The sequence below is a fragment of the Physcomitrium patens genome, chromosome 7, assembly GCF_059467195.1.
Source record: "Physcomitrium patens ecotype Gransden chromosome 7, ASM5946719v1, whole genome shotgun sequence".
In the NCBI taxonomy this organism is placed as follows: Eukaryota; Viridiplantae; Streptophyta; class Bryopsida; order Funariales; family Funariaceae; genus Physcomitrium; species Physcomitrium patens.
In genome coordinates, this window is record NC_143416.1 from 15144890 (window position 1) to 15215623 (window position 70734).

The 70734-nt window shown below is 35.7% G+C and overlaps 9 protein-coding genes and 4 long non-coding RNA genes across 16 annotated transcripts; 8 read left to right on the forward strand and 5 right to left on the reverse strand.

Moving 5' to 3' along the window:
- Positions 1-1876: 1876 nt before the first annotated feature.
- Positions 1877-2808, reverse strand: LOC149988582 (uncharacterized). The gene is made up of 2 exons (XR_016504244.1): positions 2520-2808; positions 1877-2392 (listed from the first exon to the last, which is right to left on the reverse strand). It is a non-coding gene; the product is annotated as an uncharacterized LOC149988582 (long non-coding RNA).
- A 993-nt stretch (positions 2809-3801) lies between these two features.
- Positions 3802-8803, reverse strand: LOC112284878 (vacuolar-sorting receptor 3). The gene is made up of 11 exons (XM_024525216.3): positions 7795-8803; positions 6874-7298; positions 6458-6731; positions 6135-6293; positions 5583-5737; positions 5360-5441; positions 5169-5251; positions 4945-5023; positions 4618-4746; positions 4356-4468; positions 3802-4236 (listed from the first exon to the last, which is right to left on the reverse strand). Exons 1-11 carry the CDS (start codon positions 8132-8134, stop codon positions 4138-4140), a joined length of 1938 nt encoding a protein of 645 aa, XP_024380984.1. The 5' UTR covers positions 8135-8803; the 3' UTR covers positions 3802-4137.
- Positions 8804-14615: 5812 nt separating this feature from the next.
- On the forward strand, positions 14616-17415 carry LOC112284201 (proteasome subunit beta type-5). The gene is given in 8 exon segments (XM_073535436.2): positions 14616-14753; positions 15235-15364; positions 15623-15729; positions 16008-16142; positions 16546-16649; positions 16861-16961; positions 17086-17091; positions 17094-17415. Coding segments are annotated over 8 exon segments (837 nt in total). The 3' UTR covers positions 17210-17415.
- Positions 17416-18611: 1196 nt separating this feature from the next.
- On the forward strand, positions 18612-20375 carry LOC112285097 (small ribosomal subunit protein eS17). Of its 2 annotated transcripts, none has more exons than XM_024525631.3 (2): positions 18612-18754; positions 19632-20375. In XM_024525631.3, exons 1-2 carry the CDS (start codon positions 18752-18754, stop codon positions 20061-20063), a joined length of 435 nt encoding a protein of 144 aa, XP_024381399.1. In that variant the 5' UTR covers positions 18612-18751; the 3' UTR covers positions 20064-20375. The 2 variants fall into 2 exon arrangements, with proteins under 2 accessions (XP_024381399.1, XP_073391553.1); XM_073535452.2 differs by lacking the exon at positions 18612-18754 and adding an exon at positions 18765-18905.
- Positions 20376-21256: 881 nt separating this feature from the next.
- On the forward strand, positions 21257-23068 carry LOC112285099 (uncharacterized). Its single transcript, XR_012217936.2, has 3 exons — positions 21257-21398; positions 21756-22048; positions 22470-23068. It is a non-coding gene; the product is annotated as an uncharacterized LOC112285099 (long non-coding RNA).
- Positions 23069-24670: 1602 nt separating this feature from the next.
- Positions 24671-26754, forward strand: LOC112284993 (disease resistance protein Roq1-like). The gene is made up of 3 exons (XM_090252252.1): positions 24671-24949; positions 25974-26318; positions 26349-26754. Exons 1-3 carry the CDS (start codon positions 24671-24673, stop codon positions 26619-26621), a joined length of 897 nt encoding a protein of 298 aa, XP_090108378.1. The 3' UTR covers positions 26622-26754.
- A 2003-nt stretch (positions 26755-28757) lies between these two features.
- Positions 28758-30649, forward strand: LOC141045642 (uncharacterized). Its single transcript, XM_073535451.2, has one exon. The coding sequence runs from the start codon at positions 28873-28875 to the stop codon at positions 30529-30531; it is 1659 nt and encodes a 552-aa protein (XP_073391552.1). The 5' UTR covers positions 28758-28872; the 3' UTR covers positions 30532-30649.
- A 1859-nt stretch (positions 30650-32508) lies between these two features.
- Positions 32509-33911, reverse strand: LOC112285098 (small ribosomal subunit protein eS17). Its single transcript, XM_024525632.3, has 2 exons — positions 33835-33911; positions 32509-33036 (listed from the first exon to the last, which is right to left on the reverse strand). The coding sequence occupies exons 1-2, from the start codon at positions 33835-33837 to the stop codon at positions 32605-32607; spliced, it is 435 nt and encodes a 144-aa protein (XP_024381400.1). The 5' UTR covers positions 33838-33911; the 3' UTR covers positions 32509-32604.
- Positions 33912-34021: 110 nt separating this feature from the next.
- On the forward strand, positions 34022-36931 carry LOC112284322 (large ribosomal subunit protein eL43z). The gene is made up of 6 exons (XM_024524029.3): positions 34022-34066; positions 35274-35351; positions 35832-35871; positions 36063-36151; positions 36441-36523; positions 36745-36931. The coding sequence occupies exons 1-6, from the start codon at positions 34022-34024 to the stop codon at positions 36806-36808; spliced, it is 399 nt and encodes a 132-aa protein (XP_024379797.2). The 3' UTR covers positions 36809-36931.
- A 2034-nt stretch (positions 36932-38965) lies between these two features.
- LOC112284417 (cytochrome b-c1 complex subunit 8-2, mitochondrial) lies at positions 38966-40093 on the forward strand. Of its 2 annotated transcripts, none has more exons than XM_024524185.3 (3): positions 38966-39157; positions 39392-39563; positions 39834-40093. In XM_024524185.3, exons 2-3 carry the CDS (start codon positions 39394-39396, stop codon positions 39880-39882), a joined length of 219 nt encoding a protein of 72 aa, XP_024379953.1. In that variant the 5' UTR covers positions 38966-39157; positions 39392-39393; the 3' UTR covers positions 39883-40093. The 2 variants fall into 2 exon arrangements, with proteins under 2 accessions (XP_024379953.1, XP_024379952.1); XM_024524184.3 differs by having other exon boundaries at positions 38966-39026.
- Positions 40094-54411: 14318 nt separating this feature from the next.
- Positions 54412-58704, forward strand: LOC149988583 (uncharacterized). The gene is made up of 2 exons (XR_016504245.1): positions 54412-56309; positions 57297-58704. It is a non-coding gene; the product is annotated as an uncharacterized LOC149988583 (long non-coding RNA).
- Positions 58321-63341, reverse strand: LOC112284706 (uncharacterized). Of its 2 annotated transcripts, XM_024524808.3 has the most exons (4): positions 61951-63341; positions 61092-61703; positions 59991-60563; positions 58321-59858 (listed from the first exon to the last, which is right to left on the reverse strand). In XM_024524808.3, the coding sequence occupies exons 2-4, from the start codon at positions 61684-61686 to the stop codon at positions 59203-59205; spliced, it is 1824 nt and encodes a 607-aa protein (XP_024380576.1). In that variant the 5' UTR covers positions 61687-61703; positions 61951-63341; the 3' UTR covers positions 58321-59202. The 2 variants fall into 2 exon arrangements, with proteins under 2 accessions (XP_024380576.1, XP_024380575.1); XM_024524807.3 differs by having other exon boundaries at positions 61092-63341.
- Positions 63342-67798: 4457 nt separating this feature from the next.
- Positions 67799-69480, reverse strand: LOC141045646 (uncharacterized). Its single transcript, XR_012217943.1, has 2 exons — positions 69225-69480; positions 67799-68879 (listed from the first exon to the last, which is right to left on the reverse strand). It is a non-coding gene; the product is annotated as an uncharacterized LOC141045646 (long non-coding RNA).
- Positions 69481-70734: the final 1254 nt, after the last annotated feature.

Genomic DNA, 70734 nt, shown 5'->3' on the forward strand with positions numbered 1-70734 from the left:
CAATAATGATCAAATAACTGGGTGGTCTTCCCGCCCTGGTATGGGATACTACCGATGGTTGAGAGGCCCTATCAATCATCTTCGAAGAGAACAAAGATCAGAGTATGTGGCAAATACAATTCGTCACATCATAGATTTCCTCAACATATGATTATCGCTCCTTGTGGAACTCGTCCCTAGAAGAGGGGTAATATCTCAGACATACACATGTAAGCCAATAATTACATGTATAAATAGGTAGAAGTAAGTAAAAGTATGTAAAAATAAATTAATTCTATAGTATTTGATATGGAAGCTTCCTAGAAGCTTTATAGACATTACTTTGACTTTATAGGTGTCTTTAATTGACTTTTTGGATTAGAAACGTGGTCAACAAGTTGGCCATGTGCCACACATGTTGTAAGCTTGAAGACCAAGCTAACTATGTGGTCCACACATAGAAAAACTTGCCTTATAAGTCAAGGCATGTGTCCTACAAAGTCAATACATATTGGAGGTCCTATAGAACGTCGCCACGTAGTCCCTAATTAGATAGTATATATAGAGACAAGAGTGAAGCCTTCTTCACTCTTGTCAACTTTTTTCTTGCTTCCAGTCTAGTTTCAAAGGTCTCTAATTTTCTTGTCTTTTGATAATAGCCATTCCAATTTCTTTTTTAATTTATATATCAAGTCATTTTTATTTTGTCATCTTTCTTTGAAAGAAGTCTTACTTGTTTATTTATCTTTATTATGTTCTTGTCCTTGATAGATACTTCCTTCATCCTATCTTTCTTGTATACAAGCTTTTATCAACATATATATCCTCAATGTTGTATATTGAAATTTACAAAATAAAACTTATACTCACTTCTTTCAATACTACAAGCTCTCAAATCTTCAAATATTTTAATAACATGGCGAAGTGGTTTGCAAATATTTACACATTAATTTCTATTCAAAAAGGCTTTAATCTTCAATAATACCTCCATTTCTTGATTATAATTGTAGCATTGAATAAGTATATGTCTTATATCAACTTCTCTTATTTGGAATACAATTACAATACCCTCTTCAAACTTGTCACAATATTCTATAATAAGTACAAATTCCAATGTACAAAAAATAAATAAAAACCTCCATATTATTAAAATATACTTCATAAAAATCTTTACAAGATAGATTATGGTAAATATTTAAAAAAATATGTATAATTCGCCTTCAATTACATGAATAAAACCTTATTACATATTTTGCAACATTTAGATAAATTTTCACCACCAAAAAAAGTCTTCAACATAATAAAAATGTTACTAATAAACATCATGTGGACTAAATAAATCTCCAATTATATTTCTACTTCTTTTTAATAACTTTTTAATATTTTTTTGTATAACTTTATATATAATATATATATATATATATTCAAATGACTCATCATCTATACAAAATCAATATGAATGATGTTCATACCTCAAAATAAAACTAGCATTTGATTATTAAATATATTCCTTTGCTAATTTATGTAACCTTAGATTCTTAAAATATTGTTTGATTGCCACAAAACCTTCACACAAAGACAATATATATGCATATATATATATATATATATATTAACAAAACTAATTTACATGTAAACTCTTAAGCATGCTTCATACAAACAAAATTGATTCATATCTTTGATAAGCATTAAAGTAGAATATTTTTTCATTGCACCATCCATCTTTCAATAATTATCTAATACCAACAACTATTGACATTTTATTACAAAATTTGATATGCCATAAAACTACTCTATTCAAAATGCCATCTCTTCTTTTTAAATTTATAAGTTTTTTTTTTTCAAATCATATGTATTTCCTAAATCATTCATTATACAAATGACACAATTAAAGTAATTAATTTGTAAAAAGTCCACTTTATGCAATAAATGGCTGCATTCTTACAATGAATTAAATTTTTGGTAAAAAAAAACAATGATGTACTTTATTAGTAAATTACATTTCTAATAAATTAAAAGAAACTATGATGCATGCTTGTTGTAAATTAAATTTCTAATATAAAAGAAATAAACAATAATGCTTCTACTGTGCACATAATTATAGTAGTTCCATCAAGTAAATTTAATATGAATGGCTTATCATGTGCTAATCAACTCAAACCAAGTAAATGGCTCAAAGAATCCTAACACCAAGGTAAATAGATATATGAATAGCATGACAGGACTTCGATTTACCTTCCCGATATAATTCAACAACATTTTAATGAGAGCTAAATTTGCTTTCTACACGGTTGAAATATGTTGTCATATACTTCATCAACATAAACACCAACTCTTTCACGATTGATGATTAAGTATATGTGATCCGCGACTAAAGCATTACCCACAATAGAAGAGCTCCAAGTAAGATCTTCTGTTGAAAACATTGAGTCTTTTAAGATATATGACATTGAGAAGTTGCAACTGAGAGTCAAAGAAAGCTCAATCCTCAAAATGGTCTAAGAATCTTCGTAGACGAACAAGTTTGAAGATGTGCTCACCATATTCCAGCTTGAAGAACTCTTCCGTCCTTTAAATCATTCAGATCAGCTCCTATCTCGCAATTCGAATGCACACAAGGCAAGCGAGAATACAATTGTGATATGGTGTATCATGCGCCGTTATTTTCTTGCCAATCTTCATCCATGAAGCAGGAATTTCAAAAATAACAAACAAACACACAGATGTTTGCATACGGCATATAGATGTTACGACGTCATGTATGTAAGCGCAAATACGAGGAATTCGAAGCGAAGAGAGAGCACACGGCTGCGAGGGTTTTGCTGCAAGAGGGCGACGGGAAGTAAACAAAGGACGAAGGGGGACGAGGATGTGTTGTGTGCTTGAAACCCTAGACGGCTCAGATGAACAGAACACTGATGGGTTCTATCATCCATGAGACGATAATGAACCTACTAACAAACAATGGTGTACTTACTGTGTTGAGCACTACACACACGCACACACAGGGCTTACAGTATCTAGTCAACATTGGTATCAGAAGTAAGATTAAAAAAAATCAACAAAAGATTCGCCCGGCTTGGGTGACCAACTGCAAGTGATAGAAGATGATGAGAGAAGAAGCGGAAAAAAACACAAGAAGAAAGAAAACCAAAGAATAAACTAGTATCCCGGATCGCCTTTCCCCGTTCTCCTGTCTATCACATGCTTGCCCAGGACGACGTTACCTGATAAGTGTCGTTCCAAATGGATCCTTGTCGATGGTGAAAGACGTGGTCTTCCAGAAGGCATTACAAGTGGATGGAAGCTTGTTATGTTCCAGGTATTCCTCTTCAAAGGTAAAATGTAATGTCATTTGTTACTTTTCTCGGGTATTCGTGACACTTTGCTCTTACGAAAAAAGATTCCTGCAGTGGTTCTTGAGTCGTCCTTCTTAATATAATTGATCAGTGACACTGGATAAATTTCTTATCTCGAGGTAGCTGGTGGGTTGCCTCTGAATAACAAGCCCAGCGAAACTCGACGGGAGGTTGCCAAATCTGAGTACAATATTCTTTTGACAGTTCAATCAAAAGCATTGCAAGTGAAGTTAAACGAGGTTCGAGGGCCTGAACTCATGCAAGCCACGTAAGGTCCTTGATAAGTAGATTAGGTTTGCAGTATACTCAAAATTTATCTCAGACGATTCGAGTAAATTGATACATTATCGTTGATTTGATATAGGGTAATGTGAAAAAGAAATATAAAAACACGAACTCAAAAACAGTAAATATTTAAGACGCAATGCGATAAATATTGTCAGGTCGTCCGTGAGAAGAGAGATTCCAATCGCAAACTAACACTGATATTCATGTCTGGATTACAAAGACCCAAGTCAGCACAATCAGCAGGATTGCAACTGACTTGGCACAATGCCAAAAAAGCGTGCGGTCCCCTAATTGTCGACTTACACCCTCCCATCCAGCATTCAGAGATGAACATTCTGATAAATATCTACTTGCTTCCACCAGACTCTATGGGTTGATTTCAGTGACATCTGGCTCCATGCTTCATAAGGGTAAAAGTGTTTCCTTCTTTCGTTGTCGTTATTAAACCGTGGTATGACGCACAACTTCGACGACAAACCACGTTAAACCGCACTGCCTAACAGCTTCAATTTTATATTACATCATCGCGAGAGTGATTCTGAATTTCGCTTTGACTATCCAACGGCATGTACTGGGCCATAATCGCTCGAATCTCTGAATCCATGTACGTCTGCACCATTCCACCCATGCCCACAGATCAACATCATAGTTATTAATAGATGGACAAACTTGAACAGTCCTTTCATTAATCCAATAATTATCATACAAAAAGAAAGCTGTAACACATACCCGGAGGCGATATTTGTAGACAACGTAACTGCCAAGCCCAAGAACCGAAATACCGGCTAACACGATAAGGGAAACCACCCACCCCGCCGTCTCAGATTGTGCACCCTTTTGATCTGCACAATTTTTCAGGATTCGAAATCAACTCAAGGACTATCTTGATATACCAAACACGTCCACTACGTTTAGCTACTGTAATCAGCAATATGCCACGCAGTAACAGAAAAAATCATGTCCGACGGACAGCTAGAAGCAGAGCACTCACTTATACATGTATCATGCTGGTGAAAGTACAGTAGATCGCCTGAACATTCACATTTGTATGAACCCCAAGTATTGGTGCATTTACACTCAGGACACTGGCACTTCAACTTCCTGGAGCATTCGTCGACATCTGTACCAATCACAAATACTTAGACATCGTATACTGTAATACCAACATCATTTTCTTCTTTTCGCTGCTACACATTCTTTAATTGAAGTGGTTGCAATAAAACACTCAAGAATCACTTGAAAGATAAGTATAATGCTCGCATTGACATTGATGAACTCCAAATTTGATTCATAAAACTGAGTAGGAGGTAGAAAATACCTACGCAACCCCCTTCAACTCTCGACGCGTTTCCCTCAAAACCCCATGGACAATGACAGCCGTGATGATGATGATGACCCTGCATAATCCGCGCACTTACAATTTCAATGACTTCATGTGCGACAAGTATTTCCTTCTTTATGATATAATTACGACAGTAAAGTCCGAAACTGGTACAGTAAATACTAGAAATATAAATTCATATTTCGTGTAAATGCACTTACATGGCAAGCTGAATGATGGACTCCAAGTCGTGTCTCTTCCCAACACCCACCATTATCTACCTTGCAACGCTCAGGACCATGGGCTGATTCAACAAAGTTCACATTAGCGCCTAAATCACAACTATTTATTCGCAAAAAGTTAACCACTTATGCAGACAAGTGCAAGACCAGCCAAGCTGAGACTATTATACCTTCACAATGAGTGTAGCCGTCACCCTCAAATTGCACGCCATCGATAAGCGGACATTGACAAACACGACCTCTGAAGGTATCCTGCAGCCAAAGGATAGAAATCAAACCACTTAATACAACCAAAAAACTGAACAAGACAACAAGAGTAGAGTATCGGGAAAACGAATGCTACTGAGCACAGCTTAGAAGAGTGTGGAATTGCTTGTCTAACATGCAGCGCACCTTGCATGCGGTTACGGAACCTCTCTCCCAGCAACCACCGTTATTATCCACACACTCATTAGTCTCTACAGTATCGCTCAAGCATACAGGCGGATCCGCGGTTTCTTGGTAACCCGAGCAGATGGCCTTCAACACCGCCGTCTTGTCCAGTTTGCCTGCAGCAACCCAAAACGAGAACCACGGATATCTCAAGAACTTAAAACCGAGACCTAAACCCAGGTGACCTGGGATTCTTTGATGCAAGTAGTGCCTAAACACGAATCAGGGATGATAGCAACTCAATTTCCATGGAATGACATGTGTGCTGGGAACAAAAGCCTGTTCCAATGGGAGCAGGTTGTGGTCATATGCAGTAAGGAGGAGACAACGAGACAGGGAAAAGAACAAGAAGAAACTAGCCGTAGCCCTAATATCCATACCCACCTTATGCAGTGACGGCTGGGGTTTGGAGGTAGTTATATATAATGTCTGGCCCCTAAGCCCTGAACTGTTAAAATCATAATATGAAAGATAATTAAATTATAATACACTGCAATACAAGGACTGACGGACCTCGATATTGTCGTTGGTTGATGCCAAGCGTCGGCAATATGGTTACATCTCCCCGAACGCCGCTGCCAACCTGAGCTTCCTGCTCGTGCTTCAAAAGATCGTTGTCAGCATCAGCGTTTGGGTCGCCCATGCACTTGCGCACCTTGTCAACATCGATGTCTGTACGACCAGTCTAGAGTTTAGTACTAGACAAGTTCTGCTCAAAGAAAATCTCATTTCGAAAAATCTTCCAAAAATTTCGGAGGAAATTCCTACTCGATAAACTGGAACATCATTTCATTCCGACACTAAACAGCATGACGAAGCACAGTTAGGGGGATTACTGAGCGATTTGATGACTTCCTCAGCACACTCGGGACCGTATCTGTTATCTTTCATCCGGCAACGTATTTGAAAATCTGTGACATAATCCCACCATTTCCATGGCTGGCGGGGATTGCTTTCATTTGCAACCTTGAAAACGCAAAGTTGCCTGAGATTCTCGGTAACAACTTGCTTGCCATCATACCCTTTGTTAAAATCTTTCTCGGGATCCGGAGCACAGTAACGACCGTTATTTATGCATTGTGACTTGCACTGCTTGCTCTCAATGAACGCCTAAACAACAAACAAACACACACACACGGACACCGATTCTGAGTTATGATTTTAGCGAATTTGATATGACGCCCTTGCCAATCTAAAATTTCACCTGCCGAGGGTATGTTTGCAAAAAGTATAAGGTAAGAAATCAGTGCACCTGTGGACAGTACCACGTAATGTAGTGAGGAGTGAATTGAGTGTAACCCCCTCGCTCCAGAATTTGAGCGACGCCTTTGAAGTTCCGGACAAATTCAACTTGAGCGTCACATTTAGGGCCGCACTCGTCGTTACTATTGGTCCAAAACTCATACTCCACGCGGTCGTCGGGATGTGGAAGTGACTCTCGCCAGTCGAGTTTCATAGAGATGAATTCCTTGTCGCTAAGAGCCTTCTTCAAACTATCCCCAAATTTCTTTTCAATAAGCGCAGATGGAATGGAAATCTTTTGTAGGTACTGTGATGCCGAGGGATCTTCCTCCGGTGAGTCCATGGTTATCAGGTCCTCATGCTTGTCGTCTGCCACGAGCACCGCTGCTGCGCCAGCTTGTTGCGCATTCCAAACCTTTGTTGAAAAGTAACAATCTACAGAAATCCAAATTCATATCTTCATTATGTACTGTAATCAGAAATAACTCTGAAAACTGATGGCCAATTTCAGAACACCTAATTCTTCAATCAATCGAGAACGGGGAAACATGATGGTACTGTGTCCTTCTTGGACACCAGTCATTGACAAAGTATGTATATATATATATATATATATATATACATGTATTTATAGATATAGATAAATGCAATTCAATTCCACGTAAAAATCGACTTCCCACCATTTGCAGACCTAGAGCACTTCAAATTTTCTTCCTCTCAAACTCCTCACATGATCCCAGCACTGTTCGTCATATCCTTATATCAAAGATTCTAATTTTACGAGCCTTGACGAGGTAAATGACAATTTACAACTAACAGCAACGCTGTAATACTCTCACCAACTGGACTGTGATAAAGAAAATTTCCGCTAGCCGAAATCATCTTGGAAAATAAATACGTAGAAACAGGAAGAGGGAGTATGGAACGTTACCACCACGATCGATGAGGGCGAAGTTGGGCCAGGCACCAGGTTTCGATCGAAAATAGTCATCAGGGAATTTGTCACAGCCTTTCAAGTTCACCGTCGAATACACAATCACACCTGACAGCGTGCCACCATACTGAGGAACTCCAAAATTACCAATAGCGCTTTGATACGTCCCCTTCAAGCTCTTAGGAGTTATCACAGTTAAGCTGTTCTTTTCCACCATAAAGCTTCCAAGAGCCGGTTCCACTACAAGAATCACCGTCATCACAAGTATTGCGATTCTCAAACTCCTCACAGTCTCCATATACGCCATTGCTCTCAAACAAAAGCTACATACACTCATCAAAAAAACTCACAAACTAATTGAATTCCTAAAATAGATCCACTTGACCGCTACAAATCCTCCCTCACACTCTACGAATCCACCAACCAACGTTGCAATTCCACCGACAACGTCAGAATTAGAGAGGCAATACAGCCCCACTCCTCCATAAATAAGTCGAAAAAAAAAACTTCCTCCAACAGTCGCTTCCGCCCTCTACCACAAATTGCAACTCAAAAACTCCCCTTCGTCACCACAAATGATCAACTCCACCACACTACCACCGCAACTCGCTAAAACTCATTCATCTAGACATCATGCTTCAATTACACATCAAATTCCAGCCATGACGAAGTTAGGTACAGGCGATACATGTGTGGTGCAGCAGAAATGCCCTTCAGTCGTTGCGAAAACGAAAAGAAACAAAAATAAATGAATCTACGAAACAAATTCCTGCGCAACAAACAAGCATGCAAGACCGGGAGTAAACGACGAAAAAAAAAAACAAAAAAAAACAAATATTGAAGGTACACTTGACAATTTGAAGAGGCGAATGGTCATCACCATCACCAACGCCACTACTTGCCAGTCAACGCTGGGACCGGGTCGCATGGGGTGGGCCGGGTGTTAGGGTGCACGGGTTAGTCGGGATTCATGATAAAAACCCGGCCAATCGCTATTATCAAGGTTGTGGTCGTCTTTGCATTGCTCCAAGAAAAATGTAGTGGCCCTTCTCTAGCAAAATATCGTCGCCATATCCACTACCTGGCTTCCGAATGTTTCACCTGCTACTCCTATCACCAGCTATAGGATACCTCACCTATGACCGCTGGTACCGCTAATTCTAACCACCCGCGCTAAAGAGTTCACGATTCACTACTCCATGGAGATATTAGCCCCGTCACTAAACCCCTTCACATGACACGTGGAAGGTTCGTGGCTTGGGATTATTCTCATCCTCTTAATTTTCATCCACATTGAAATATCGTGTCGTGTTCTCGAGGGGTGTAGCTCTACTAAACATACTTTTGCTTTTTTCGTTTGATTTTTCTTTTTCTTCATCTTTTCCCATACATGCAGAATCCTGTTGATGTCGCAAGTCGAACCAGTTGCAACTCCACACTTCCTAGTGAGTACATTATAGCTCTCCTCTATACATTATTGAACATGTCTCTACTGGATTTATCCTCCACAATAATCATGCTTTTCAAAGAATTTGGCCCACCTTGATTCATGTTTCTTTGTATTTTGTTAATTCCTCAATGGTGATTTTTTTTTATTTCCTTAAATAAAAAGAAAAAAAGGGGCATTCTGTCTATGTTTGCGGGCCATTTGCTGATTTGTCAATTGTCAAAACTAGCAAGAGGGAAACACTCACACCACATTCAAAATAATACATTTAAAAATCATGATATGTAACTGCATGTAATAGTGTATGTGCATATATATATATATATATATATATGAATAAATCTTAAAAACTTTGTCAAAGATTTTAATATTGTACTAAACCAATGTTCTAAAAACTTGGCCTACAAATTCAATGTGAAGCATTTAGAACTTATACAATCAATTCGCCCTACATAAGTATGAAGAAGATCTCAAATTTCAAACAATCTCAATTGACTTGAAATAAGTACGATTTAAAATGTGAGATAATTTTTAACATTCTAGAGTCTACATAATTTATTCAAAGTCTACACAAAAAGAATTGAAGGAAAATAACCGTATTTCAATGTACATTTATTTTTAGTTTTTTTTAATAATATTTGCATGAGCAAGCTCTACCATTGTAGGACATTCTCTATAAATCAACAAAAAAAAAAAACTTGCTCTATATTAAGGCAATAAAAAAATATTTTTTAAACTCATATTTAAAAGATATCAATTTCAAAAAATTATAAAGTAGTTTTACGCTTTAAATACAAGGTTGCTACTCTTGTGTAACTCTATTCACATTCATTTGTATCCTATGTTGGATTTAATATAGAACAAGTAGGAAAATTTACTTAAAAGGAATTCATACATCAACCAAGGTTTTTACTAATTTTTCCAGGTTTTAATCACAACATTATATTGTGTGCCACATAATGTTAATACATAATCTTTTTTTAAATTGACATGTTATACAAATAATCATTATAATGTGTACATATTTCAATTGATGAATATGGTATACTAACTTAGTTTTAACACTTCAATTAGTTTTAAGACATATCAATAATAAATATGAACATGTTTTTGTTCTTCTTTAACACAAAAAAATTATTTGGTAAAATGATATAGTACACAATAAGATATTGCGACCAAAACTTGGTCGATTTCATAAATAACCCAATCAACAAATAAATTCCATTACTTAATACAAGACAAGTTTATCAATGTCTCATATTTTTAGAACCTATGTAGAACGAATGCATGAGTGATTATTTGTGGGACACTTTAAATTCAAGTCTTCAATTGTAATTTACATTACTTTTTGAAAAGTTTACAAAGACATGTAGATTTGAATAAGCTGGTAAACTGTAAACAAACACCCATAATTCTATTATTAAATTATTACATTATCAAATCATACATAAATTTTAAAAATATCAATTTTATTAGCTTATTTTTTTAGCATATTGATAGTACTATGAATTAGATTAATAAAATATTCAAAAAAATCATATGCAAAAAACTACATGTAATAACATCTAGCCTCTCTTTAGATTTAAATTTTGTATTTCAAATTATTCAAATTTTCATTGGTAATAACTGTGTAATCAGTTTAAAAGTGTAGTAATATAATTTATGCATTAAACATATGGTCGATTATGCATATATTGTGGCATATAGATCCATCATGTGTTGTACCAAAGATACGGCTAAATTAGATTTCTTTCTTCATATTTATTGAATATTTATAAAATCTTCATATCTTTTGAATTATAATTTACAAATACTTAGAATATAAACTACTTTAAAATTAAACTATAAACTATAAAGCTTAAAAATATTAGATTTAAAACTTTAAATCTTCTTTGCATAATTGAGCCATAAAGATTGGTAGATTGTATGATTGCTTAGATATTTATATAATTTTATTATAGAAATATAATATTGTATAAGAAATAGATCAATTCTTGAAAATCAATTTTTTAAGAAAAAGAACTCATCATTTTTATTTTATGAAATAATTCTAAAACGAAACATGTTTTAAAAAGACATAGTAGAAGAATTAATTGATTCATTCGCTAATATATAGGAACTCCTTTCACTAGTTTAACAAAAACAAAACATATAGACATCCTATCACAATTTTATCTTTGTTGCAAATTTACTTAGCCTAATTTATTCTTAACAAGTTATATGAAAAGTGTCATTTGTCTTATCAAGTAAAATAAAGAATTGAATTAATACCTAATAATTAATACATGATAAAAAAAAATATTGATTAGGTTTAGAGGAGCTTACAAAAAAACAAAATGTGAATACTTACAAGAGCTTTTTACAAAAACATACATAATATCTTTAAAATTAGCAATTGGATACTCATGTTATTTGTTTACAAACAATTATGGAACTACACAAATACGTACATAATGTCAATAAATAAATAAATAAATAAACTATCTTTAACCATAAATTGATGATATGTTAAACTAAACAAATCATGCTTAATCATTCAGTAAGATTGGTTTGTAATCTAATTATTAACAAATTAGAGTATAAGATGTTAAAATTTAAATAAAGATATTTTGTAACAAATTTGGATCTTAAAATTTTCTAGTTATGTTTTTGAGATGATGTGTGCCAACAATGTCTATATTTCAAATAGATAAAATATTTAGGCCAGATTTGGATAGATATTTAAAATCTATCTTGATGATATTTTTTATTTATGATTAGAATACAAAAAAAATATTTAGAATGTATTTTTTTTAAAAAAATCAAGTTCTTTTGAACAATCAATTGTATACAAAGTTAAATGAATATAAAAAAATAACATACAAATCACATTTTAAGCCAAATTCTAAGTCATCTACAAAAAGAATCTTATCTAAAATATATCCAAGTTGTTTGAAATTTGGTAAGTCCAAGAAACATTAATAAACATAGACTTTTTTTTGAATCTTGTAAGCTATTATCAAAAACTCATTCTTACTTTAATAATGCAATTATTATTTTATATCATATCTTATATTTAAAATCAGATTTATAATAGAATTTGAAAATTTTAAATATTTTTGAAAAATAGAAAAGTATCTTGATTCATGCTCCAATTTTTAAAATTACAAAATCTAAGTTATCTTTTTAGCTTTAATTAATGCTTTTATAGAAGTGATAGAAGACACTGTTGCAAGAAGAACAATCTATTGCATGTGAATTTTAAAAAACGAATAAATCACAAAAAAAAAAGTTGTTTATAATTTAGAACAACATTCCATTATTTTTGTACTAAAAACATGACATAATTATGTAGAAATATATGCCATTATCATTGTTGAAAGTAATATTAGTCTCAAACTTTGACATTCAATCTTACTTATCTACTTAAAATCTCAATAATAAGAATTTTTTGGTTTACTATGACTAATAATTAAAAAATAATAATAATAATAATAATAATCTTTTTATAATTGATACTCTTTACTATTGCATGCATGTATATATATAACATGCATGTATATATATAACATGCATGTATATATATAACATGCATGCATGAGTTTTTTCACAAGAAAAATATATCAATTTTTTAAAAATATATTATTATTATCATTATTATTTGATTCGATAAAAGAAGTTAATATAATTAGAAGCCTCTACTTATACATTATGAGATAGAATTATATCCTATAAAACTAGAGTGTGTATTTTGATCCAAGAAGATATTACTTTAGAAACACTATTCTTCATTTATACCTAAATATTTCATAGTAAAAAAATATAATATTATTTTTTGTGATAACCTATTTTTGACCAATTTATTTTTAAGATTAATAATTATTTATAAAAATTAAAATTACTTTGTAGAAAGAAATTCAAAATTTTAAAGATTCAAAAAACACAAGACAATTTCAACATATATATATATATATATATATATATATACATATACACATATTTATTTATTTATTTATTTATTTATTTACCAAATCTATGAAATTTATAGAATATGAGTTTTACTCTAACTTTTTTTAAAGGTTCAAAGTATGTTTCTAAAGTACGTATGTCATATTGTGGTTGATTTCTAACTTCATAAGCATGAAAATGATTTTACAATTCACCCCAAAGCAAGACTGTCTTTTTGTAACATAGTCTAATTTAATTCTACTTTACCAAAACACATTATCAGTATTACAATGTGTGATTAACAAGCCACATTTAGGAATTATTATTTCAAAATATAGATACAACATTTAATATAAAAAATGCTTTCCATTTCCAAAGTGATGAACAAACTAAAAGAGTAAATTGTGTATAGAGAGGAATTGTATAAACATATGTAGTTATTAATTAAGAATATTTGGTTGAATATCTTCAAGTAACAATTAGTTATAATTGATAACTAATTTATATAATTATCTATCAAAAAATGACATTTAAATCTATTTACATGAGTGATTACATTATTCCTTTAAACAGGGTGCTAAAAAATCTTGTTAGTTTTATATCTCTTAATTGTTGGAAATCTAATTTTTAATTGTTTATAAATTTATTAGTAAGGGCACAAGTTTTTAACATTAAGAATGTTAATCAACGTTGAAGACATGTGGAATGAAAAGCAGAACAACAAATTCTTTTATTGATGAAAAACCATGAAGTTTACATTTACTATCTCAACCAAATTTGTATCCAAATTTGCGTTTTCCTTTACCATTGTTAAGTAAATCAAATATGTTAATTATTAGCCTAAGTTTCTGTAAGAAAATGAAAATATAATAGATATTCAGCAGTAATTTTTTAAAACTATATAAACTACTAATTGATCTACTAACTATACCACGTCTTGGACAACTAGATTATATGGAAAAAAATGAAGCATTTGAAGTTGATTCCATTTTAATTGATTAGAATTGTTGTTATGTACAAGGACAATTTTAAGACTATACAGCCACTGAAGCAACATAAAAACCTATTACCGCTTTGGTCAATTGTGTATCCACAATCAATGACTCTCATAATCAAAATAAATACATCCAACAAGGAAATTGAATTTCCTTACATATGTGAAGAATGTCACCTAAATTAAGTATGTAACCTAAAAGTATAATTAGAAACCCAATCCATTAAAAGAGAATTGCATACTAGAAGTTTTCTGTGGTTCAATCCCTTGCTTTGACGCAAACTGATGACATATTTTGAATCCTACGTGGACGATGGATCCACAAGGGACAGCCAGCGTGGACAAGAGGGGACTCGGGGACGAAGATCATTTGTCGTAATGGCGTTCACTTCCATCCCTTCCCTCCACGCAGCAGCGCAACGGGCAAGGCACAGCGTCATCCCGTTGTAGATGAATGGCTTCATTCATTCATTCATTCAGGATGCAGGGTCCCTTGAAAGCAGTGCGAAGGAGGGGTGGGGGAGAGTGAGGGCGTGGGCACTCTCTCTCTCTTTATGGCTCCAGCTTTCGGATATTTTCGTGATTAGGGTATGTTTTCATAATTGCTCGCGCGTGTATGGATATGGACATGAACATGAACATGACCTTACATCGTTACACTCGATGATCGGATTGCAGTGCGTTGCCGCGTCCGATATTTACCATATGGAGAGCACATTGAATCAGAGCTTTTCGTATTGATGTGTAAATATGGACTAATCAGATCCCACCTCTACATCAGACATGCACACAGCACGGTTGTTGCGTGAATTTAGGTCAGGACGGAAAAATGTCACAGAGGAGTAATTGAGAAGCTGCTGGTTGCAGCTCATTGGGTGTGTTGAGTAATTCGATTCAGTTGATTGCTAGTTGAGGATTCCATCGGGAACATGCGTACGCAATCGTAGGGATGCTGCTCTAGATTGCACATTAGCTCCGAGTTTGCGCCTGCAGTCTCTCTTGGAACTTGGGTTGGTCTGAAAAACATTGGGGGCTTTCTGACACGGCATATGTGTATCCGGTGATGTAGCTTGATGGGTTTCAAAAGGCAGCAGTTCAGCTGGTGAAGCCAGCAAAGGGTACAACCACTTTGGCTTTCGTTTTCAAGCATGGCGTCATCGTGGCTGCTGACTCGAGTGCCAGCATGGGCAACTCCATCTGTATGATACCTCGCCAGACGCTCCAGCAGACGAATCAATGCTCCTTTTCTTTCTTCGCATCTTTCTGTATTGATGTTACTAATGAACATCAGTAGACTTTCCTGCGTAGTAAACTGGAAGTACGATACTATGAGCATAACTGGGTGCAGTTTTGCGTCAGTGAGGTTTCCCAAGGTTGCACTATTTAAATGTATGGAGCATGAAGAAAGGGTTTAGTTGGTACATCTTGCTGACAAGTGCATTGTTTTTCCATCACAGCCTCGCAATCGGTGAAGAAAATTTTGGAAATCAACCCTTACTTGTTGGGCACAATGGCTGGAGGTGCTGCAGATTGTCAGTTTTGGCAACGAAATCTAGGCACACGAGTATCTCAACGTACTTTTGTTGCTTCTAGTTCTCTGAATGTAGAACAGTAGGCTGTGAGTATGTGGATGTTCATGCAAGTCAACTACTGGGATCACAGTAAGACCTCGTGCCTCCGAGAATTTGTTTAATGTTACAAACGCTGTTTTTCCAATCACATAGTTAGCTGTGCGAAGCACGTGAAAACGAACAACGGGCCTGTTACAGCTTTCTCGCTTGGGCTCATGCCCAAGTTTGGAATATTAGCAGACTGATGTACTTTGTTTTCTAATTTCGACAGTGCCGGCTTCATGAGTTAGCGAACAAGAGGCATATTTCAGTGACTGGAGCTTCAAAGTTGCTTGCAAACACCCTCTACTCATACAGAGGAATGGGTCTGTTCATGGGCACTATGATTGCTGGCTGGGACGAAACGGTACAAGTTCTTAGGACTTCTAAGTGATGCTCCTGATGTGAGGTCTTATTTGTTGATAACATTGGAAACCATCAAGGATGACTTCACGACTTTGGACAGCCCCTGATTAGATAGTCATCACAATGATTTGGCTAGCTACTGATGTCGAGACCTGACCATTCGTTTCTTGATGAGCTTTGATGGAGCGCCGTTGACTTCAAGTTCTGGGAACCAATAGTTTTCGGACTGCAGCAGTTTGCTAATTTGATGCACGATTCTCGTGTTGAACAAGATGATGGGTCGCCGTATGTCGGTGCATTTTTATGTCATCTAGGATACTTTAGTTGCATCAATTTCCTAATCTACAAGAGTTTTGTCCGGAGACATGTATTTTGGTGAGGTGTGACATACATGTCGATGGCAGGGTCCAGGCCTATACTACGTGGACAGCGAGGGGGGCAGAGTGAAGGGCACACGCTTCTCTGTTGGATCTGGGTCTACCTACGCATATGGTGTACTCGATACAGTGTAAAGAACGGATAGGTTGCGTTAAAAATGATACGTTGTTGTGCTGCACAGATGATGTCTATCCATTATCTTGCCGTTTGTTATGTTTTATAATTCATGTGTATCGTTAATGAACATTCTTTGTACCAATCCGTTGTTTGGAATAGTATTCTTATGCTTTGAAATCGTTGTGTATCTATCTAGGTATTTCTTTATCTATTGTTGATTACAGCTTCAAGCAGGACATGTCCATCGACGAAGCAGTAGAGCTTGCGCGTCGTTCTATTTACCACGCCACTCTCCGTGATGGAGCTAGTGGTGGCGTCGTCAGCGGTAAGCAATCAATGCTGGTAGTAACTGTCAGGGATCACTGTGAAGCCCAGAATTTTGACTCACCGTTCGCTCATTTCAGTATCTATTATTTTGCATCCTCACTTGAGACTTTGTTGAAATGCAGTTTATTATGTGGTCCGAGTGGGTGGAAGAAAATGTCAGGTGACGATGGCGGTGAACTACACCATAGTTATTATCCAGTTCAGGAGACCCCTGCCGAGGCAGAGATGAGTGAAGCATCCGTATAAGCATTGTCAGAATACGGTCAATCATGCTGAGTGTTCTACATAATGCTGTTAACAATGGTCAGCAGTGTTCAAGAGCTGCACCGACCATTCTGGGGATTCCAGGGTTACGGGATTTTCTGTGTGTTATTGTCATCGATTCACGATACATTCATGTCAATTTTTTTTTATACATTGCAGTGCGACTTCGTCTTCGCACGGTTGATATCTGGGATGAGTAGTTTTACACCTTTCAAACGGGTTACGAAATGGGTGATCTAAGCTTCAATTTGAGCATTACGGTGTGCATTGTGTGTGTTAATCTTTTCATCGTAGTGCATGGTTTTTGTGGGTTCCTAGAGCATTCTAATGGCAAGTGTGAACCTTGTAGCAGATTTGCTGCCATGTATTGCGGGCAGAATTGGTCTATGAACCTGGTACCGCACAAAATACAATTCACAATTACGCATGGTACACAGGAGCCCTGTATCGTAAGCCATGATCACTGAGTGTTTGAAAGCACAATGATAGGATTTGACTGTCTGGAAAGGGCTTGTGTAAGTGAAATTGCTTCTGTTCAGGTGATTTTCAAAAGAAAAACATGGCCAACCTCAGATTCTGGAATCTAATGTTTGTGGCAAGAAAGTCTCAGGCACAACGATTTGATTTTTTTATATATATGCCATTCATGAATATAGTTTATTTTTTGCCACAAGTGCTGATGTTAAGAAACACATGCTATGATTTGACCTATTCTGCATGATGAAATTGTGATACCATTATTATTGTCTGTGATTCTAAACAATTTCAAATATATAGGCCTATGTGGCAAAAAATTGCACACTGCACAAACCAATTCGATTTGAAGTGTTTTAATATTCTTCTCTTCTTGAAATAAACATTTACTTCCGAAAATTTAACAATCTTGGATGCATAACCTGTGGAAAGAGTAGGAACAATGATTCCAATCGTAATAGTTTCATTAGAAATTGATGGGTGGATCAATTTAGTAAAAACCTGGGTCTATTTAGCAGTCTCCTATATATATATATATATATATATATACATACATGTATGTGTACATATTGGAGTGGAGTCAAAATTGCACCAGATAATCATTCACAAGCTATCAATAAATGCAATAAAATTCAAGAAATAACCTAGGAAATATGAAACTAAATAAACAAGAGCAAGCATAGTTAAATCAATAAGTAATTCTACCCACACACACACACACATATATATATATATATATATTTATCGTAAGACATGAACTAATACTCTCATTCATCCAAGCTAAATTTGCATAAACTCTCCCTTTAAAACGACTTCTTCATCAAGCACAGAAATATGCCATTTCCTTTCCAGGGAAGCTAAAGGCAAAGTAAAAGGAGCAAGAGAGGGACTATCGTCGTGGGTGTGCTGAAGCTGCTGCTGTTGCTGTAGGCCAGAGCTTTTGCAGTGGAGCTCAGAGCTCAGCCTTCCTCGGCCCCCGTTGCCACTCCCACAGCCGGAGCTCCACCCCGCTGCTGCTTCCTGCTCCCCTCGCAGCTCCGTTTCCACACCATGGTGCGTTCGTTTCCCATCCCATCCTGTCTTCCGCTATTGCAATTTCCCCCTCCGACTCCATCGCTTCATCTGGAGAACACTTATTCCCAGTTTTTTATTTTAGGGTTTCAGTGTGTTCGGGTCGGGTTCGTGAGGTGCATGCGTAGTCTGTGTGAGTTTTTCGGAATATGTTGTTGTATTTTTTTCCTTCTTTGTGTTTTCTGTCCAAATTCGTGTAATCATTTTGTGTGTCTGTATGGTGGTTGAATCAATGGATGTGGATTGGTTTGTCACCTTCTACGTCAGTCTGAGTTGGACTTAATGACTGGATTGGAGCATGGTTGCGCTTGGCATGTAATGCGCCGCCTCGGTCAGTTGTTGTGGTTGTGTCAATTGTAGAAGTTTTGAAATCTGGCAGAGTGAAGCTTGTTTCGTCTGCATAATGTAACGCATATTTCCGATGTGTGTGAGTCAACATGTTGAACTTATTTTAGGTCTCCTCCCCAGCACGGTTTAGAAGTTCAAGCTTTGGTGATTACACTATGTTGCTGTTCCTCGTTGTTGCTTCAGTATGTGGTTCTAGAAATTTGTTCAGAGAGGTGTAGTTTCTGTGTTGGCTGGCTTGGTAATCCTGTTGGAGCGGGGTCTTTGCCGGTGCCTTTCGGTGGGATAGTTTTGCGTTCATTTTATGAGGCGAGGATTATTGTTTGTGACTCTTATTGGACTTTGACTGCGATCACGCAACTAAACCCAGCTTTATCTTGCGTCCTTGCTGATGGTTTAGTCCTAGTCTTTGGTGCGTTGGACACCGAACAGAAGTGATGTTAGGCTTTTTGGTCAAATTTGTGACTCTTCTAATGTGAGAATTTGAGCTGACGTTTGTTTGAGTGTGGCGCAGGGTCGTGTGAGAACCAAAACCGTGAAGAAGGCCTCGAGGGTCATGATCGAGAGGTACTACTCTCGCATGACTCTGGACTTCCAGACCAACAAGAAGATTGCCGAGGAGGTAGCAATCATTCCGTCGAAGAGACTCCGCAACAAGATCGCCGGGTTCGCCACCCACTTGATGAAGCGCATCCAGAGAGGGCCAGTGAGAGGAATCTCTCTGAAGTTGCAGGAGGAGGAGCGCGAGAGGCGCATGGACTTCGTGCCGGAGGAGTCGGCCATCAAGACCGACGTGATTGAGGTGGACAGGGAAACGATCGAGCTGTTGGCACACTTGAACATGCCCCAGCTTCCAGGAGTGGTACAGCAAGCTGCTCCCACCACAGGAGGAGGGTTCTTCAAGCCTCAGGGGGGAGGTTATCAGGGCAACAGGAATAGGAATTAGATGGTACCAAGAGGGTTGTATCATGTAGCTCAGTCCTGTACCGGATCCAGCTCCTGACTCTCTCTTTGAAGATGAGTTTAATTTTTTCCTGCCTACAGTAGGATAATGAAGATGAGCTTCCTTCCTACATTATTCATGGACTAGGAAGGATGGTTGCTTGGTTAGCTGTTTTATCGGTATTGTGCAGAACGGTTATAAGTTCGAAAGCCACGCACTGGAACCGATTTGATTGAAAGCATGTAGCGTTATTTAGCACTTCTTAAACCTATTAAGCTAATATACACTTATCTCTCACTCTCTTCAATTTCTTTACTTTCTTTTCGCACAAATGCCTAACATGAAGCTAACACTGAGGATTCTTGTGTACAAGTTTTATATCATGGATTTTTCGGACGTTGTCAGTGGACGTCAAATCAAATAAAATTGGCATCGTCTGGTGGTATTTGTATTGGACTTGGAGCCACGGTGGACACCTGGTACCGTTACCTTAGCCTCCTGAAGTACTCCTTCCTTGATATTTTGCATGTACATCGATTCTGATTGCTACTTCCGCTTTGCTCCGTTCTCCTAACAATGGACTTGACATATTGATTGTCGGACCTTGAATGTAAGGTGTAACAAGTGAAGCGAAGAAACAACGGTTCACTTGAACTTACAAATCATAAATTGCTTCAGCATGGTTGTACAATAATGAATGTGTTTATCCAAGATGGATACGACTGCAACTGGTCGAGCGCTGGCCTCTTGTTCAGTGTACTTACAAGTTGGCAGCGATCGCCGGAACACTGGTGTGCTTTCACATTCTGGAAGCTACTGCAAGTTTCAACACCAAAGAGATGGCTGCTGCCTAATCAGAAATCCCACCATCTTGAACGGCTCTAAACACTTCATCCCCGCTTGAAAAATACCCGGGCATTCTTCAACCCCGCGTCAGAGGTGGAAAGAACAACTCAAAGGATTTGTACTCAATCAGGCTCATCCTCGATTCAGAACGAAGGCACAAAGGATTCCATCCAGAAAATCGGAGCACCCAAAACCAGTTCCTGAGCAATCGGACCCATGTTCTGCAGAGCCTAAGGAAAGCATTTGATCAATGCACAGAAAAGCACAATCCTTGCGGGCAAAAGTAGTCGAAAACTATTCTAGAAGGATCTAGTGAATCAATAACGTTCGTCACAATGAACATCGGACAACTGACAGACTGAACAGAAACCTAGTGTGACTAGTTGGGACTGCTTCAACTCCACTCAGACATGAGTCAGTGTGGAGATGTGAAACGAAGGGCATCGAACACTGCTGTCTGTGTAAACCAGACGAAGAGCATGCACCTCTGCAGTAATTATTTCTTTCCCCCTTATACACATGCATAATCGTTTAGTGTTAAAATAAATCAACCTTTGGATGATTATTGAAATGTCTCACTTAAAAATATCTAACTATGAAATACATATACAAAACCAGCAACTTCTTTTTGTTTTTTCATTTTTTGGAGGAAAAAGCTGAAGAAAATAGAAAAAAGAAAGATAACATATGCATGTTTGAATTCTTTTTTGTTGTATTAAGCATTATTCTACACTCATAGGCGTTAAGATTAGTCCTGGGTTAAGAAACCCACAATGTGGGGGAAAGGGACCAAGAAATCTTCATATAGTGTAGATTTTAGGATCATGCCTAAGATATTAGTTTCTGCAGAAGACAAAGGGACAGTTGAAGGAGGGATTCAGCGACCAGAAACCGCGACCGAGACTCGCGGGGGGGGGGGGGGGGGGGGTTTGCTAAGCCGCAGGCGGAATGGGTCATTGCTCGAGCTTTCTCCTTCATCGGTCTTTCGCTTCTCCCGTCTTGGTCGTTTGCTGCTTCCTTCGTCTTCGGTTCAGTGATATAGAGGCCGAACTCCCTCTTCACCGTCTCCCACTTCAAGCGTGCAGGGTTTCGCCGTGTACTCCTTCAGGAAAATCATTTCACGAGCAAGACTTTCGACTAAGGTGCGTCATCCTTCATTTTTCCGGCTTACAAGCCTGCCCTCGACACACTGTTTGTGCGGGTGCGGGTGTGGTGTTTCTATGCTGTGGCGGAGTTATTTCGAAACTGTCAGGAGAAGATAAGCGCCGGAAGAAGAAATAAAAAGAACTGAGCACGCTATGTACGGTATGCTTGTCGGTGCTGTGGGTGTTATGGTGCGCTGTCGGTTTGCCTGTTGGGTTCTCGTCTGAGAGGGTTTCCCTTTTGGTGACGGAGGTCGTGGTTTCAGATAGGTTGCGGAGGAAGGATCGTTGTTTGATTTGTAGGATTTGGAGATTTAAGCAGAGGTTAGGGTTCCTGATTTTGCACTTATTTCAAGTTGGAGGAAACTTCAGCTCGGGTGTATGCTCTTAGTTCACCGCAATAGTCTCGCTACGTGTTCAGGAGTTCGATCTGTGGCGGCACTCTGAGTTTCGATTAACTTGGTGCAAATGTTTGGCAATTCTACATCGAATTTCAGTTAGCGCATCCATGTAGTCTCTGTGTGCGACGGAGAGTTTGAGGATGTACCTCGCGTCCGTTCCTTATTTACAACGTTGATGTGAAGGTGTCATCTCTTGCCGTCATCAACTATCGCCGCCGTTACTTTGCTGGTGATGATTAGTGCATGTAATCTGTGTGCTATTGGCACTAATGTGTGATCCTTTTCAGATTTGTTTCGTTTCTTTCAGGAGGGACATGCTATTATTTTTTCCTTGTAACGTTGGCTCGTGTTGCTCTCAGTTTTTTTTCTAAGTTGAGTTAGCAATTCGTTATGAATTAGTGATATATTCTGCATTATTGCTCGGATGCTCGCATTATTGCATTATGTTTGTGGAAGTGTTCCAGTTATTCAGTATCTGCTCTTAAAGATTTCAGTAGAGATCATATTATAGGGGGTGGAGGGAAGGGGATCCTTCATGAAAGAGGAACCATCACTCTCCACAATTCTAACCCTAGCTAAGGACGAACTATTTCAATACATTGTGATTATGGGAGTAGCATATTAGCTTGTTGTCTAGGCATGCATTATGGTTTTTATTTGCGTAAATTGTGTACAAGTAGGTACCAAAAGTATTTTTATAATATTTTTGGAACAAATAGGGAGGTTACTTGGTTGTGTTACATGAAAGTGCAGCTTTTTCACATCGATGGTGGCTTTGCACTAATTTTGGTGTGATGAATAAGGAGGACTTAGATTGGATGGTGGCCAATGAAGTATCATGAAGTTGTTTGTTTTCTAGTGGTTTCATGGGAGTTGTTCCATTTAGGTCTAAAGAAATGGTCTAAAGAAATGGGCATAGGGAGTTTGGTCTTAAGGTGATATGAAGGGGATGGTTGGCATTGTTGATTAAGAGTTGAGGTCTTGTAAGAAGAGACGTATATGATGCATATTGATGACTATTTTGAATAGTGAGTGATTGAGTATTAGATATTTTTATGAGAAATATTGGCAACAAAGAATATATATAGGAGATTGGGAAGGTACTAAAATAAAATTTAATAAGTTAGAAAATGTATTTTATATTTTTTGCATGATTAGTGTTTTAGTGCAGAGTATAAATTAATTCTTTATCATGAAGTAAAGTTTGAGAAGATATTAAACTATGATTGCTATGGGATAGTAATACTTGATGAGTTCAAAAATTTGTACAGAATAGAAGATAAATTGGTGATAAGAAAATAAGGTATTATCCATAAGTGAATGAAAAAGAATATAAGAGGAGTGGATTGAAACATGTGTAGAATAGAACACTAAGTTTAAGTTGATGTAAAAAAGAGTTTATAATTTGGCATTTGATGTAGTGATTTGTTTGGTTTGTGAATTTGCAAGTATGTGCATGAGAGAAATTGTTTTTTGAGAGTATAGTAATGATGAAAAATAAATAAAATTTGTATGGTATTAAGTATAATTTGTAGGATTAAATATGATTCTCACAAACACTTCAAATATTTAAAGTTTTGAGTTTTGATATATTAAATAAGTGGATTTCAATTATTGATAAGGTAGAATACTTGACATATTTGAAGATGAAGATTTGGATCTAACCAAAATATGCATTAATGTAAGTTGGATAGAATTTGATTTTTTTGTTTGTCATGTTTAGGTATTATGATTGTGCAATTAAAAGATTAGAAGTGATTATACAAGTGATCTACCATGGCCAATTGTTCATTTGGTTGTTTGCATGGATATGCATCTTTATCAAGAAAAGAAGACAAGGTGCAAAGTATTTATTTGCAATTTATTGATTAAAAGAATGGAAGATTTATTGAAGATAAAATACATGTTGAATAGAAAACAATGTACTAGTTTGTATATGCAACTTATCCAAGTGATGAAAGTATTTGACAAGATATTGACTTATGATGACAACATTGGAAAGATATGGCTCATATTTTTTGAGTTGCATGTTGTGATAAGCAAAAGTTTCTTATTATTAGAAAATTGTGGAGATGAAAAATGGCGTGAAGCAACCATCTTTCAAATGAAGAAGAAAGAAAGTTTTAGAGAAATCCTTTTAGATTTGGTTATTTGTTGCAATGCAGCAATTGATACCATGACAATGCCTTATTCAAAAGAAGTTGAAGGCATCACACGAATTATGTGTAATGTTGATATATTTGATGAAGTTGAAGGAGATAATGCAAGTCTCTATGAGAGGTTAATTGATGGAAGCCTAGATACTTGCTTTGAAGAATGTAGATTAGCAAAATATCTTTTTCAGAGACGGAAAGATTTGGGTCGTGTTGAGGGTGGAGAGTTGGATGCTTTGGAACTTTCAAACAACATAAAGAGCTTGAAAATTGGTGAGCAAATAGGCAAAGGTGCTAATGGAGATGTTTACGAATCAAAGTGGTTTAGAATGTTGAGTGCCACAAAGGTAATAGTTGGTACTTTTGAAGACCATGTTCCCATTGAAGTGGGCATTTTAGCAAGTTTGAGCCATCCCAATCTTGTGAGGTATTTTTTTGATGAAAAGTAGACATCGATAAATTTGGTGAGAGTTACCCTATAGAAAGGAGAAATGAAACTTTGTATTTAGCTACAAAATTAATGGACATGAGTTTGATTGATATGTTGAAGAAAAAAAAATCAATGGAATTTAGTTTGCTTATTGATATTATGTATCAAATTACAAAAGGAATGTGTTATTTGTATGACATGCAAATTGCACATCAAGATCTCAAGCCAAGTAATATACTTATTAATTTAAAAAAAAAAATTAAGAATAATGGTGAAGAATGGATATTTGTTAAGATAAGTGATTTTGGGATCTCTAAGAACAATGTTGGAAGGACTCCAAAAATTAAAAGTAATGCTATTATTTATGGGACACTAGGATATGTGGCTCCAGAAATATTAGACAATGAAGACAAGGCAATTAAAACATGTGCTTTTGAAGCTGATGTATTTTCATTTGCAATGACATGTTCAGAGATTCTTTCAAGACAAAAACCATTTTCTAACATTTATGATTAAAAAAAGATATTAAAAAAGATAAGACAAAGAGAAAGACTAGAGTTACCTTCAAATTGTGATGAATTGACTAAGTTGATTGAAGAGTGTTGGAGCTTTAATCCTTCACAACGTCCAAATTTTGGAAATATTTGTGAGAGACTTGCAAGTTTGAAGACAAAGTTTTTGATTGGATTTTATGAAGATAATGGCCCTTCTTTTAGTGGTTCAAAGAAGAAATATCACCAAATTATGAAAAAGAAAGAAACATGTGGTGATGATGAAGTGGTAAAGATTGTGGTTATTTATGTTTTGTTTGTTTGATTGGTTGGTACAGATATGAAGTAGATTAAAGTGATTGAATGGTGTATATAAAGGGAACATGTATGTATATAAAAATATTATATAAAAACATGTGCAATATATATGTTTTGGCATAACAATTTCAGTTGTTGGTGCAAGCATGTTTGCGAGAAGATCAGCTACCAAATAGACAAGAATATTCAAATAAGTTGTTAGAGCTATGCAAAAAAGGTGTAAAAGTAATATGTCTTGTTGGCATGGGTGGAATAGGCAAGACAACAATAGAAAAGTTTACATATAATAATATGAAGTGTATGTATGATGCCTCATGCTTTATTGAAAACATGCAAAATAGTGGTAATAGCTACACCATTTGTTGCAATATTTTGGAAGAATTCAAGATTGAAGAAACACCTAAGACTTTGGAAGATGCACAAGTGCTATTGAAATCACACTTGAAGTCAAAAAAAACCATCTTGGTATTTGACGATGTGAAAAAATAAAATGAAATTTAAGACATTATACCTATAAATGAGTTTTGTGCAAGCAATGGAAGCACTTTGATTGTAACTACACAAAGTTGGAATTCCATGAAGCATTGTTCTATAAAAATTGATAGAATGAATATTGAAGAACTTGAAGAAGGTACAAGTTTAGAGTTGTTTTTGACTCATTTTCATGAAAAACAAGTTGAATTGCCCAAGGAACTTCATGATGTAGGTAAAAAGATTGTGAAAGCTTGCAATGGCTTACCTTTAAGCTTAAAAGTTATGGGAGCATTTTTAAGAGGATAAAAGAGAGTAAGATGTTGAGAGCAAGCTTTACAAAGGTTGAAAAGAGCAAGAAATGTGGATGGAGATGAAGAAAATAGCCACCATAAGATTTGGAAAATATTGAGAGTAAGCTTTGATTACTTAAAAGTTGAAGAAAAGAACATATTTTTGGACATTTGTTGTTTTTTTACTAGTGATGTGTATCCACATGGAATGTCAAAAGAAAGAGCTTTGCGAATATGGACAAACAATGAAGGATTGGATTTAAAGCAAGATGTGAAGGATACATTGGACACATTGATTAGTCATTCATTAGTAAAAATAGATGAAGATGGAATCATAAGAATGCATGATCATTTACGAGACATGGATCAAATGATTGTTGAAACAAACAATGCATATAAAGACACAAGAATATGGAAAATGAGCATGGTGCAAACAAACGGATTTTCAACAAAGGTACTTGACTTAACACATGTGTAAATGACATGTATAAAATCAAGAATGATGATAAATAGTTTACATGTAGTATTTGTAGATATGATGTTGTATCATTGTTTTGTGAGGTGATATGGTAGTATGTAGTTAATTGTAAGATATCTTGTATTCATATTGAGTTTATATTGTCATGAAATAAATAAAAAGTGAATATATTAAAAATTTTAATTTAGTTGTATTTGATTGCTTGATAGTTGGAAGGTTTATGTTACAACAAGAAAGAAAAAATTATGCAAAATAACATTGGAGATATAAGTTATTCTTTGTTAAGACTATTAAGCTACATAGTTGACAAAAATATATTGAAAGATCTTATAGAAGTGTAGAGTACATTAATAATATTAGTGAAGCAATCATGCAAATTAAAATCACTTATGTTGTGTATAGATTTGTCAAAAATCATATCTAATAATATCATAGATAATTTATGTTGTAAAATCTTTGACAGGGAAGCTTTAGAAAAGATGAAGAATCTAAATATTTTACAATTGAAAAATTGTGAGTTCATAGAAACAATTCCAAATTCATTATTTTTATCTAATATATTATTGGAACTTGATTTAGAAGGTTGCTCAAATTTAGAAACATTACCAAAAAGTATGCATAGATTAACATCCTTAAGGGTCTTGAATTTGAAAAGATGCAGAAGGTTAAAGACACTACCAAGCTTAATAGGAAACTTGATTTCTATGTAATGGTTAAGTATTGAGGGATGTGATAGATTGACATCATTGCCAAAGGAGTTAGGAAACCTCACATCTTTGACAACATTTGATATAAGTTGGCGTGAGAACTTAACATCATTGCCAAAGGAGTTGGGCAACCTTACATCTTTGACAACATTTAAAATAAAAGGGTGTATGAACTTGTCATCATTACCAAAAGAGTTGGGCAACCTTACATCTTTGACAACATTTTATATAAGTTGGTGTGAGAACTTGACATTATTGCCAAAGGAGTTAGACAACCTTACATCTTTGACAAGATTTGATATAAGTTGGTGTAAGAACTTGACATCATTGCAAAAGGAGTTGGGCAATCTTACATCTTTGACAACATTTAAAATGAAAGGGTGTAAGAACTTGACATCATTTCCAAAGAAGTTGGGCAATCTTACAAGTTTGACAACATTTGATATAAGTTGGTGTAAGAATTTGACATCATTGCCAAACGAGTTGGGTAATCTTACATCTTTGACAACATTTAAAATGAAACAATATATGAACTTGATAACATTGCCAAAGGAGTTGGGCAACCTTACATCTTTGACAACATTTAAAATGAAACAATGAAAGAACTTGACATCATTGCCAAAGGAGTTGGGCAACCTTACATCTTTGAAAACATTTGATATAAGTTGGTGTGAGAACTTAATATCATTGCCAAAGGAATTGAGCAATCTTACATCTTTGACAACATTTGATATAAGTGGATGCAAGAACTTGACATCATTGCCAAAGGAGTTGGGCAATCTTATATCATTGACAACATGTAAGATAAGAGGGTGTAAGAACTTGACATCATTGTCAAAAGAGTTGGGCAACCTTTTATCTTTGAGAACATTTGATATAAGTTGTTGTGAGAACTTGACATCATTGCCAAAGGAGTTGGGTAATCTTATATCTTTGACAACATTTGATATAAGTTGGTATAAGAATTTGACATCATTGCCAAAAGAGTTGGGCAACCTTACATCTTTGACAACGTTTCATATAAGTTGGTGTGAGACTTGACATCATTATCAAAGAAGTTGGGCAACCTTACATCTTTCACAATGTTTCATATAAGTTGGTGTGAGAACCTGACATCATTACCAAAGGAGTTGGGCAACCTTACATCTTTGACAACATTTGACATAATTTGTTGTGAGAACTTGACATCATTACCAAAGCAATTGGGCAATCTTACATCTTTGACAACATTTGATATAAGTGGATGCAAGAACTTGATATCATTGCCAAAGGAGTTGGGCAATCTTACATCATTGACAACATGTAAGATGGGAGGGTGTAAGAACTTGACATCATTGCCAAAAGAGTTGGGCAACCTTACATCTTTAACAACATTTGATATAAGTGGATGCAAGAACTTGACATCATTGCCAAAGGAGTTGGACAATCTTACATCATTGACAACATGTAAGATAAGAGGGTGTAAGAATTTGACATCATTGCCAAAAGAGTTGGGCAACCTTACATCTTTGACAACATTTCATAAAAGTTGGTGTGAGAATTTGAGATCATTATCAAAGGAGTTGGGCAATCTTACATCTTTGACAACATTTGATATAAGTTGTTGTGAGAACTTGACATTATTACCAAAGGAGTTGGACAACCTTACATCTTTGTCAACATTTGATATAAGTGGATGCAAGAACTTGACATCATTACTAAAGGAGTTGGGCAATCTTACATCTTTGACAACAAATAAGATGAGAAGATGTAAGAACTTGACATCATTGCCAAAAGAGTTGGGCAACCTTACATCTTTGATAATATTTGATATAAGTTGGTGTAAGAATTTAAAATCATTGCCAAAAGAGTTAGACAACCTTACATCTTTGACAACATTTAAAATAAAATGGTGTGAGAACTTGACATCATTGCCAAAGAAGTTGGGCAACCTTATATCTTTGACAACATTTTATATAAGTTGGTGTAACTTGACATCATTGCCAAAGGAGTTGGGCAATCTTATATCTTTGACAACATTTAAAATAAAGGGGTATATGAACTTGACATTATTGCCAAAAGAGTTGGGCAACTTTACATCTTTGACAACATTTTATATAAGTTGGTGTAAAAACTTAACAACATTGCCAAAGGAGTTGGACAACCTTACATCTTTGACAACATTTGATATAAGTTGGTGTGAAAACTTGACATCATTGCCAAAGGAGTTGGGCAACCTCACATCTTTGACAAAATTTGATATAAGTTGGTGTACAAACTTGACATCATTACCAAAGGGTTTCGGCAACCTTACATCTTTGACAACATTTAAAATGAAACAGTGTATGAACTTGACATCATTGTCGAAGGAATTGGGCAACCTTATATCTTTGATAACATTTGATATAAGTAGATGCAAGAACTTGACATCATTGCCAAAGGAGTTGGACAACCTTATATCTTTGATAAAATTTGATATAAGTTGGTGTGAGAACTTGACATCATTGCCAAAGGAGTTGGACAACCTTACATTTTTGACAATATTTAAAATGAAACGGTGTATGAACTTGACATCATTGCCAAAGGAGTTAGGCAACCTTATATCTTTGAAAACTTTTGATATAAGTTGGTGTGAGAACTTGACATCATTGCCAAAGGAATTGGGCAACCTTATATCTTTGACAACATTTAAGATAAGAGGATGTAAGAACTTGACATCATTGCCAAATGAGTTGGACAACCTTACATCTTTGAGAACCTAAGCTATAAATTAGTGGTATATCTTAACATCATTATCATAGGAGTTGGACAATCTTACATCTTTGAGAATATTTGATATAAGTTTGTGTTTTAGATTGACATCATTACTAGAGGAGTTGAGCAACCTTACCTCTTGGAGAAAGTTTGATGTCAAGTGGTGCAAGAAGTTATTATTAATAAAGAAATTGAACAACCTTAGATCTTTGACAATATTTTATTTTAGTTGGTAAAATAAGCTAACATCATTGCTATAGGAATTTAGCAAGTTTATATTATGGGCATAGTTTGATATGATTAGATGTCCACATTTAATATTATTATAAAAAAAATTGGACAATCTAACATCTTTTACAAAGTTTGATATAAGTCCATGTCCAAAATTAGTGATTACTTTTACTTAAGATTAGTGTCCATGAAATTTGGCTATCTTATATCTTAACAAAGACCAATATAAATGGATATTTAAAGTCAACATTGTTTTGAATAGAATTGAGCAGTCTTATGTTTGTAACACATCACAATACATATAGATATTTAAACTTTAGATTATTACCAAAAGATTTGTACAACCTTCTATTTTTTATAAAGTTTGATATAAGTGACATTATAACTATAGGAGTTTGTTAATACTACTTGATTTTTAAAACTATTGATAGAAGAGTTAGACAATCTCATATCTTTAGTATGCTCATGTATAAGTAAATGTTCAATTTTGGCATTACTAACAAAAAGAGATAGGCAGCTTTATATCTATGACATATTTCCTTACATATAGATGTTCAAAGTTGACATCATTGTTAAATAGTTAAGATAATTTTACATTTTTGAGATGGCTTTTTTCAAATATGCAACCATCATTAACATTATTATTAATAGAATTAGACAACCTTATATCTTTAATAAATTTTTATATGTAATTTTTTTAATAATTTATATTCTTGCTAATTATAAAAATAAAAAGATTTATATTGTATTTTAAAATTAATAAGTATTTGTACATTAAAAAAAATCATAAAATTTTAATAACTAAATATCTTTACAAAAATAGGAACAAGGGAATAAATTTGAAATAAATTGTTAGATACATATGGAATGTCGAAGATTCATCTTGACATTGGAACTTCGTGCAACTTGAATAATCACTGGAAGGATATACAGATTATTTTGAGTGAAGACATCACTTACATGTATGTCTATACATCTTTTACTTAACTATTCGAAATTATGTAAAGTTCCAATGTCAAAATTTTAAAATCAACACTACTCAATACAGAATAACCATTCTCTGGACTTTTAGAAATTGAATAGATTAGCTTGAAATGGTTGCTGTGCACAACTTTGATTATCGTGAAAACTTAAATGCTGGTTTTTCTTTCTTCTACAGATGTGCTCACTGCACGATGCCCCAAGTGTTGAAAACCGCAGGTACTAATCGCTGCTCACGGGTGCTGTACCTGATGAAAAAAGTTACGGAGGAACCGTGATATTGTTATTTCACAGATTAGCAGTGGTCTATATTAACGTACTTCATTTCTTAGTGCCCTAAATGTTTTAACAGCTATTGTATCTAAATATGACATTTATGGACGAGAGATTCGTCACCGTGAGTGCAACCGCAGCCCACATAAAAAGTTTGTATCGTACAGGTTTGTATTCAGAAGATGAATATCTCTTAGCAATTAGTAGTATCTAAAACTGGCCCAATAGAACACGGATCGAACTTGCTCTAAATACTCGTCATCAGTCGACTAGCTTGTTCGCAGAACAATGGCCATATTACCCAAAATCCGTCCTCGCCTAATCATCATAGGTGCATGTGTCTTGAAGACAAGTTATTAATTCGTTTGAATTAGTCTGCACCGATAACATCAAATTTAAATACCAAATATGCCAAGGCAAATGCAAAATCTCGAAACAGGCAATCTAAAGGAATCCAATAAATCATGTATAAATGAGTGTGAAAAGAAGTATCAAGCATGTGTTCCACAGAAACAAGCTAGTATTATCCAATTTGGGAATCAGGAGCCGAAACCGGTACAGGACTGAGCTACATGATACAACCCTCTTGGTACCATCTAATTCCTATTCCTGTTGCCCTGATAACCTCCCCCCTGAGGCTTGAAGAACCCTCCTCCTGTGGTGGGAGCAGCTTGCTGTACCACTCCTGGAAGCTGGGGCATGTTCAAGTGTGCCAACAGCTCGATCGTTTCCCTGTCCACCTCAATCACGTCGGTCTTGATGGCCGACTCCTCCGGCACGAAGTCCATGCGCCTCTCGCGCTCCTCCTCCTGCAACTTCAGAGAGATTCCTCTCACTGGCCCTCTCTGGATGCGCTTCATCAAGTGGGTGGCGAACCCGGCGATCTTGTTGCGGAGTCTCTTCGACGGAATGATTGCTACCTCCTCGGCAATCTTCTTGTTGGTCTGGAAGTCCAGAGTCATGCGAGAGTAGTACCTCTCGATCATGACCCTCGAGGCCTTCTTCACGGTTTTGGTTCTCACACGACCCTGAGACACACTCACAGCAACGCCCACACAAATGTAAGCCACAACAACCCTGCACTAATTCTAGACTGTCGGTCATTTTTTGAAGATACCCACACTAGTTCCCGAAAGGTGAATGTCCATAATGTGATTCTGGACCTCCCACACATCGTAATGTTTTCAGTAGGTGTAATTCAAGTCTAAGAACTAGCAGCAGAACGAAACCCAAGGTCAATAATAAAAACTAAGCCTCAGCAGAGGAACTAAATGTGGAAAAAAAACATTTAGCGGAAGACCAACACCAAAGTATCCCGCTTGTGACGTTATCAGAAGCGTCATCGAAGAGTTCAAACTCTACACTATCCATCAACTGGAACGTGAAAGAACACAATATTAAAGTTCTTGAATAACCAAGGTAATATATTCCAGACAATAATCAGTGTTCGATGCCAACAAGCTACGTGCAGCTCAGGAACGGAACTGGAGATGTAAACACGCCACTGGGAAACAAACATCCTTCCCAATATAAGGCCATGATATTTATTATCAAAAGCATGGTAAGTCCGCGTGTTCATTGTCATCAACGGACCCAACAGGCCAGTTAAGACAGGTACGCGAACCCTAGAAAAACAAAGACTGTCTCCTTTCGCCAAAACTAAGACCGACCGCGTTCTCCAAAAAAATCCACTACTGCCGATACAACAAGCCCTCACCCAATCCTAAACCCTAAAAATACCACGAGTGACATTTTTACAGAATATTCGCAGCACACTGAACCAAAGCAGAGCTCATTCGAGAGAGGAAGATCTGCGAAGCACGTACCATGGTGGCGAAACAAAGTAAGCGCACGCACAGGGGCGAGATGTGGCGATCTAGCACGGGGAGATCAGCAGGCTGTAGAGCTGCGAAAAGACCACGTTCGACGCACGGCTAGGGCTTTACCTGCTCCAAGGCTGGTTCGGTATTCGGTTACCGTGGGGTTTTCCTTCGGTCACCGTTGAAAACCTAAATGGCGACTGGTCGCAGGGGTGGTTTTACGTCAACAGGGGGTGATGTGAGTGAGTCCGTCTGAGGATGAATTCGCGGCACTCTCCCGTTCGAACAAAACGACCAATGTTTGTGTTCCAAAGAGTCCCGTTTACTACCTGCATTATTTTTAAAATTGGGTGTGACCTCTCAATTTGTGTACACCATGATTTCAAATATGACTCGAAATATTATGTTCAATTGTAGATGCAGTTGTTGAATGTATCTAAATTTTCATTTGTTCAAGATGGTTTTAATGCTTCACCTTCTTCAAATTTTGCCTTCTTTACTAACCATTTCATATTTCAGATCGATGTCTACATGATACTGTATTTGATTTGATAAAGAAGATTAGTATTTGCATTTTGTGTAATTATAATTTGTTTATAAAAGTATTATTGTAAATAGAACAAGATATTTTTTTATGCTACAGAGTTAGGTGTTTGCAGTGTAATTCATTATTGTACTATGCATTAATATACTCCAAAAGCTTTCTCTAATATATTCCTCCCAAAGTAAAGTTTGGTCCTTCTGTTAGTAATGACGCAATTGTTAAAAAATAAGCATGAATAAAAAATAAAAAATATAAAAAAACTTTTTTCTTTTGTAAATTGATCTTACTTGAAAATTAATTAGTTTTCAACCATATCCAATTTTTCATGTGTCGAAGTTTTGTATTTGAAAAAGTATAGAATATTTATAAAAATAATCAACGCTGTTTTAAAAAATAATAGTGTATTAATGATAACAACAATGAATGAAGCTAATCTTAAATAATTATGGAGACTTAAATAAAGAGTGTTTACTTTTAGAGTATAGTGTAAACAATGAAAAAAAACTTATACAACATCACTTATGTTGTGAAGGTTGTGCTTTGTCATTTTTAATATTAAATATATTGTATGTTACATGATCACTTCCTTAAAAAAAAAAAAAAATTATAGTTCTGAAATAAATAACATTTGAAATAATCTGATGTCGAATTGAACTAGTTTGTTTTTTTGTAAAGTATTGGTAATTTAATTTATTTGATTTTTTAATATTTTCTATAATTGCTGGATTAAGAGACGCTCGTCCGGTGTTGAGAAACATTTTCTAGTTAAAATGCCAGATGGTGAAGAAGCATCGAGTTCACGCTTGTGTGCACACGGGCACCGGTTCCCGCAAGAAAAGTCCGTGACACCGTGTGCTCCTCGCTAAACCCTAGCCGTTCGTCCAGATCAGTCTTTTTGCAGTGCCACTGGCTGTTTCTCAACGCCGGACGAGCGTCTCTCAATCCCAAACGGTTTTCACAGCTTGGATTCGCCACCATGGTAACCTTCTCCTGCATTCTACTGTGATTCTCGCCACCATTGTTTCTACCTGCACCAGCTCAAATTCCCCGACAGACGAACGTTTCAGTGTTTTAGGGTTTTGGCTTTGTTTAGGTTTATTGATTGGTTATACGTGTGTTTGTTTGTGTTTGTGTGGCGAGGGTTTACGGGAATTAACGAATCGGTATGTTGAACAATATATTTCTTCTAAGGACTAGCGTTGGTGACATTGTTGATATTGTGAGGTTTTCTTCACTTCATGGTTCTACCATGTTGGAAGATTACCTGTGATCCTGTTGTGTTGATGAGAGCGGTCTGATTTTTTCTGATGTCAGCTTAGTTGACGGTGTCTATTTCTTTTCTGTGAAGAGTTATCGGTTGGTAGGAAGAATTATTTACACTATTAGATTTGTATTTGAGAATGTATTTTTCGACCCCCGTATCTATCATTATGCTAATGCGCAATGTTTGTGTTGACAGACCAAGCGTACGAAGAAAGCTGGAATCGTCGGCAAATATGGTACGTTTTTTCGTAGCACTCAGTGTGTAGAAGTTTGGTTTGATCCCTCGCTTGTTGCCGTTTAGAATAGATTGATTTAGGCATTGTACATGCCCTGTTCCAATTACCGAGAAAAGTAGATTCATCCAATCAAAGTTTCCGAGTCTGTTTTATCTAGAGACTTGGGTTTTGACTTGAGTTTTTTTCTGCAGGCACCCGATACGGTGCTAGTTTGAGGAAGCAGATTAAAAAGATGGAGGTCAGCCAGCACTCGAAGTATTTCTGCGAGTTCTGCGGGAAGGTGAGTGTCAATTGTGATCGATGTGTTATATGATATGCAAAGTTTTAACGCGTGAGTGGAAATACGCATACTTGTGCTACATGTGGGGTTAAATACGTATACTTGGGTTAAAATGTAGTTTTCTACGAGGCATTCCTCTGTTGCATTGGATGTAGGATATATTTTGTAACTTCTGAATCTTCCAAAACTTTGTAATTCTGGATCATTATTGTACCCGGATATGAAATGGGAGAGAGGTTCCCACTGCTCCTCACTCTTGATTTTTCTCTACTTTCCTCTGGTTATACAGTTCGCAGTAAAGAGGAAAGCTGTCGGCATATGGAACTGCAAGGATTGTGGCAAAGTCAAAGCCGGAGGTGCCTACACCTTGAAGTGAGAAAATTCTGCACCCTTTCTGATGTTAGTGTGCGGGTTGTTTATTATTTGATCTTCGTGAACGCGATTTGAAAAATTCCTCACAACTGCAGCATCTAGTATATTTTTCCTTAATATGGTCCATCTTTTCCCTATCGTTTGCCAGTAATTGTTTTAAGATACCTCAACAAGAATCTGGTGCCCACGACTCTGATCTGACGATACCGTGGTTGTAACAGCACGGCTGCTGCGGTCACTGTTCGCAGTACGATCAGGCGATTGAGAGAAGCAACTGAGAGTTAGAGTCGCTCGAAGTCCCCTTTGTTCATGAGGGCAGTACTTGCCACTTATGTATGACAAGCTCTGATTGAGCTTTTACTGGAAGCTTACACAGCATTTGAGTGTCGTAATGCTGGCTTTTTTCTTCGTTTGGATGTCAGCATGTGAAGATATAAGAATGTAACTATTCATGCCCTCCGTAGCCTCACATCAGAGAAGAGCTATTTGACACTCGTTTGATGCGATGTTTTACCGATTTTGTTTCTTCCGTGTACGAGAAGTTGTTGTCCTGAACAGCACTGAAATCTAGTGAACATGCTCGAATGAAGAGCTGAAGTGTAAATTCTGGAAGGGTGCAACGCGTGATAATCCCTTAGGATGCTAATGAATTTCTTATTCTCCTTGGACTGATTCGAGATCTGTCCAGGACTACACTTCTAGTCTACATGGTTCATGTCACTCTAGAGGGATTCAGGTTTGGAACCTGGTTAATAAACCTTCTCAGGGTTAATGAGACAACATCCTCAAAGGTCCACTAAACAAATCTGTAAGACAAGCATTTTATCTTCAATCTTTTCAAAAACATCGTGTAATCAACATCGCACTTATATTCGTCAACCAAGATATTAAATATCACATCCAGGTTATTGAATTGCATTCTCCACCATCATCTTGCAGTCTTTTGACGATTGAGATTACGGTGAACTAGTAAACTACAGTAATTTTTCATTTCAAGTGGTAGCAGCAGTTGAAGCTTGCTTCATCCCTGTTCCCGGACCGATTTTGAGTGTGGGCCACAATCTAGACATTTGAGGAATCATTCTGGAAGTTATCGGCGCTTCTTTGGACTCACTTGTGCGTGCTTTTTGTGTATTTTGTGAAGCCGCTCATACCAACCCTGCTTTTGGTGTATTTCATGTTTTGAACTCAGTTCCCACAAGAAGGACCACATTTTTCAGAGTGACATTCATTTTCAACATTGCTGAGGTTGGTAATCCGAACGAAAAGTGCGGAATTTATATTTTTCTGCTGTTACTCTTTGTATTTTTTTAACAGAATAACTTCGACAATCTACATCGCTTTTTCTAAGACACACCGACATTGCAGTGAGTGCTCCCTTGTAACAATTTGTTTTGGTTCAAATTCATTGTAGATTTCTCTGTTTATTACGTTTTGGTATTATCAATGTTGTTTTTATTTCACCTTGGATGTGATACAATCGTCCTGCATTTCATCCAAAATCATGTTCCACATTCAAATTCCAAATTGGATAGGAGTGTTGCTAAATACAACACAATCTTTTGTTGGTTTTATACTTTTGAAAGCAAACTAAAAAGTCACGAGGAAGAAGATAAGATGGAATGCACTTTTTTTTCTACATAACATGAATAGTGTTGTTTGTTAAAATTTGTATTGGATCCACCTTAAATTATAGTATTTAAAAATATATTAAATTTTAATACCATAATTTAAGGTGGATCCAATACAAATTTTAACTAAATTAATACTAAAAACAAATATTTGTTACAATTGTCAAAATCAAGACATAAGTTATGTATTTAGAATTGTATTTTAATATATATATATATATATATATATATATTTATTTTTATTTTTTCTATTTTATGACCCTGTTTTACCTTACAATATCTCTAAGAGCCAAGACTAATGAAAACCAAATTTTCATTCCTAAATAGAGAACCTTTACAAGGCTTTTGGAATGATGCCTTTTAAAGTAATTTTAAAAATAAAATATCTCTTTAATTTTAAAGCTATGGAATATAATAGAAATTTATAAGACTTAAAGAACTTTTAATGTCTTTGAATTTATAATATTTCATATTTTATTATTATTTAACATTAGATGTGAATGCTAACTATGCACTTAAGAAATGCTAATATCATGTTCTAGAAGTAAAAGGATTCTTATGTATAAAAAGAAAAGAAAAGAAAAAGCTCTAACTCTTTAAACTTGTGATTGGATGAAATCAAATTTATAAAACAATAAAAAAATACCATTGGATGAAGAAATGAAATAGAATATATAAATTTTACAAGACACTTGGTGCCCATCGACATACCGAAACCACTCGGCATCTGATTCAAGGCTCCATTTGGAGACCTGGAATCCAGGGGAGGACTTCCCCGCACTCTTGATTTCTTCGAGGGGCATTTCTCCGTTGGCTCTTCGTCACGTTGCTCAGCTAGGGCGCTTGGTGCACACACTTGTCTAGATCCGAAGGTATGTGGCTCTTATTTCCTTCTCGATTGCTTCCGCATTGCTTCTTGTTAGGTTGTGCTGTGTCTGGGTTGTGGGTTTTTGCAGCAGTTAGTGGGTAATTCGACGCTTAGGCATCGGGGGGAGGCCTTTGGGTGAGTTCACATGCTGCGATTCTGATTTGTTTCTAGGATGATCTGTGAGGGTGTATTAGCTGGCTACGATGCGATGTGGTGCTGTTTTTCTGGATTTTTTTTTTGGGTTCTAGTGAATCTGCGTTGAGGGCTTTGATTATGTGATCGAAGTGTCGAGTATATTTTATCGAGTGGATTTAGGGTTTGGGTTTCTGGATTAAGAAGGCTTGATTTTGGATTATTCATTTTTTGCAGCCATGGGGAAGGTACCAGTTAGGCTGAAAGAGGTTGCTTACACCATTTCCCCGTACCACCAGCATGTTATGACGGGGTTGTGGAAGGACATTCCTTACAAGTTGAGTAAGAAGTTTCACGAAAATTGGGTATCCGCCTTCACTTTGGTGGTTCCCATTGTCGGCACCTACATGTGAGTCTGCCCTTCGCTTTCATGTATTTTGATTCAGATTCCGCTGAACGTTAATGCTATGCGCTAGTATGGTGTTGCATATGAAATGGTTTTATTGGGTTCATGTTTTGTGTATATAGGATGACCCTAGGTCAAGCTGGTCTGGAATAGTGCATGATAGACGGCTTTCGATGCCCATATAATAATGCTCGGTACTTCATATACTTATTCAACTTGCTTACTTCGTTGGACGAGGGCGTAGTTCTGAGTGCTGAGAATGTTGTCGTGCAGGTATGCTGAAAATTACCGGGAACAAGAGAAGCTTCATCACAGATACTGAAATTTAGAAATGGCGGCTCTGTTAGTTAAGGTTACTGAAATCCTTGAATATTATTGAGGATATTAATAACGGGTGAACTTGATGTGAAATGAGCGTAGATCAGGTTTTTTGTCCTGGACACGTCCCTTACTCCTACTACGAGGACTGGGAGGCGTTCGTGATGCGTTTATTTTTTGTTTTACTTCTAACCTAAAGTCATGCATTGACCTTAGTTCTTGTTCTTGTCTTGTTTCTGTTTTTGCTCTTGCCTGGTTGTTTCATTTTGTATGAGCTTTTACGTTTCAACTACCGATTAGTTGAATTCATGTCGAGTTTATAGGGACGATTACGTTCCTGCTCGTCACATTGTTGAATGATCAATGTATTCTTGAGTAGCTGTAGTAAGACAGTAGTAGATCATCAAGTATTCCGCGTTATGTAGTTCTGTGTCGTACTTTGAATACTCTGCATCCGTACTTCTTTCATAAGACATCTCAATTATCTGTATTGAAGTTGTGAACGCAGGTTCGGTCTTTATTTTTAATATTGAAAGATAAGGACTAGTTTGTTATGCGACTGCTTTCTTCTGGACTCATCAGTGCATCCAGGGTTGTATGTTTGTTGGTTATGGTTGACAATGCTTGTGATGTGGGTTTGGAACTCCGTTCATTTAACACTTTTGTTCTAACCAAGAGAAACTCTAGCTTTGTCCAGTGATTTCTTTTAAAATTTACTGGCATTATCTTCATTTATAATGTACATGAAATCTGTATGGGACTTTTGTCTTTGCCCAACACTACCACAATCTGATTATTTTCATCTGGCAGCCATTGTTCAACTCATCTAAACGAAACACTACTCTCAGATTTCCCAGTTGAACCTGCAGAAAACCATCTCTCTGGGTGACAGCCCAGGTCTGACTCCATCGAGTTTGTCTTTTCTTAAGATTCAATATCCATGTATCCGTTTCAACTCTTTCAGGTTTATCAAATTCTAATCCTTCAAGAAATAATTACAGTTGTGGTATAGTAACGAAGATCTTCGACAACTCGCTACAGTTGAGTGCTTTCCAACTTGGACAACCGTTACAGAAGCTGCCAAGCTGAATTCAACTCTAGGAGGCATCCACTTTTTCTGGACAATCAATCATGTACTTGGAAATCAAACATTTCGATGCTATGATCCACATCATCCAGTAATGAACTCGCATAACTATACGGAATTCATATTACTCGTGTTTGTGTGTTACTATTTTGTTGAAATTTCTAATGAGTCTGACGTTATCACTACCATCATCAGCAATACATCAATATTTCTGTAATTTTTGGTATTGTTACCACAACTGATTCTTATTAAAATTTTATTTAAAATTTTATTTCTTTTGAAATATTTTGAATATATATATATATATTTTAGTAATACTTTGAAAAAAGAGAACATATTAAAAATATTTACAATTATTTTGATTGGAAAATCAAATTGTGACAAATTGTGGTGGTAATAACAAAAATTGTAAATTGTGGTGGCATATGGTGAATGGCAAATTGTGATGGCAGTAACAAAAAGTGTGATAACATTATGTGTAGAGAGAGAGAGCTGTCCTCAAAATGCTCCTTGGTGTACCCTATTTATGTAACAAATAGGTAAGTTACAAGTATGGTTCCATTCCACAGTTGATCACAAGTGATCAGACAATAAAACATATGGATTCCTCTTTGGTGGAAGCTCCAGCTATTCAGCATGCCAACCAAATTTTTGTTCATGAATCCACTAGATTTGATTCTAAGTATCACAGAATATGTTTTCAAAAACACTGTGCCCTATCCTATTTAGACCATGCCAGAGTGGAGCCTGTACTACCAGACGTGTTGTGGATTTCACATGACTCTAAGATAAGAATGAAAAACAGTAAAAACAAAATAAAATAAAATAAAACAGTACATTCTATCCCCAAACCATGGGCATGCAGTGCCCATGCCCCTGAGGGTTGTAGGGTAATTTGAACAGGGTTTTTGGATGATTATGTAATTGTTGGTGCTTTATTTGTTTACTCATTTTTGTAAGTACGTGTAGATAGGGAGGACATGTGAAACTTTGATCTTCCATGAAAGCTTTTGAAAATTTCATGGGTTAAAATGTTCTTATACGCCTTACTGATAATACAATATGTTGATTTTTAAAAGTAATGCATTTAGATTTAAGAATTATTGCACCTTAAAGTATGCATTTAAGAATGCACATTTAATACTTGAAATAAAAATGTGACTCTTAGGAATTTAGCTTTATTTTACATTTGTATTTAAAGATGACTTATAAATTTTATGACATTAATGAACTCAACTGGATCTTCTATTGTACACACACACACAAACACACTTATATATATATATATATATATACATATACATACATATGTAAAATTATCATTTAAAATTTTAAAAAATATATAACTAATTATGTTCAATAAAATTACTTTGAAAGGGAATAGTATCTTATATAAATTTTTGACAAAGTTTCATTATGTTTCTGTATTTATATTTTTATATTCTTGAGATTCTGTCTTTGAATCCAATTATGTTCCTTAAGTAAATCACAAAAATCCTCCATCATGAGAATATATATATATATATATATATATATTTATATATATATCAGATTTTTATAGACATTATAGGAGTATTTGCTTAAAAAGATTAAATATATTAAAATATAAGACTTGTATTTTGAACTAAAATTTTAGAAAATATTTTATTAAATGATTCTTGAGGGTATATTTTAAATAATCACAAACACAATTCAAGTTAAGAAACTATTTTAGGTTGTTTATTATACATTATCGAAATTACCTCTAGCAAAATACATCATTTTTATAGGCATTATTGTAAAAATACTTAAATTCTAAAAATATAAAATAACTTTAGAGATAGGTGACTGTAATAATAAGTTAACACTTTTAATATTTTTTCTAATAATAGATTTAATCTTATAAATCTATAAAAATAATTCTTTAATATTTAAAATAGAAGTAATAAAGTATCAAAAATCTACTTTAAAATTGGAATTATAAGTTTTTTAACATTTTTACAAAAATTATTTTCATAAGTTAGAGTTTTTTATTTTTTTATTTTTTTTATTTTAAACAAATAAGTAATTTTTACTTAAAGATAATTTTAAAATATCAATAAATATTTTTTAAAAATAGTCAAAAATTAAATTTTGTACATAATCAACAAGAATTAAGGAGTCTTTATATCTAAAATCCTAATTTGAAAAGAAATAGTACAAAAGACTTACAAAAGTTTCTTGCTTGATGAAGGTTAATTCTCTTTTAGAAGTCTTGACTTTTAAATACAATATAAGGTAAAATTAAGCCATAAAATAAATCTAATTATTATTTTTATTTTAAGTTTGAATATACCAACTAACATCTTAATTTCAGAAATTATAAAAAAAATTAAAAATCAAAATTAAGAATTTAAATTTTTATTGATTTTTTAGAATTTTGATAGGACTTTTCAAATTTTTGTAGAAACCACCTCTTAAAGTGGGCCTATGACAAATTCCAAGAGAATAATATTTATGTCATCTAGAAAGGCGATTATTTTGGTCGAATCTACCATTAGAAACATTCTAAAAAGTTCCAAAGATAGTTGAACAAAGTATAAATAGGAATGGCTAAGGCTATTTGGGCATTTGGTCAGGTATGGCTTAAGACTCTTTTTCTTAGTAAAGTTTGCTTGCTTTTTCTTGTTCTGTTCTGTTTGATTTTGTTCGGTTCTATTTTCTTTTACTCAGTCCCATCTTTCATGTTCTATTCCATTTAATTACTTTTAGTTTTATTCACATGTGCTTGATCTTATATTGTGTCAAGATCTTTATTATTATGAAATTGGTAAGGTTTTAGACCTCAGAGAAACTAGTTCTATTTGATTGGTATCAGAGCAAGTATTAATATGTTCTTTAGTAGTATATTGATATTCACAATTTAGTTAAAAGTTAATTGTTGTGATCACATCAAGTACTATTTTGGAGCTACAAGGAGCTACTTTAAGGGATCAAATAGAAGAGAAGAAGGCATTACAATAGTAAAATTCAGCTAGAAAATTGCGACATGGAAGATATGGTGGAGCCATCCAAAATGGAGACTCGAATACAACACCTCCTAGACCAGATAGCTAGTTTGCAAGGACAAATAGAAGCTTCTAAGAGAAAAGAGTTAACATTTGTTAGGCTAAAATTGAGTAAGCCTAATACATACTTAAGGACCTCAAAGTAAGAAGTTGTATGCTAATGGCTTTTCAACATGCGACAATACATCCAATTATCTAGAACAAACACCACCAAAGGAATTATATATGCCTCCACTTATATGAGAGGTGCAGTAGCCATTTGGTGGCAATATCAAGTTCAAAGCTATGGAACTCAAAGTGGATTTCGTGATTAGAAAGAATTTGAGACTGAGCTTAGGAATCAATTTTGATCCATCAATTCAAGAAAGTTAATATATGATTAGTTGTCTAATCTTACACAATCCAAGTCGGTGTAAGATTATCTCTTCCGATTTAAATCTCTATGGCTCCAAATTCGCAATGTTTTAGAGGTAGAGATGATAGATTGATTCATATGAGGGTTGAAACCTATGGTCCACTAAGAGGTCAAATTAAGGAATCCACAAAAATTGAAGGAGGCAGTTAGGATTACAGAGAAGGTCAATGCTATAGATTTTAGAAATCATGGAATACAACCTATAGTGTGGAGTTCTATGCTATTAGCCAATACTATGGCACAACAACCAACATTAATGGAGATTGATGCTTTACAAAGACCATTGATAATATAGAAACGATAAATATTAGGGCAAAGAAATTGTACATTTACTGTTGGGAGCCAAACCATCAAATTACAGATTTTTCAAAATGTCAAAGTTTAAGCACCAACAATTCATGGCAGGTTCACAATCTCAAGGGCCATTGACTTGATGAAGAAATAGAGTAGGAAAATAGAGCTTTTCAATAAAGGTATTGAGGGCTAATACTAGAGATAGTTGCTATTTCTCAGAGACAAATGGCATAGCCTTGGACAACTATCAAAAAGATATACTAGTGTGTCTAAGAGGTCGACTAAACGAAGAATCATATCGAGTGCTTGTGGATTATGGCTCTACGCTGTTAAGAAGGCGAGCCTTCTCGAGAGAATATAAGGTCCTTAATTACAAGTAGGTTGTAAGAAGTATAATGTTACTCAAATGAAGTCAAATATAAAAGGATAGGCAAAGGCTAAGTACAAAATTTAGACTAATTTCTTTCTTCTGCCAAGATGTATCCAACTCCTAACTTAAATCTTAAATCCAAACTTTATTTTATTAAAATACTTATAATTCATTTATTATTCATTCAATCTAGATAAAATTTAGGTCGTTGAGCTTAATTCAAGCTAAAAATTTCAAATTGTTAAATTCCATACATGAAATCTTGAAAAAAATAAGAGCCAAACCAAGGAGGAAAAAAATTAGCTACTTGTTGTAGTTACTGCTTCAAAACCCTCGTCTACAAATTAGCTTGGATTTCTCTTATTATAACTCTTTTTTTCACATGCCAAAGCTTGTTGAAAAGCTAACAATGAGCTCTAGCTTTATCCAAATTCTTAAAATAAAAAGAAGAAAATCTAATAAATGGCATAGAAAGTTCCAAACTAGTCTTGAATTTCACTATCCAAAAACTCCTACAAATCCCCTCCAACAAATTCGTGTGAATCTCCCTCATTGTACCTCTTCTTCTTACATGAAATAGCTTATTAGAAAGCTAACAACAAGATCTAGATTTTTTAAAAATTTCAAAATAAGAAAAAGAAAATGTAAGAAAGGACATAGAAATCTCTAACTAGTCTTGAATCTTGTTGCTCGAAAACTCCGGCCACCCTCTTTTTACAAGTTTGCATGGTTCTCCCTCTTCATAGCTTTATTTCTTGCATGCTATAGCTTTTTGAAAAGCTAAAAATACAATCAAACTTCCCTCAAAATTTCAGAATAAAAAGGTGAAAATTTCATAAGTGACCTTTAAAACTTTGAAGTAGACTTAAATCTTGTGCCTCTCCAAAAAATCAAGTGACCTCCCTTTTCCCTCTTTTTAATTTCCAACCCCTCTATTCCCTCCTCCCTTTCTTAAAAAAAAATAATTAAAATCCTTGATGCCAAAAATCCCTATGTGTAACCCTCTTCCAATATCTATCTTGAACCACTGTAGAGCTGGGTATTTATCCTAAAAGACAATACCCTCAAGCTCAAATAATCCATTCAAGACAAAAATTTCATATTCTAAATTCTATTCAAATTTGTAAATATTTTAATATTATATTCTTCCTCCTCCCTTCCCTTCCTATAAATAAAATTAATTATCCTCTAAATATCTTTGATGCATTTAAATTAAGTACATCATGACAATAGAAAATTACACCTTGATGGTAATTGCCAACCAACTTGGAATTAAAACAAAGGTGATCAAAAGAGAGAGTATATACCTAGAAAATGATCAAGAGAATATATTGAGCAAGACAAGTGGAGAAGAAACCTTGAAAGTGAGTGATACCTATGCCTTGAGAAAAAAGTTCAGAGTAAAAAGCTTAGATATAATGTTATCTTTGGTATGCCATGGCAAGAGGTGGAGAATAAATAAGTCGATTAGCTAATAAGAACAATCTCTTTCAAAGAAGGAGGATGCACAATGACTCTTTGTATCCATGTATTGAATGAAATAATAAAACCATGTGCGGCTAAGAGCTTATTTATAGAAATAACTTTTACAAAGAAACAAATATGACATAAGCAATTGATATTTGTGGTGGTTCCAAATCTTGCCTCAATGGTGGAAAAGACAATAAAAAGGGATAGTAGAGGTAGAACAATTCATACATGAATATCATGATGTCTTTCCAACTGACTTATCTAATAGCGTGCCATGTGATCGAGGTGCTTCTTTTCAAATAGAACTAGTGCCTAGGGCCAAATTGGCAAGTTGGCCAATTTATTGCCTAGCACCAAATGAACTTGAAGAGTTGCAAAAGTCATTAAATGAATTCTTGGAGAAGGGCCTCATTTGAAAAAGCATATTGCCATGGGAAGCATATATAATCTTTGCACCAAAAAAAGATAGAAGACTTCAACTTTGCATCAATTATTGAGGCCTCAATAAGTAGATTTTCAAAAATCCATATCTACTTTCATATGTGGATGATCTTTTTGACCAACTTCAAGATACAATTATATTTAATAAGTTATATCTTGAGAATGGTTATTGAAAAATTCCTATTACCAAAGAAGATATAGAAAAGACAACATTTCATATGCGCTATGGACATTTTGAGTGGCTTGTATTACCTTTTGGCCTTACCAATGCTCTGACTTCTTTTATAGATCACATGAACAAATTATTTTGGGACCTTTTGAATAAGTATGTGATTGTCTTAATTAATGATATCCTAGTCTATAATAAAATCCATGAAGAGCATGAACAACATCCACAGGAAGTACTGCATTGACTACATAATAGTCGCTTCTATTCCAAGCAATTAAAGTGTGAACTTTGGAAGTTGGAGGTCACTTTTTTGAGGCATGTAGTGTCTTTTGAAGGCATGCGCATGGAGTAGGATATAATGAAAGTAGTAGAGGATTGGCCAACTCTCAAGGATGCTTTTAAAGTCTGCTCATTCTTAGGCCTTGCTGGATATTATTGTTGTTTTGTTCGACAATTTGCACATATTGTTGCCTCATTGATGAGCTTATTAGAGAAAAGTTGTCTATTTGAATGGAAATTGGAATAAAAAAAGATTTTTGAGGAGTAAAAGAGGCATTGATTATTGCTCCAATATTGCAACCATATGATCTTGATCTTCTATGTACACTTAACATTGATGCTTCTAACTTTGCTATTGGTACGGTTCTTCAACAAGACTTTGGTAGGAGCCTTCAACTTGTGGTATATGAATCATACAAAATCAAAAGGGTAGAACGCAATTATTTTGTACGTGATTGAGAGCAAGTAGTAATTATATAAGCCACAAAGGTGTGGCAACACTATTTGTTGGAAAAGCTAGTGACTATTTGAACTAACCAATGACCCTTGCTACACGATTTATAGATCAAAAATATGAAATTATGACATCATCATTGGAAAGAGTAGTTGCAACTCTTTGATATTCAATTTGAATACAAATAAGTGCAACAATACATTGTGCTAGACACCTTATTATGTAGATCACATTTAAAATCCAAATCAGTTGATAAGACAAAAGTTGCTACTATTAGTAGTGCCATTTCAAACTTAATAAGAAGAAAAAAAATGAAAAGAAGCTATGCATCATGATGCTTATTTTAAGATGGTTATTCATTGATTGAAGGTAGATAATATATAATATCAAAATTATTGTATCAATGATGGCTTGTTCTATTTCAAGAAGCAAATTTATATACCTGATGATGTTATATTTTGGATGCACATACTTCAAGAAAGATACGACATCCCAATATTTGGACACCTAGGACATGAAAAGACTCTTAAATGGATCTCAAGGATATTATTTTGTATAAGTTTAAATCATGGTGTTTGAACTTTTGTGTGTCCTTGTGAATCATGCCAACATAACAAAGCATGCAACGTGACATTTCTTGGGCTATTACAGCCAATTCCACTACCTATGGTATATTAGGAGTAAGTAACTAGGTATCTTATTATGTGTTTGTCGCAAACGCCTCATAATCATACTATAGTCACTATCTTTATGGATTGACTCTTGAAACAACTTCACTTGGCTGCAGTGCTCTCTGATATTGATGCTCCAACACTTGCACGAGTCTTCTTTGATATTGTCTTTTGTCACCATGGATTATCTTGTGTCATCATTTCAAATTATAATTTGCATTTATGAAGAGTTTTTGACAAGCCTTATTCAAGCTACTAGGCACACGACTTGTCAAAAATGAAGCATGCAAATTGGACTTTAGAGGATATGTTATGAATATTTGTGGTGGTTCACTATAATGATTGAGGTGAATATTTAATGCTATTAGAGTTTGCCTATAATGATAGTATTCAAGTAAGTACCGGTCATTCACTATTCTTCCTCAATATAAGTCAACATCCGATTATACCAACAATTCTCCATTGTCCCATTGATACCAACAATCTAACAACAAAGGAGTTTATACAATGGCTTACAACAACCTTGTAAGAGGCACGATACTATCTTCTTATTACATAGAATCAATAAAAGTAATATGTGGATAACCACCGACAATACAAGACCTTTGAAAATGATAACTAAGTATTACTCTCTAATGCCAACCTTCCACTTGCTACATCAATCCAAGTCCTCAAGTTAGTACTTCAATGACTTGGATCTTTTCACATTTTTGAAGAAATTTTTGATATTGCATACTGCTTCGAGCTTTTGCCACATATTCAAATCCATTTGGTGTCAAGATAGACAGAGTTTGCTTCAAGAAAGCACTGGGCTCTTAGTTGCCACTAATTGCTCAACTAAGTCTTGAGATAAGAAAGACCAATTTTGTATATATATATATATATATATATATATATATATTACACTTTTAGGTTCTATTATACCAAATATATAAGTCTTAAGTTTCCAAAAAGACCCAAAATATGATAAAAACCTCTAAATTCTTAAATATCCTTATAGGATATTATTCTTCAACTTCAACAACTCATATCTTCCAATCGGACTATTCAAACATACTCAAATTTTACAAGAAGTACTGATGTACTTCTAAAAACTAATAAAAAAAATTTCAACTACAAATTCGTTGCTAATCTTAAGATATCACCCAAATCCTAACAGTAGCTTCAAACCCTAGGTTTTATACATCTGTGTGCAATTTTCTTTATATCTCAAAAAATAAGCACTCAAATACTACAAAATTTTTATGTATACCTTCTTAACATAATAATCTACCTTCTCCAAAAGATTTGAGCCAAAAATTTGTCCAGAAATTTAAAATATGGCTCCAACCATTACTATAAACAAAATCACTTACTTACTGCCTTTGATATGGATGTGCTCACTTTAACTCTCTATAACTTTTTCATCCAAATTCTAAATTCATCAAAAAACACATGAAAAATATAGTCAAAGAAGTGTTCTCTTTAATCCTAATCGCTAATCCTTTGTTGCTCTCTGTAAACGTATGTTATATTCAAAAGAATAATAATAGGTATGAAATTGATACCTTAACTTTTAGCTCTAATAACTCCTTCATAAAAACTTCAAATCATACAAAATTTGCATCCAATCCATATCCAAAAAACCTAAAATTGCTGATCTTAGCCTCCAAAGCTCAAATGACCTCAAAAAAGAAACTCTAATTTCTAATAAGGCCTTAGGCAGCCTCCTTGAAGCCCATTGAGTATGGCCTTCAACCAATAGAGATGAAGATCCCCATTCCTTGCCTTCATCCGACCATGCTTTGCTTTCATCCCTTCCAATAAGCCTCCTACTAGTTAATATTTTTATCTTTAGGCTCTAATCTCCGCTTAGGACTTCGTCCTAAACATTTAGGTCTTATATATATTTTTAATGCCAAAAAAAAAAAAAAAAAAAAGTAAAAAAGTAAAAATAAAAAAATAAAGTCTCTTATACCAATTCCTTTTAATTTAATCTACTAACTACTCTAATACACATTTAGATTTATTAACATATTATATGTTCTAATTAATTTTTACATATTTTAAGCAATTACAATACGACACCGATATTCCATATTTTGTAAGTCAAGGAGTTTCATATTGAACCAAGACGCTTTTTAGATCAATATCAACCACCACTACTACTATTGGTTGTAATTGATGACCAACAAGAGTATGAAGTGGATAGTAATTTGGAGCATTGGTAACTTTGCAGTGGCAATGGACCTCCACAATTTCAGTACAAAGTTCTTTAGAAAGGTTATTCCATCCACGATGCAACATGGAAACCTGCACAAAACTTCATTCATTGTCAGAAAATCATTTAGAAATACCATTGAAAGCAAAACGAGGATGTTCTACATTAAAGGAGGGAAATTAAGTGTAACATGGCATGAATAAGATATTTGTATTATTTACACATAAAAATACGTAGTTGGAGTTGTTTTTAAAAAGTTTTTAGAATTGAAGTTAGAGTAGTGGTTTATGTAGGATCCACCATAGAACCTTCTAGAAAGGCTTAGGACAGTTATCATGGTAGGATCTACCTATAGAGTCTTTTAGAAGGATAGTTATCTTAGTAAGATTCACCATTAGAAATATTCTAGAAAGTTCTAGAGATAGTTGAACAAAGTATAAATAGAATTGACTGATGCCATTTGGTCAAGTATGGCTTCAGACTCTTTTTCTAAGTAAAGTTTGGTTGCTTTTTCTTGTTATGTTCTATTTTATTCTATTTGGTTCTATTTTCTTTTACTCAGTCTTGTCTTTCATGTTCCATTCCGTTTAATTACTTTCAGTTTTGTTCTGGTATGCTTAGACTTACATTTTGTCAAAATCTTTATTGTAATGAAATTGGTAAGATTTTAGATCTTAGAAAATCTAGTTATATTTTATCAACATTATTAAGGATATGGCATCTTTAATAAATATTAATCATTTTTTTAATAATAAAATAAAATAGTAAAATTATATATATATATATATATATATATATATATATATTCTAAAAATTAATCATAATAAAAATATATATATTAAATTATAATAATCATATTATAATTATTAAAAAATAAGCATATAACTTTTTATCAAAATAAATACATTTGGAGTAGATAAATTATTTTGGTATATTTGATAGAAAAAAAAAATTATAATTTAATAAGATATATTTTATATAAATTTTTTGGTATTTAAAAATAAATTATAATTTTTTTTTATCAATATTAATTTTAAATTATAAATATTGTATAAAATTTGATATTTCATGACATGCAAAGATCTATTAGTAACTAAAACTATATCTCTTATTTTTTCTAATACTTTCTTCTATTTTTTCTTAAACTAAATCAAAAAATATTAAATATTAAATTCTTCTTTTGTTTCAAATAAAAATGATCAAACTAAGTTTTTGGTGATTTAAGATCTTATAAACATTTTGTAATAACAAAAATTTATAAAGATTAATAATAAAAATTTAGTATTGTTTAAGGTATGGTGATGCTTTATATTTATTATATACATAAAATAAAAAAATTAAATAATAATATCAAAGTTATTATAAGAAATAAATAAATTAAAGATAAGAAAATTCGTATATATATATATATATATATATATATATGTATATATATTATTTGTATTTATAAAATTTAGTTAGTTATATATATATATATATATATATATATATATATACATACATACATACATATAGTTTTTTTGAATTTATTTTTAACTTAATAAGTGATTTAAAATCAATACTAGAATATTATTAAAAAAAATAGTTTTATCAATTATTATGTTAGTATGTGTATATATATATTGTTTTGTATATTGCATCCATTCATCTGTATTTTCGATTTTGTACTACTTCAAAACACTAATATATTTATGCTAGTTTCTGACATTGTACTATTTGTATTTATTTATTTATTCTATTATCAATTTTTTTAAAAATTCTTATGATTTCAAAAGATTTATCAAGTTTTATAGGTCTTTAAATTTATAATTATAATTATTAAAATGCACATATTTTTTTTTTATAGAGTGATGGTGAATGTTCTTTAAAAATGTTATATTATCCACTATTTTTCATATTTTTATTAAAGTCTATATTTTTTAATATCTAAGATTATTATTAATTAAATAATTTTTATTCTATTTTTAAAATATCATTGATTATATCTAATTTCTTGAAAAATTAAAAATTAGATGACAAAATTATATTCCTAATTTTATTTGTTCTTTCCTCTTAGAATACTTAAAACAAGAAGATTTGGATATTTTAACTATCTAGATATCATTGTTAGATAGATAAATGTATGGATGTCTAAATACAAAAATAAATATATGTATGGCCCTTTAGATGGATATACAAATATTTACTTTAAATATATATATATATATATATATATATATTTATATTTATATTATTTAAAATATAAAATAATTTATAGATATAATTATATATCCTCTTAGTTAGTAGTTGTCCCTTGAAAATAAAACCATTTTATATTGTTTTTTTGTTGATTTTAGAAAGAATATTTTTTTACCCTAATTTCTTTCTATGCAAGATTTTATTTTTATAACTTTTGTATTATTATTCCTTACTATATGCTACAAAGTTTTTTAAATTATATTTATTTTGTTGTAATTTTTCTAAAACTGAATACAGTAAATTATGCCATCGTTGTGGGTATCAAATGCTAGGATGATGATACCATCAATTGTGATTAGTTTGTGTCGCATTCAAACTGTAGTTTGAGTGAAATGCTACGCTCAACCTATGATATCAAAAACTTATAACCGTTTGAGAAATAATACGAATAAGATACTGGCTCAACACTGATTTTGGACATGCGTAGCACAAATTAGATTAGTCCCGAACAGAGGGTGTTAAAATTTGGTGATAATATGAATAAATATTACAACAACGACTGTCATCATCATACAAACTCTTTGAAAGAAAACATGAAATTCTCAAAGCGCACTACTTTATGAGGTTTGATAAGGTTAAAAGGCAGACGGCCCATCTTTTGAAGCAGAGACACCTGAACTCACAGAGTTATTATTGTACATCAAAGGCATTGTTTCTGCAGCAAAACCACTTCTCAGTCCACCGTTTCTATTGTAACGAATGCACTGTTTCATGTACTAAGTCGACATGCACAAGATAATTGCTTACTTGGTAGCTAGTGTGCGCTAGATACATCATCTGCCAGGTTCACTGGAGGCCACTGATTCCACGGGAAAAGCATGAAATGATCTGAACAGGGTCATGGTTGCGATGAACAGATGCAAGATTAAAAAGAAATGCTCCCTCAAATGAAGGCTAGGACTCACAAAACTCGAAAAAACAGAACATAACATAACAAAACAAACAAAACAAACCATAACAGCAAGGCTTCAATCACGGGCAACTACGTCTTGATCGCCTGATGTGGATTCCAGTTTTCAAATCGTGGTCGCCAAGTTGTAACCGTTGCTGCACGGTGAAGGAACACGACGTTTCTAAAGTCCAACCCAGGGATTCAGCAGACCGGAGCTGTTGGTACTGAGTACTGGGATTCGGAATTGGGCTGACCAGTGCCACTGAACTTTGTGTGTATTAAAATGATTATCTGAAGGTGGAGTGTTTGCATGAATGGTGGCCTTGTAAGGTAAATACTTGGCCCGATGCAGTACCTGCGATCCCAAATCATTGCCAGACGAAGCGTTGGGAGACGAAGGGAGCTGCAGACTTCTGTTCAAGATGGTCCTGATCTTACGGCCACACTGGGCCACCATGTGCGCTGAGAATCTAGGATACGCAGCAAGGGAACACAACAAGACCGAGTCCACGAGCAGATATTTTCTATTCAAAGCAAAACAAAGATGCAAATAATAGACATGTCTGGTTAAAGAAAACAATAATTACCGATCGACTGCGGAAATGTCGAAGCACATCAGTAAACAAGTGGGTCGCATGAATAGAGGACAGGAATGTACCTTTCCCCCAATCACTCCTGTGATTCGGAGACAGTGAGAGATGTGCGACGGCGTCTAAGCTTGAAGTTGGCAAATCCTTGGAAGGTCCATTGGCATAGATCGCCTGAGGCGTGTTGCGGTGAGTTCGGGTGGAACACGATAAAGAATCTGCAATTGAGGTGAATCAGTTGTGGGTGAGTCAGGATTGTTTGAGAGCTGTGCGTCCACATAACGCGAATTTTCTTTTCAGCGTCACTGGCATTTCAGGAATGTCTTTGGCGAATACTATAGTCGACGTGTTGCATTACCCTCTTCAGTTTCCAGGATTCTCGCAGTGTTTTTGTAATATCCAGGTTTTACTACGCAAGAATGTAGGGACGCACAGTGGGGGACTGTTTCCCTTTGTGAAATCCACGAGGGCTCCTTATCTTAGCCCGATTTTGCTCCTCTTGCTCATGATCTTGGCCTCTAACGGTCATGATCTGACTGCGGATGCGGCTCTGGCGTAGGCACGCATGGGAGAGGAATTTTTGACTTGGTCCTGATGCGGTGCGTGGCCTATCATGGATGAAGCGCCGGGGCAGCACAGACCAATTAAAAATGGCTAGATAGACTGCCTTGGTTTGTACGGCTCGAGCAGTCGCGAGCTGTTGCTCCGTGAATATGGTGAAAGCACAGAAGCATATGTTGTGCTATTCCTTTCGAACGTTTACCCGAATCCTGCAAAAGCCTTGAATCTGGATTGAAAACTAGGAGAACCCCAGTTGGACAACGCCTCCCATGTGCCGGCAATGCAGGATCTGCTTTTGTTGATGTTTCTTGTAACATACTTGTTGTCTCGACACAATTAAGGAGTCTACTGTGCAGTGACAGAAAATTATCCAAGACTCATATTGTCGTACTAAGTTCTCCATGGTGCGAAACACTTCAAATCTTGTACAGAACTTTCTACGAACACAGTAAGCGGTTCGAAGAGAGCTTCTTTTCATTTTTTTTGTTTTTCCAACACAAAATGATACCCAGTTGATATTAAAAGCAGAATTAAATAATGCAATTTATTGCATAAAAGTGTGGAGAAGTTAATTTGCCATGTGTTTGTTTTTTGAATAGAACTTACTAACAGGAATGTGCAGCATGTTTTGACGTCTTTAACTATGTTATTAAAAAATAGGTATCTTCCCTGGTTTGTTTGTCGCACCTCTGTGTCTTCACGATTCTACATCTGTGATGAGATCAGCTAGCAGTAGCTATATGTAAAGCGTTGTATACTACTAGAGGCAGCTACATGTAGCAGTCATAATGTTTAGTTTCCCCTGGAACAAGATGTATGAGAAAAATCCATAATAGGATCTGACAGAGAAGCCTGATTGTGCATGATGTGGAGAAATCGATTCTCATTTCTTTGTCCCATAGAGGAAATTTGTTGGCTAGTATTTGTTGTAGTCTAATTGTTTGCCAGCCTTTGTTGTGGCAAGTTGTTGCAGTCATTACATCTGACAAGTAACTGTAAACCCATGCTCGCTCACGTAGGTCCAATCAGAGCAGACACTCAAAAGGCAAGTAAAGTTTGCAAATTCCCACCGTTCGTATTTACCACATAAATCTTTTCAATGTGCCTGACTTCCTACTGCAGTAAAACTTGCTGAGACGTCTGGAGTAAAAGCTTATGGAAAAATCTTTGTCAAGAGTTTCAACATGCTTGGATCAATAATGTGGTCGCAGTGGTCTGCTGCAACCTTACATCCTTACATGCTCAAGCGACTCACAATGACAGCAGCTATGCTTCAGGTACAATGTACCATTTTAGTAAACTTGTGTCAGAGATAGTCCCATTCTAGGTAACTACGGTATTAGGCAAGGAGCTATTTTAGTATGAACACTCGTTCAAAAATTTGAACTGTGCAGCTCGTTTGAAGGCTCTATGAAACAACCGTCAGGAAGTGTTATAAAAGAAAAAAAGAAAAAATCTCAATGTTGCCAAGAAATTGAAATGTGGACTCTTTTTAATGCAAGGGGAGTTTCATTTTCGAGCTAATGTACTGTTTACTTTGGCTGCGGTTAGGCTCTACAGAAGAGGACAACAGCTATTACTTCTTAAGCGTGTAACTGAAGCCAAATTATTTGTGTTCAGAGTATATCAGACTTTAGACTTCTGCACTTTAAGAGGCTAATAGAGGTTCTGTGCCAACGGATGTACGTGTAGATTACATAACTGTGAACAGAGATAGGGGTGAACTTTCGTTGCTCCTGGGCGCATTAAATGAAAGTACAGGGTGAGATGGAAGTACAACATGTAACTCAGCAGTATTTGTTAGCATTCCCGCCTAGAGAGACGCAGGCTTTTTACTGTCAAATTCTAAAAGGGTTGACTACGAATTCTGTCCAATTTCTTTTACATCTAAAGTATATACTGTAGCAAAAAAACTTCTCGGTTTTCGATTAAAATAGACACGATTTCTCCAGCATCCATTATTGTTGTTCAGCATTGTGTACTTTCGAATTCGTTGTCAAAGCTAGCGCGAGGATGAGGACAAGGGCAAATCATGTAAGCGGCACACTGAAAGTGGAGTGAAATTATGTGACCCTGCCAATGCTGTTACCGCTAAAGAGTTTTCAACTATGGATGCATTAACCAACATGACGCACAAACTGGCAGTGAATTTATCTTTATATGTCGTACTCTTGGTACAAATATGGTGAGGTTGTGCTCCTTGCAGGCAGGTGAGCTTACTGACGATTCTGCATTGTCTGTAACTGTGGTCTTATAAACGACAGAGCCAAGGAGCAGGTATTTGATAATTCAAAGACGGCTATTTTATTATCATGGGCTGCTTGGTGCTTGCATATACTCTGAGCAAATCGATTCATCACCTGGATATTCTGAAACGGAACAACTTCCTACTAAAGAAAATGCAAGCGCGATTCTGTGAACTCACCAAGTAAGGATCAGTACATACACGATGCCAGAATCCCTGGAGGACTTTGAGCACTATCACAGCTCTGAACGTTTAACCCACAGAAGTTTTTGAAGCAGCCAGCAAGGACTAAAGCAGTCTGCAGCAGCAATTCTATCCACAAAAATCTATGACAAGAGAAACAGCTTTTAAATACCTGAGTATTCTGATTCGTGCAGTCTTGATATGAGGCCGTATTACGTATCTCGGCCAGTTCAACTTGTTTGAAGGGAAAAGGCTCCGGTGGGACCTTCAGTACCTTTCGAGTTCGCAAATCTGTGACAGGTGTTATTCAGCATCGCAGTGGTCACAGCACTGCAGCAGAACGTCGCATCTTGACAGGCCAGATCGTCAGGCGTGTGCCCATTCCAATGGTGGTATTTGCGAACTAGGATCTCGGTCAGCTGTATAGAGCACCTAGACTGTCCTACACCTCACAACTGATCCAGTGTAGATATCCGCTTGAGTTGGGCAACTCGTGCACATGCAAGGTCAACCAATTCAAGAATTTTTCACATCAAGCTCCAGTCAGAGTGTAATCCTGAACACAATCTCCACTTAAGACGCTGTTTGCACGAGCAGAAAATTATTGCTCATCTGAACCCAATAATGCCTTACGCAGAATTAGTTATGACAACACTATACGATCTCCAACATACCGTCTCGGGCCTTGGTCACACAGATCTGACTGAGCACCACATCAAAGTAGTCCTGTCGAGCAGAAGAAAAGACAGTCATCACTAATACAAATAATTGCCACATTAACCTTTCATTACAGACGAACGAACTGAACATTCTGCAAAGTTTAGAAAGTAAGCCCAGAGTGAATGGATACCACCCAATCGTAACATTGCAACAGTTCCGCTTTTATTTCCTCAAAAAGCTCACGGAGTCAAGGCCGTACCTTTCAGATGAGGCCAACAATTTACTGCTAGCTTCATCAATCTTTCTAAACTAGTCTCAAACTCGGCGCACAGTGCATCAAGAATCTCTCTCTCTCTCTCTCTCTCTCTCTCTATGTCTCTGTCACAGTTTCCGATATCTGAACTTCCATGAAAGCCAAGAGATGGCATCGAATGTACATGATGAGTGTCTGTACAGCTGAGGTCCGTTCAAGCGTAAAAAACAAAAAGATAAAGTTGCCGATTGCCCAAGTGTCAGCCACAATCTGCAGAGTTAACTTGCGACCCACAACCTGGAAGATTTCTGATCCCAGTTTTGTACGAGAAGGTAGATTCAAAACATTTCCAAATAAAATTGAATGGAAGTATATATATATGCAAAAAAGAGCCGCAGTGTAAGCCGAAAGCGCATATTCATCGTAGAAGCCCATGGAGGTGGCGTATAAGTTTTTCAGACTTGTCCACATGAAACTTGGGTCTTCAAAATCCGCTGTATAGTATTAGTTTCACAAAGCAGCTACTCCTTTTGAGTCATCCACAGCATGCTACTGAATTCGGATTGCAGCTTCAAAGCATGACATCCGCAGTACGGTTTGATCCATTCTTCGTCCAGGGATGCCTCCAAAAGTGCCTCATACAGGCCGCCAAAGGTTCCATTACGTGATTCAAAGGCTGCTATGGCGGAAATGGTGAAAGTGGGGGGAGAAGAAAAGGGGAAAAAGAAAAGAAGAAAAAGAAGTAGAAGTGCCTACTGGTATACAAGCTAAAAACAGCCCTGTGCAAAAAAAACGTTATAAAAGCTTTGCTAAAATCTTTCCGCAGCCTTCAGGCCGCTCCCACGCCTAGAAAATCAATGAATGCAACCGGCGCAGACTGCTCTGGCTGCGATGCTGACATTTTGGCAACACTCAAGTCAAGAGTGCTATCGGATGTAACCCATGATAGTCCCAGCTTGAGAGCAGATCCACTATCTTTGCACAACCTCTCTTGGCGATGCTTCACTAGGCCGGAGAATGCCAACGTAGAAAAATTCGCAACCTCGTTCGCTGTGTCTTGTTGCGAGAATGCTGGCCCACAAAGGTTTTCATGTTGATATCTTCCAGTATTGTACGCAGTGCTGCATTTAAACTGAAGGCTAGAATGCTGTTCTTGCAGAATCTCAGAGCGTTCAGTGCATGCGCCTGTAGAACTCCTGCACTCCTCCACCAACTTGTTACTGTGGCCAAAACAGTGGGGAAGGGATTGATTCCAAGAAGATCTAACAGCGCCAGGATGGAGACTCCCCTGAAAATTTGACTTCAATCCAACACAGGACATATCCGGTGCTTGATGATTCATTGAAATGACGCCCGATTTCTCATCATGCGCTACTATTGCGCTTGTCTGGAGCCCGGAGGAGATCTGACCGTCGATGGAATTACTCTGCAGCACTTGCTGCTTGTCGGAAACAGTCGAATTCGGCAAGCATACTGACCTGGGATCTGCGCAGCGATCGAATGAATTCTTAGAAGAGAGCTTCTATAACAAGGCATCTCATATATAACCTCAATCGAACTGAGTTCGGAAGACTGGACGATAAGGATCAAAGCCATTCTCGTCAAGTAGATATGCACCTCCCATTGGCTTTTGCAGGACGGGCGCGGTTATTATTTGCGCATTTTCGGAGTTGCTAAACTTTGGCGACTCGATAGTCACATCGCTAAGAGGACTAGTACTCATGTTTGTCGGTCGATGGAAGGCGCCGCCGGAAATCTGCGGTATACTGAAACCGGTGGGTAGAGGAGGAGAGCCTCTGCCGGTACAAGGAGACCTAGCGAGCCCTTCCGCAGACTGCTCGACTGTCGCATACTTCGACTCAATCCAGGCTGTGAGAGCTCCCTTCGAATCGTGATGGTAATTTCCAAGTGCGGAGGTATTGATACGGTTACCCTTGCCTCTTCGATGTACCGGACCTTTGATACGGCCGTAAGTTCGTGTCCGTTCACGGGACTGTCTTGCCGTCACAACGTGCCAGTGATTCTTCACCGCGTTGTCTGTGCGGCCCGGAAAGAGGCGCGCGATCAATGCCCACTTGTTGCCGTAGCGCTTGTGTGCTATAAGCAGCCGCTCTTCCTCTTCTTCCGAGAATGGGTGCCGGTTGATGCGAGGGTCCAGCTGATTGAACCACCGTAGCCTGCAGCTTTTCCCTGTGCAGACAAGGAACATCACTGGATTAGTCTTCTTCTTAGAGCCTTCAAACAGAACCTCTTGGAAGCAATATCTGATCATCTGAGTGCTGAGAGAAGTGATTTTAGCATGTAAGAATTGCCGTTCGATCATGGCTTGTTTCTAGATTTCTGTTCAACAGTTCAAGACTAGCCTGCATTCTTGATGTGACCAAAATGTACCTCTCTTTTCTAGTTGCAATACTATGACCGTACAACTTGAACAACTACAATTCAAGTGTTGCCAAAGCTGCATTTTGGTTTCCTCGAGGATCAAACGTCTGATCTTACGCCGCATGCTAACGAAACTAGAACTCATTCAACAAGTCAGCTACTGAATGTAATCTGATAAAATGCAGAACCGGCTTTAAGGCAACGGTGGCCTGGATAAAAATGGCTTCCAGGCCATCGTACGCGCGTACGCTGATGATATGGCGCTAGAACTAATAAGATCGCAATAATCTTACTTCTTGAATCTGCACAGCACGGGAGGATGCAAAGAAACATTACCTGATCGACCCTGAAGTTTCTCTGCTATGAGATTCCAGTTTTGAGGTCCAAACTGGGACACTAGTTCTCGCAGCTTGTCGTCTTCCGCTGGACGCCAGTGGCCGCGCGGGCACTGCTTTGACTGCATACCCTCGCCATCTCGACCTAAGGGAATTTCCATGTCTTCGTTCAACTCCTTCATGTCGTCCTCCAAACTCCCATGTTCCGTGTCATCGTCGCTGGATATTTTGAAATCGGAATTGAATTTTCTACAGCTCTCCACAGACTGTACACAACAGGCGCGCTCATTGGCGGACATGCTGAGCATATGAAAGGGAACAGAGTAACCGACAGGAGTGCCGGAGTCGGACCCGAAGTTTGAGGTTTTCTCGCAGTCTGTGGTCACAGTCTTTGGAGCTGAAAAGCCTGTAATTTGGAAAAAACTGGTCCGACCACCCCCGCAGTACTCCTTGCCAAGGTGCACCGAACCGTTGTGGAGAGTTTCCAACTCTTGAGACTTATGCATAGATCGCATCCGTTCTGCTTCCTCTGCGAAGTGATGGCCCATGATCTTGGTTGCGTCGGCGGCCCAGCTCCCCCTTACTTCGATTGCCATGGTTCCTGAGGAGATGTCTGAATGAAGAGAATAAGCAAATCTAATATGTAACAAAACCTCCCACGGAGAAACAACTGATGCGCGTCTGAAAGAACTTCTGCCAGTTTCAATTGATTCCTAGAGTGGACTAGTGTCCACGACTAAATCGTCCTGCCATAAAAACGTGCACGAGGGAGGGCTCAACAACAAAGAGTGTCTTTTATAAGAACCTATCAGTGATAAAGTTGATTACATCTAGTAGAGTACGTGAATTGGCGGGTAAACCTTATCGAGTCCTTGGATATCCTGTTTGTAAATAGCAGAGTGCAGCAGCAGTTCAGGTTTCAAATGATGCTCTAAATCTTTAACTTTGCACATGCCACCCGCGATCTCTACTTGGGTTTCCCTCATGTGTGCCTTCGTAAAGCTTCGGGTTTCAGTTCGGCCATGAACACCGAACAAATGCATGCAGTGATTGACATTGCCCTCGTTTTCAGTCGACGAACGCCCCTTCAAAATGCATTTAAGTTGTTACCTATTCCTTTGAAAGCTAGCACCTCCTCTGTATGCACGAATCTATGCTCCAACATCCTCACTTTACAAGGTCGCACTGAAACTGATATCCCAATCCCACGTCATCTACAAGGCCTTGGTCATGGAAAGGGTTCGCAACATCTCAGATAAGCTCCGAAAAACATCGAACAGATTGAAAGTGTTCAAGTTCAACACAACACATTACCACATAGCCAGCCTACCCTTTCGTCTTCTTCTGTTCACTGGATTTCAAGCAAACCTTGAATAAAGCTAGGGGGGTAGTTCGGTGAGATCGCGAAGTACGAACCACCTGGACTGCTGCCCATATGCACACGCAGTCAACCTCTACAACCGCTGCTCCGTTAACTTTAGCTAAGTTGTCTAAAACACCGCATGCGGTCTGATCTTGACAGCAACTGGTGCCAGTGCAATGGAATTAGCCATGGTGTGCTTGCCAAACCAAAAGTCTCCAGTATGAGGAACCAGTGACACTATATATGCTTCTAGATGCCGCACGCAAAGCTTTCTGGTGAGCTTAGATAGGACAGCAGAAGACGGGCTTCATGACGACCAGAGTACTGCAAGTGGGACCCCAGCACAGAACACAGCAATGCACGGAGCCTCCTTCTTCAAGGAAGGTGCTTCAGCTTTGCTAGAACAACGACATAAACAGATGCTCAATGAATAGAAAAGGCCTGACACCAAGAGTATTGCTAAAAAGAGCATGTAAGTTTCGGCTGGACGGACAGTATAAATTTTGCAGCAGAACATGGTAACAGCTAAAGTAAGGATGTATGGGGGGAGCCGAGGACGGAACGGAGGGGGAATGAAGAAAGACCACACTGAGAACCGGATGGCGAGAAACCCGTCACGCGGCTCGACGATCCAACGGATAGCAAGGCTTGAAGACGACGAGAGGTACAGTAAATGAATGATCCAATCTTGTTAAGCGTGCCCGCCAACGTGCGCTGAAAGGCTGGCTTTTGTGCTTTTGTTGTTCCTGCGTTGGAGGGAAGAGCGTGATGGTGTTCAACGCTGCATCTAGCACAGCAACGGACCACTCGCAAGACAGCCAGGAAACCAGACGACGATGAAACATAAACACGATCTGGGACGGAGCTTTGGCAAAGGGTCACCAAAGGGTTGTCGTGATCAAGGTGTGGGGATGGCATCATGAAGACGAAGAATGGAACCCCCCTTCTTGCACCATAAACGAGGTACAAGTAGCTGAATAATTGAAAATTCAATCATAACGCACCTGATCTTTAAGAGTCTGCTTGTTGCACCGCTGCTTAAAAACAGCCTCTTCACAGCGAGAGATTCCTTTCTTCAGTGATAATGGGCCGCTGGAAACACTTGCAAGAAGGAATCGTGATGCTCCGATTTTAATTTTTTTTTAATTTTTAATTTCAATTTTGATTGTTTTTCTTACCGCAACCAGGTTACTATGCGGTGATCATCGACATCCTGCTCCACTTCTAGTCTACCTGATATCCATTTCTAGTAACCCCACTTTGGATCAACGCGTCTGTGAATCTGTGTGTGTTTGATTTTTTGTCTGTTTGTTTGTGTCTTCATTCCTTTCCACCTCCCCCCCCCCCCCCCCCCCCCCCCCCCCCTGCTACCTAATGGTTCTACCGAATCCTTTTTTCTGTAGACAGAAGAAGACGAAAAAAAATTGTAAGATTTTTTATGTTTTTTAAAAATATGTTTATGATCATTGCAAAAACATCATTAAAATAATGCAACAGTCTGAACATGAGCAAAAATCTTCTTGCCCCGCAATCCCTCCTGCCGCTTCCCAGAATGGTACTGCCAATGCTGTTGACTTGCGCAGGGTGTGAGGATTTAGGGCAATAAAATATGCAGACTAAGTTATTTGAATGTATGGATGCTGTTGTTGTGTGATGGTGTGTTGTGTTTTTTTAAACCCCTTCGGAACCTGCAGTGGTGAGATTCTCAAAACTTGGGTGGTTGAAGTGGCAAATCCAACACCAAAATCCTTTTAAACTGGATCCTTAAATCAATATGTTTTATCAGTAGAAGTTTCAAGTCTAGCCCCACATGTTCCTTGTTAGTACCCAAAACCTATGTAAGGTTTCATAGGTATACAAGTAGATAAACATATACAGAAAAGTTTATATTTCTCGTTACTTTATATATGTATATATATATATATAGAAGATGGGTAAAAATAAGGCCAAAAGGTTCCATCATGCATTCATGACCATTTAATTGCAAATAATGTAGAATAGATTGTTATTGTATCTGGATCCATGTCAACACAAAGAATAACATCAACCTCTCTGTGAATGGCATATGCCACTATCCAGCCATTATTCTATAACCCTAACAGTGCATTGCCTTATCACCAAGAATCTTGTAGCCTCCAAAGTAAGGTTTACTTACCCACGTTAACACAATTTTGTTTGTTTCACATTTTTTTCTTCAAATGCTGAATGTTCCCTTGTTGTTGTTGTTGTTGTTGTTTTATTTTAGTTTGATTATTATTATTATTATTATTATTATTTTCTCATCTAGAAAAATGAAACAAAGTATTCAATTTTTCTTCCCAAGCAGAATATCTCTAAGGAAGGAAAGGGAAGACATATGCAGCAATTAGCAAGGGGACATGGCTTTCATTCATGTTAGCATTCAGAGTTCACATACTTAGTTGTCAAATGTGGAGTATGGTGTGCATGGACAACACAATGCAAGCATGGGATGTTGGTTTAATCTTCATGAAAGGCAATATAAAGTTGTTGTTTTTTTGAAGGTGCAAATTCCATATCATGTTTCATCAAACTTCTAAGCCCTATTCACCATGGTAGCCAATGGCATGTGTGTGTGTGTATACATAACATTAAAAGTTGAAAGTTTGGTAAAAATAGCATTTTTCAGTTTTGGAGACCATCCATCCACATGACACCCTTTGTTTTTGCTTCAATTGTAACTTTTGAAAATAAAATAAAATAAAACAAAAAGGTAAAAATTTTTGTTGCCTTGGAGAGTTGTGAAATGAAAAAGGATAGAAATAGGTGATGTTGGGATATTGCCTTCTTCATTTATTTTTTTTAACTCCACAAATCATGCACAGTTTTCAATCTCTTTGTGCTGTGGGGCTTTTGTGCCTGCAGATCTTGGGCACTCCCTTCCATTCTTGCTCTATGATTCATTTTATCTTATTTTGTTTTTTTCCCACTGGACTAGGGATGTTGAGTGACTCTAATTGCTATTCTAGTATGGCAAAAAGTATACAGAAAAGAGACTGTTGATATGTTTAATGAGGGTATCAAAGGAGTCAAAATCCTTAAAAGACACTAAGTGTGTTGACGTTATTGTTTCTCTTTAGGCAAATGTAGAAAAAAAAAAACTCCATACTGTTAATGGTAATATAACATCTTCAGTTATTATAACCTGACCCAAATGATTTCTTAAAAATTGAGAGAAAAGGGACTGCAGAGGAGAATTGAAGCTTCCAAGGAATGGAAGTAGCGCTCTGTTCCAAACATAACCCAGACTCAAGGTAAGGAAACCCCATCCAAAACCATACAAAATAGATAAATAATATATATACATGATACACATGAACATACATGCACACACCACAACCATAATAATGGCATAACTGCCTGCAAGGAGCTTTGGTAACAGCATGCTCTCATCTATCCTTCACCCCATTCATTTCTATTCTCAACTTCAATTTTACGTCATCATGGACAGATTGTTCATTTCACACTGTATTTACTTATGCATGATTTTCTTTCTTTCTAAAATAAAAATAAAAACAAACACAACAACAAAAAGGACCCTCCAATTGGAGTAAGTTCTGGTCTTGAGATCTGTGCCCGCAAGCTGAGCCTATATTTGTCATTCGCGTCTATTATATTCTATTTTATTTTTAGTTTTTGCCTCAGAAACAGGGCAACCAACAATCTTATCAATGCAATGAGTTGGTTTCTTATCATTTAATTTTATCCTGTAAAAGCAGAACCTGTCACCACCACACCAGTCAGTGCCCTTCTTCTGGTGCTGGATTTTCTGATGGAAATGCAACATCTGGTTCTTTTTAAGTAGTTTTTTCTATTGCTGGATATGGACAAGGAAATCAGGAGAAGTAGGGGTTTTTGTCTTTTTAGCTATTTCTTATCTTAGCTCGGTTTCATCATCTCCAACAAAACAAACACCCTCTCTTTCCTTCTTATTAACCCACAAAGCAAGAGCCCAAAGCAAGAGCCTTCTCAGCACTTTTCCCAATCATTGGAGTGTTCCATCTAATGCATATATAAAAGATTAGAGAATTGGTCTAATTCTACACATTCATGTTTGTGTGTGTCTGTGTGTGTCTGTGTATGTATGTATGGGTATATATATGCATAGAGAGTGAGAAAGGTGAACTTTTGAAAAGGTAGTCTAACATGATTTGAAAATAGAAATAAATTACAAACATTTGAATGAGATTATATGAGATTATATGAGACTATATGAGACTAATATGGTCAAAAGAAATCTTCTAAACTGCTTGTAGGTTTTGTGCATGTGTGTTTTTTTTTTAGTTTATTTTTTTCCAACTTACTTTTATGCCTACAAAGATAACCCTCTTCTTTGCTTGTCTACTATGCAAGTTTATTTGTTCATTATTTATCTAACCACAAGCATATTGGAAAATTATTGTCCAATACCCAGCATTGAATTGGGGGGGGGGCAAGGATTGTAGTCCTTTCAACAACTTGCATGAAACTACCCCTTCTTCTCCAATGGTTCCCTTCCTTGCTTTTTATTTTTTATTTTTATAATTCCATTTTTAGTTATTAAAAAAATAGTGTCTGTTAGATTAACTATTGCAGAAAAGGGTAAAGAATGATATCAAAAGTGAGGCAGAATCAATTGTACAAGATCACTGCTTCTTTGCAACAGAACAAGGGCAACGCCTTTATTTCAAATGGAATCTTCAAGTATACATATATACACAAATATATATTTATAGCATGAATGGTGGAGTCTAGTTTATTTAGCCATTCATATTCTACAATCTTGTCACCTCTCTCTTTGCTTGTCTTGAATTAGGGTTGGAAGTGTTTTTCCCATGTGAGATGCTTGTGCAGGGACCTCATGTGCGGTTATAATATTGTTGTTGTTATTACTTGTAAAGAGTATTATTTGTTTAATCTTTTTTTTAAAAAAAAACAAATGCTTCATTATGGCCTATGTACCCCTATTGCTGGAGGAGGAAGCAAACTCCCATTCCCTTCAAGATTATCCAGAATCAAGCTGTGAATGGAAAATAATTGACAAGTCTTCCCCCTCTGAGCACTGGTCAATGCCATCCTTCCTTCTTCATTTGTCTAATATTGCCCTTTCATTTATTCCCTTCTTCCCTAAAAATAAAACGTTCCCTTGATCATTTGATTATTTTTTTTGACGTTGGTGTTGTGTTGCAAAAGACAGGAATTGCAATCATGTGATGTGTGTTGAACCCAAATCCAATCTTCTAATCTGAAATTTAAAAAGACTCATCCATTTGAATAAAAAAATAAAAAATAAAAAACGAAGATAGTGCATTGATAACATGTTCCATTCATTTTGCACAATTGGAATATGGTTATTTTTTCTGTTTGTTTGTATTTTTTTTTGGTACAAAAGGTATATTTAATACTTAGGCTAAATATCATAGTTTTAAATGGCTACTTAGGTCCTTATTTTGCCAGCGCAAGTCACATCTAAAAGATTAAGGAATGTGATATATGCCTAAACACCACTTTTTCTTTTACATTAATATGTTGTAACAATTCCATTGAGTTTCATCAAATGCTGTAACTCTTAGTATATTTATGATTATTTATGATTTGATTTAACTCTTAAAAAATGTTTTACAATTATGTGGTTATTTTCATATTCTGTTGCACCTGGTTTAATTATGACCTGAACATTATCAATATAATTGTACTAAGGTTACCTCCTTGAGTGTATACCACCCTATACTTCTCATTAAATATAAAGACATGACATTGAATTTGAATGGTTGTTAACCAATGTTCCTTGAATTATGGGTTTACTGCCACTGCACAATCAACAGTGGATTTTGTTCTAACGTTTTTTTTTGTTGTTTGATTTATTATTTTTTTTAAAAAAGAAAAAAACTGAAATAAAACTTTAGCACAAGAATCAAATACATAATTTCATGTAGGTATGTTATTAAAAATTACAGAATTACCCTCTAGTCCTTAAATGTGAATGCATTCAAGGTACGCAAATCACACTCATGTTCATAAAATATTTAAAGTAATTTATGTTTTTTTCAACATCTTGAATTATAACCAAAACTTTAACTTGATTTGCCAGTAAACCAGTATTTTATATAAAGAATTTTCCACATTTAGAAAATATGATGTTAAAGCTCAAAACATATATTCCAAAAAATCCATGACAAGAAGTATGTGAAAGTTGTGAAGTGCATGATCCATAACATTTGTAGATGTAGGCACAAAAATTCTTGGACACATAAAAGCACCTTCTGCACACACACAAATGATCCAACAAAAGAGTAACAAGTGTGGCATAGGCAGCACCACTCTCAAAGGGTTTTTTGTTTCATGTCAGAGATTTTCTCCATCCATCAGAACATGTTCTGTTGTTCATTCATCCACGTAACCCCCAGCCCATGCCGCATCCGGAAAGATCTTCACAAGATGCCAAGTGGAGTCCAACAAGGTGAGTAAGTAGCCTACGCAAGGGCCATGAAGAGATGGCGAGACGGTGCTCAAGGAATGTGAGGCACCCAATTGAGCCGCATCACAATACAACAAAGGACATGATTTGGGGCTAAAGGCACCTTGGTCATGGTCTCACTTTGGTAGTGCGGGTGCAATCACATACACACACACGTGGAGAAGATGAGATGAGATGGTGGATGGTGTGGGACAACTGGCATGAGGGAGGGACACAACAACGTGCACAAAGGCAAACAAAGAATAAAAAGGGAGGACGAGGACGAGGACGAGTTGTGGGAGGAGAAGGATCTTCACCTTTGCAGTGGGTGGGGCCAAGAGAATGGCTGTGCAATCCAAAGGATAATATTTTGAGGAGATTTGGCGCTTGTTTGGAAGTCCATTTTAGGGCTTCCATTGGGCCAAGTGTCCACATGGGTATGGGGCCTGCAGCACTCTGCACCTGTTCAAAATATAAGAGCCCCCCACCCCACCTCATCTTTCATTTCTCATATATATATATATATATATATTTTAAAACACTTGTTGGGAGGAGGGGGGGGGGGGCGGGTGCATAGAGGAAAGAAAGAAATTAAGGAAGGTACGTGAATGAAATGTTGAAGAGCTTTCTGCTGTTGATTTAAGTATTTCAATAAAACTTTTGATAGTATCTTGCTCTAAACTCTGAAAATCTTTTTCATGAAAGTAAAACTACTTTGACCAAGTTCTTATAATTATCAGAGCTGTATCTGGCATATTTGTATGGTATACATTTGTTCAATCATTTCTAAAAGAATTGTATAGTTTGAGGAATAAAATTGTGAATTTTTATTTTTCTTGATATAATTACTAAATGTTAGTAAAATTTTAAAAAATCTAGCACACATTTTTTAATTTTAGATTTAATTTTAAAAATCTAAATGTTTTATATTCTTATCAAATATTCATCTTGAAGAAGAAACTTTAGCACAAGAACATTATTTATTTTATGTTGAAAAATATTGTAGAATTAATTGATGTATATATATATCTATATATATATATATATATATATATATATGCAATCTGCAAAGATATTGTGAGAACTTAAAAACAAACTGTGTCTTGAACAAAAGATGATTATATTACCAAAAAACATATATATTAAGAAAGAATAAATACATAATTAATTCATAAATTATCTATTTGATTCATTATCCTGAAATTTTAAGCATTTATTTCTTGTAAACATCATTGTGATTTTAATTTTAATTTATATGTACATCAACTGAAAAAAAAATCAATGTATTTATTGATAGCATGAAAAGAAAATATTATTTTAAAATTCATCTTTTGAATCTTTAAAATATACTTAAGATCTTTGTAAAAATCTTTAGTAAAAATAAAAAATTGTATTTCAACAACTTATGTAATTAGATATTGTATGTAAATAACAAGTTTCTTGCCTATAAAATATTAAAAATAAAAACCAAAACATGCTTCAATCTGAATACAATAAATAAAATTTAAAAATATACATGTGTATATATATATATATATATATATAGACATATTTTATCATGTTAGTTTATTTATTTAATTATTTTAAAATTACCTTTGTAGTAAATTTTTAAAAATTATTCACTCACATATGATTTGTTCAGCTATTTTTTATATTTTATAAGATTTTTAATAAAATAATAGAATAATATAATATTAAATACATTATTGTTTTTAAATATAATAAATAGAAAAAAATTTATTCAAAGCTTAAATTTAATTAATTTTAATATAAATTAAATTTATTAATATTATAAACAAAAATAGTTTGAATTAGTTTTACAGAACA

Coding starts and splice junctions, on each gene's coding strand:
- LOC112284878 (XM_024525216.3), bottom strand. CDS start 8,134: ATGAGTGTATGTAGCTTTTGTTTGAGAGCAATGGCGTATATGGAGACT. Junction 5,442..5,582: donor GTTCCGTAACCGCATGCAAG/GTGCGCTGCATG, acceptor CTTTGGCTGCAG/GATACCTTCAGAGGTCGTGT. Junction 4,469..4,617: donor CCAGCATGATACATGTATAA/GTGAGTGCTCTG, acceptor AAAATTGTGCAG/ATCAAAAGGGTGCACAATCT.
- LOC112284993 (XM_090252252.1), top strand. CDS start 24,671: ATGTGTAATGTTGATATATTTGATGAAGTTGAAGGAGATAATGCAAGT. Junction 24,950..25,973: donor GAATGTTGAGTGCCACAAAG/GTAATAGTTGGT, acceptor TAACAATTTCAG/TTGTTGGTGCAAGCATGTTT. Junction 26,319..26,348: donor CCATCTTGGTATTTGACGAT/GTGAAAAAATAA, acceptor ATTTAAGACATT/ATACCTATAAATGAGTTTTG.
- LOC141045642 (XM_073535451.2), top strand. CDS start 28,873: ATGTTTCATATAAGTTGGTGTGAGAACCTGACATCATTACCAAAGGAG.
- LOC112284322 (XM_024524029.3), top strand. CDS start 34,022: ATGGCGACTGGTCGCAGGGGTGGTTTTACGTCAACAGGGGGTGAT. Junction 34,067..35,273: donor TTACGTCAACAGGGGGTGAT/GTGAGTGAGTCC, acceptor GTCTTTTTGCAG/TGCCACTGGCTGTTTCTCAA. Junction 35,872..36,062: donor TGGAATCGTCGGCAAATATG/GTACGTTTTTTC, acceptor TTTTTTCTGCAG/GCACCCGATACGGTGCTAGT.
- LOC112284417 (XM_024524185.3), top strand. CDS start 39,394: ATGGGGAAGGTACCAGTTAGGCTGAAAGAGGTTGCTTACACCATTTCC. Junction 39,564..39,833: donor CCCATTGTCGGCACCTACAT/GTGAGTCTGCCC, acceptor GTTGTCGTGCAG/GTATGCTGAAAATTACCGGG.
- LOC112284706 (XM_024524808.3), bottom strand. CDS start 61,686: ATGGCAATCGAAGTAAGGGGGAGCTGGGCCGCCGACGCAACCAAGATC. Junction 60,564..61,091: donor GAAACTTCAGGGTCGATCAG/GTAATGTTTCTT, acceptor TTGTCTGCACAG/GGAAAAGCTGCAGGCTACGG. Junction 59,859..59,990: donor CCTGCAAAAGCCAATGGGAG/GTGCATATCTAC, acceptor ATCGCTGCGCAG/ATCCCAGGTCAGTATGCTTG.